The sequence below is a fragment of the Oryza sativa genome, chromosome 5 (genome assembly GCF_034140825.1).
Source record: "Oryza sativa Japonica Group chromosome 5, ASM3414082v1".
Lineage (NCBI taxonomy): Eukaryota > Viridiplantae > Streptophyta > Magnoliopsida > Poales > Poaceae > Oryza > Oryza sativa.
Genome location: NC_089039.1, coordinates 12,053,942 through 12,114,889, shown reverse-complemented (window position 1 = coordinate 12,114,889; position 60,948 = coordinate 12,053,942). Strand labels below are relative to the sequence as shown.

At 44.8% G+C, this 60,948-nt stretch overlaps 3 protein-coding genes, 2 long non-coding RNA genes and 1 pseudogene across 17 annotated transcripts in view; 2 read left to right on the top strand and 4 right to left on the bottom strand.

Moving 5' to 3' along the window:
• Nucleotides 1-1,604: 1,604 nt before the first annotated feature.
• Nucleotides 1,605-2,664, bottom strand: LOC4338293 (uncharacterized). The gene has a single exon (XM_015783393.3). It carries the CDS (start codon nucleotides 2,584-2,586, stop codon nucleotides 2,041-2,043), a length of 546 nt encoding a protein of 181 aa, XP_015638879.1. The 5' UTR covers nucleotides 2,587-2,664; the 3' UTR covers nucleotides 1,605-2,040.
• Nucleotides 2,665-6,952: 4,288 nt separating this feature from the next.
• LOC9267909 (uncharacterized) lies at nucleotides 6,953-13,021 on the bottom strand. 3 transcript variants are annotated; one of them, XR_010741739.1, is made up of 4 exons: nucleotides 12,472-12,965; nucleotides 12,283-12,382; nucleotides 8,848-10,542; nucleotides 6,953-8,286 (listed from the first exon to the last, which is right to left on the bottom strand). It is a non-coding gene; the product is annotated as an uncharacterized lncRNA (long non-coding RNA). The 3 variants fall into 3 exon arrangements; XR_001545901.3 differs by having other exon boundaries at nucleotides 6,953-10,542; nucleotides 12,472-12,963; XR_001545900.3 differs by lacking the exons at nucleotides 6,953-8,286; nucleotides 8,848-10,542 and adding an exon at nucleotides 10,575-11,150 and having other exon boundaries at nucleotides 12,472-13,021.
• Nucleotides 13,022-15,820: 2,799 nt separating this feature from the next.
• On the top strand, nucleotides 15,821-17,878 carry LOC136356628 (uncharacterized; annotated as a pseudogene).
• Nucleotides 17,879-19,427: 1,549 nt separating this feature from the next.
• On the bottom strand, nucleotides 19,428-21,294 carry LOC107278310 (uncharacterized). Its single transcript, XR_001545876.3, has 2 exons — nucleotides 21,115-21,294; nucleotides 19,428-19,647 (listed from the first exon to the last, which is right to left on the bottom strand). It is a non-coding gene; the product is annotated as an uncharacterized lncRNA (long non-coding RNA).
• A 22,687-nt stretch (nucleotides 21,295-43,981) lies between these two features.
• Nucleotides 43,982-44,913, top strand: LOC136356627 (uncharacterized). The gene has a single exon (XM_066310875.1). It carries the CDS (start codon nucleotides 44,011-44,013, stop codon nucleotides 44,911-44,913), a length of 903 nt encoding a protein of 300 aa, XP_066166972.1. The 5' UTR covers nucleotides 43,982-44,010.
• Nucleotides 44,914-55,324: 10,411 nt separating this feature from the next.
• Nucleotides 55,325-60,948, bottom strand: part of LOC107281131 (uncharacterized) — a 26,280-nt gene continuing 20,656 nt past the window's right edge. For 10 of the 11 annotated variants that reach the window (XM_066310681.1, XM_066310677.1, XM_066310680.1 and 7 more), the window contains one exon: nucleotides 60,777-60,948. This exon is cut by the window's right edge. The gene's annotated coding sequence lies outside the window, so the exon portion shown is untranslated. Of the gene's footprint in view, nucleotides 55,773-60,776 lie in introns of those variants that run through there. The other variant, XR_010741486.1, reaches the window with a different exon arrangement.

Sequence of the window (60,948 nt, the reverse complement as noted above, 5' to 3'; positions counted from 1 at the left end):
TTACCTATTTATGTATAAGTTTACTTTAGTATTAAATTAAGAGGATGCTTATAAAGGTAATTAAGGTGGAATATTTTCTATATAAGTTAATTTGTTTACTCACTTCCATATTCATGACATGCTTTCAGATGAGTAGCCAAATTAGTTTAGTGAGGCATGACATTAGCCATGTTGATATATTTTAAGGTGTATGGTTCATATTTTAACTTCCTCTAGCTAGCACTAGGCCCTAATGGTTTCGTTGTTTATCTAGATCTTAGTTATTATTCATGAGACCTATTATGAAATGCAAATCGAAAATCCAAATGATGCATATGAAGGACTCAAGTCAAAACATGTCCTATGAGAGTATGCATGCTTACACATAAGTTTACATTTTTGTCCTAGGTTATAAATGAAAAAGTTTTAATTTGCCCTCAAATTTTATTCATGCAAGAGTTAAATCAACTTCACCTAGGTTTTAAAAATGGAAATTTTTGGTTCACAAAAATGAAGAACTTTCCTTTCAACTAGTTTTGATTGAAATTCTTTAATCCTAGAATTCGGGTATGTTACAATTAAAAAAAACTTAAAAACATATATTTGTAACAAGGGATGCTAATCTATGAATTTTTTGTGAACATAGTTTTTTTACATTAAATTAGGTAATCAAATTATCATATTAAACTGCTAGATGATGATAGGACCACATGACATCAAAGATTTAACGATAAATAATGGACCTTTAATCTCTCCTAGAGGAAAATATAAAACTTTGTAATTAAATTATCATATTTAACCAACTAGAGGATGGGAGGATCACATGGCATCAAAGAGTATACATAAATTCAACAAACATAGGAAATTAAACACAAATAAAATTATTATTTTTACATGGCATCAAGGAAATTTTTTCTCTGTCCTATCTAGATCTAGCCAAATAGATGAGAGCAAAATACACAATTTTGGGTAATTATATTATATTATTAAATCACTAGAGGATGAGAGAACCACATGGCATCAAGGAGCACACTATTTTGCATGCATAGATCCAACTCAAACATATCAAAGCAAAGTAAAAAAAAAAAGAAACAAACATGGAGCTAGCTTTTCCTACATTATTTTGCATGCATAGATCCATCACAAAAGGGGTTTTAAAATTATTAAAAAAATGTGTAGTAAGAGTGGAAAGGCATAGGTCTAACCACTGTAGGAAAACCCTCGAAGATTTGAAGTTCAAAACCTCCCGCTTATATTTTGGTTGCTTTTGGAGACAGAAAAACCTCGGATGTGAACAGGGGCTGGGGGAGGAAGAAGGCTATATAGCCGGATTTTTGCAGGTGGAAGAAATTGGGAGCCTGCGAAGATAGTCCGCCTGGAATAATCGCATGCGGCGCCTTATGTGCGCGTGGTCCGCTTATGTGGTCCGCTTGGCCCCGTGATACTTTTTTTAGGCGGCGCTATGGTTTGGAGGTGTATATCCGTTTGGAAAAATAAAAGGCAAACGTTGCTAAAAATCGTTTTTCAGTAGTGGTACTGTCTGATCCGATCAGCCTAGCTCAACGCACATTTCACAGACCGAAAATAGTAAATACAAACTAGTATAATATTTTAAAGATGACGAATTAGAGCAAAAGGCAAAATATGGAATTGCATACGAGCTTTGAAAACGCGTATGGTTGTTACAACTTTATATATATACCCACACTGCCCTGCAGCAACGGGGGAAGGAACCCCTAGTAATTAACTATTCGACACTAACAACAACAAAGATTAACACAAAACATCAATCAATCAAATGGAACAAATTAGTGAACTCAGTACAAAATGATAAACGTAAAAGGCCCTCTTCTTCCACGTTAAAAGACCTACACAACAAACGCAGGTCGGGTCGTGATAATTAACAAATTTAGACACTGTCAAGAAAATAAAACACAAAATTAGTAAATGAATTTCTGTAAAAGAAGGAAAAACCAAACCCAGGTCCTCCCCAAATCCGTGGACATCCTGATCGAATGACGTGACATCTCATATTCTCATCGATTCAGTCCTTCATGAGTCTCATATCATGCTGGCCAGTGTCATGCAGTTTTGTGCCATCTGGTTGAGCTCTACGTCGATCTTCTCCAAGGGGTTGTTGATCCCGGACTGCTTGAAGGGCCGATCGCACGACTCAAAGTCCTGCACAGCGAGCTGCAGCATGATCTTCGCCGTAGCCTTGTCTCTGAAGGTGATCGCCCGCTCCGCGGCGCCGATGGTGTCCTGGGTGTTCATGTACATGGTGTCGCAGAAGCTCAGCGCCTGCGTCTGCTGAGGCTGTGCGCCGCGGGACACCTTGGTCACGCGCTCCCTCGCATGCGCCGTGCGCTTGGAGAACGCGTCCACCTGCATGTTGAGCACAGCCACGACGTCGATCACCGGGTACTTGGACGCGTGCCGCCCGGCGGTGCTCTTGCACGTGTCTGGGAATGGAGTGCGAGAGCATATGTCAGCAACCGCCGGTGGCACGGCGCCGCCCTTCTTCGCCACAGCGTGCGGGAGGAAGCCAGCTGACAGCAACGCCACCGCGGCGACGAGGAGGACGAGGTGGCCGTGGGCTGGTCCCATGATTTATTCTGTTAGATTACTCGTGGTGGTGGGAGCTATATATATGTGCAGCGGCACAGGAGGCCAAGGTAAGGGTGGTGAGATGCGCAAGGTGGGAGGGACTCTTATAGCATTGCCATCGTCCTCGAAAATGGTGGGTGGCCTCTAATTCTGCAGCACATTATGTCCACTGATTCCCTGTGCTTCTCCACGTTTTTGGGTTGTGCCAATTAACTACTGCCAGGAAATTGTGTGGTGCTACAAATAGCTTAACTAATTTTATGATGGAAATCGATCATGTACTGCCTTTTTGAAGAATAGACTTTTACAACAAGATAATGTTTGATTCTGCCATGTCAAGCCGAATGCACAAAAGAAAAAAAAATCATTGTAACAGATCCTTGGCACGAGATGATTAAGAATGACATGACCAGGTTAAAAAAAAAAAGATAAACCATCTAGTTCCAACAAATCCAAGGCTGAGAATTCGAGTCTCCATAAGGATGAACGATCTAGCTATAATAAGACTTAAACAACGAAACTTTAATTATGAAATGATTATGGCTAAGAAGGGTTTGACCGGTCAATCATTCGATAATCAGCCTAGTAATTTAAATAAATCAAGATTGCTTCCTACGAAAAGGTTATTGACCTTGATTGTGTTTATGCTAGTAAATAATGTCACTTTTCGAAGAGCACACCCGTATCTAATGGCATTTATCTACCTTAAGCACTATCCTTATGCTAGTAAATAATGTCACTAACTCCCCTAGATGTCGGGACCCCAACTAGGATCCTCTGTATATAATGTGCTAGTCTTAGATCAACGCTAGCACCCACATTAACAAAAGATAATATCACAACCACATCACGATTATAATAATAAACTAGATGAAACCCGGTGCGTTGCTGCGGAAATTTCGTATGATAAACATAGAAAAGAAATATAAGATGAAGATATGTTCTTTTAGCTAAATGACACGATTTTGTATACTTCATATAATTGCATATTTGATAATCATCGAGAAAACTATAAGCAATTGAGATTATTTGCTTTATGATATTTTAGATCAAATATTGATTGATCGTGTAAAGGAAAAAAATAAGACGATGGGACACGAAGGACAATGTGGACCATAGAGCTATAAATAATTGAAATGGTATGGCTTAATGAAAGAAGAAAAATAGCATAAACTATATAGTCGTATATAGTCGTGTGTACATTAAGGTATAAAAAACATGATGAGCAGCTCGTGAGACGGTACTCGATGTTCAATTTGTGAGCAGAAAATATAATAGTTTTAATAGAAATCTGGCAAACCATTCATTTTCTGAAAACAAAGAATAGTACAGCATAACTAATTATAGAACTAAAAATAATAAGATATAGAAGTGTATGCTCACACACTACCACTACTTTAGAAGTGATCTTTTGTCGTAGGCTCTCCGGACCTTCCATTATAATTGAGAGATGAAATGAATAATTCAAGACATCAAACAAGTATAATGAAATATCCGACGCCTTGAGAGAGCAATATTGGAGACATTGCTGGGCCTTTAGCCTACCAGTCAACTTCAGCCTGAGATGTGCCCGCCAAACCACTCGAAGGCGGCGACCAGATGTGTTACACATTTAGAAGACTTGACAAAAATGGTTAAAGATCTACAATATCTCAAATATTCTTAACTCATACTCATGTGAATCTAGTTCCCAGGATATGCACTAGATTCACACTTTCACCTCAAGCATGGTTATACATAACAAACACAAATACGATGAAAGCGATTATAAACTACATCTATTTTAGTTACATTGGCCGACCGGCCAAATAAATAATAGAACAGCGGAAGCTCGTCTACCCAATCCACAAGCACACCGACTAGGGATTTACCCCCATTAAGTTCAAGTCCTAGAAGAAGCAGTTTACCCCATTAAGTTCAAGTCCTAGAAGAAGCAGTCGATTACCCGCATCACTCAAAGACTAAGTCTAAACCTGCAAACAAAAGGTTAATTCAACAGCAAGAGTTAGTACATAAGCACCAAGACAAGCCTAACACTCTACTTGCAAGGCATATAATCAAGGAAGGCATGATATGATATGGTTCTTTTTAGCATAAAGCAAGTTTTATTTGCATAAAACATTTCCAAATCAGATTTGCTTTGAAATAAATTTCAGCAAGCTAGTACTTGACATATTGGGCATCAAAGTAGTCGTTAATCATGTATAAATATACACCTCATTGCTATCCATGGCAGCAAGGACATCATTCTCAAATCTCAACATAATTTGGAGGTAAATTTCAGCATTTAGACGAATAAACACAAGTCTATACTCAATAGATATCACACGCCGCTCATGACCGCGAGCTCGGCTAATCGATTAGTTTTAACTCTGCAGAGTTTGTACACTTTAGCCACATGATGTGAAATAATAATCATGTAAAAGGATGGCACGCGATACATAAGTACCCGATTTATTACCCGCAACAAAGCTTTTCCAAAATTTATGATTTAGCCTTACACCAGAACGATACGTGTTCCTCCATCCTAGTCATACTGGAAATATGACCTAGAACCGTTAAGTGGCGGGCCCACGCCTTAAACTTAAGGCCGTGGTGGCGGACACAACGGGAACCCACTACGTGGCACAATAATGTTGTATTGGACACGCTTAGTCACCTAAACTACCACTTCGGGGTAAATAGGAAGCTCCTCTGAATTATACGAACTCATACACATCGGCCTACCAGAATGTAAGGCTAAACCATAAATAATTTACTAAGCTTGGGCTATCCCATACTAGCACATGTGGTTGCACTGTATATGAAATGAACTAACATTGAGTGAAGTCCTTAGGTCGATTTGGGCGCACTCTCCTCCTATCGGTACACAACCAATCACCATATGTGCACCACTTGAGGCCCAAACCTAAAATCTATGTTTTCCACCATTTTATTTGTCAAAATCACAAGTATTAAAGTTCTGTCCAGATTATTTCAAAATCAATTTTCATGTTTGTAATGAGCCCATAATAACAAGGAAGACCATTCTAAGTAAGGCTAAGCATTATAGTAACCTATTGACTCCAAAACTCATATATATAAAGCAGTATAGTCATATTGCTCCTATGGCTAGGAGTGATGGATATGGATATATATTTGTGGGGTTAAGATGATAATGCAAATAATAGGAGTTTGTCTAACAAGTTTAACAAAATTTTAATTTATTAGTGTACAATCGACATGCAAGATTTGCACATATTTTCAATAACCTCCAAAACATAGGTTTAAAGTGATCAAAGAGAGGGAGGTGGGACTTGCCTTGTAACTGGAAAAAGTCAGCACCTAAATCACTTCTTCACCGCTTAAGCAATCATTTGTATTAAGCATCTATACAAAGTGCATGTTATGCAATTAAAAACCGAAATATGCGAAAAATCCAAAATACTCTAAAATGAATGATTTGTGCAAAGTGGATAGGTACTGGTCTAAGATGAATTTAGATGAAAGAATTTCTATTTTATCTCTTTTTATTTGGGAGTTATGAATTTTAGAAGTTTGTTCGGTATAGTATAGAATTTACTTAGGTACTATTGTGAAATGCTGTTGTAAGTTGATTCTTATTAAGTTTATGTTTGCTGGGGTGAAGATATGTGTTTTCTAAGACTAACACATTTGGTTTCACAATTTTTGGAGTTAATATGAATTCTTTATATATTTTACAAGTTATAAGGTGTTATAGGTGTATAGTGTTATATAGGTTCATGGCTTTAGAGGTTTAAGTCCAGAACTTACCTCATCTAGGTAGTGATATATAAAATGAGTATTTTAGTTAACTAATCTAATCTTAGTTTATAAGCTTATGGTCTTTATTAGCACGGTTCATATCTTTATAAACTAGGGAAGCTCTAGCCTATGCTAGCAATATATTATATCAACCTAGAAATTATTATATGAGCTAAGTTCTTCTAAGTTTTGGTGGATGGGGATGGAACTATGGCTCCACTGGTCCTAACAAGGTTTATTTGGATTTATTTGGAGCTACCATGCATATATATATATATATATATATATATATATATATATACACTTATTCATATGCATTGTTTAACCACTACTATGTGTTTAGTACCTATTCTACCAAATTAAGGTTTAGAGCTATAGTGATGAACCCTGAGTTCCTCTCAACACTCAAGGCTGTTGTTGGCCCGATCTTTCGGTGAGTTGTGATAACTACGATTTGGGAGAAACGTTGACGATCCGACTACAACCGTACGAGACGTTGTGTTGCGCCTTAGCGATCGATACACCTCTCCGTAGGTTGTTGATCTTGCCGGTGCAGATCAACCCTATTCCTGCAAGCAAATCGAAGAAACAAGCAAGAACAAGAATAAAGCAATCTGATATTGCAAATAGGAATTTAATACAAATGATAAGTTGGGGTTCCGAAGAACAAGCAGACGGACGGTCTAGCCGACACGCGCGCTGCAAGCAAGTAGCAATGGCTAAACTTTAATCTAACAAAAACCCGAGAAACCCTGAAGGGGTAACTAGCTATATATAGGGGTGGGAGGACGACCTAGGGGTGCCTAGGGTCGTGCTCCACCAGCTTGGGGCGCACCCCACATGGGCCCCACCTGGGCCGGGGTCCCAAATGAAGTTACAAGCCCATAGGCCCATTATAGGTGATGCAACACCTTGTTCCTGTGATTCTGGCCACACGAGATAGAATTCAGAGAAGAGGCTGGATCCGTTAGAAAGAGGGCTCCGAGAGCTTTCCATCAAGTACTCACGGGCCGAAAACGGAGGTCGTATGCAGATTCGGTGGCCGTTTGAAGTCAGCAGTGTAGTAGGTGGCCGAATCGGATTCCAGCACTTGGAGTACTTGATCTCGATATCTTCTTGTTCATCCATGATGTGAGCAATGGTTGCATCCGTGGTAGCCATGGTCACATCATCCTCCCCTTCTTCACGGAAAACCGTCCTCGGTTTTTCCATATGGTGCTCTTTGCGTAGTCCATTTACAACAACCTGTTTCTTCCAATCAAAACAAGGCAAACTCGAGACAATTTGGTTAGCAATAACATTTTTCTCTAGCTTGCATATTTTATCCGGAACTACAAGATGTTCTAAATCTGAACAAATGTAAACTCTATGCACCAAAAATATTCCTCTATCATTATATTCGCCAAAGATATGAAAAATAGCATTAGTTGGACATGGCAAATCAGATTTAGCAAATAATTTCTCCTTCAAATTATCGAGCTCACAAAAATCATCAAACTGAACATAGCCCAAAGTATTTAAAGAAGATAGCAATTCACGTTCCTCTACTTCATTAGCAATGTGAACAACATGCTTAGAATCAGCACACAAAGAAATAGTAGAACTAACATGTTCATTCACTAGTTGTGGCATGGATATAAGTGAAACATTATCACACAACTCTTCTTTATCACAAGGAACAGCAAGTAAATCAACTTGTGACAAAGGCAACTCAGTAATTGATTCCACTAATGGTTGCTCTAATATAGCATGAAAAGTGGACAAGTGTAGCTCACCTTGAGAATACTCACCTTCATTTCTCTCAGCACCATTTAATCTACCTTGCGAACTTTCTTCAGATAATGTAGCTGCATCAGCCTTCTCCTCATTCGCGAGTGATGGAAGTGACATCTCAAACATATCGTTCTTCTCATTTTGGAGACTTTTCTGAACTTCCTGCAAAACATCAGTGATAGGAGGCACAAGCATATCTTGTTGCTCCATTGGATTCTCCAAAATTTTGCGCTCAACAATGCAAGCAAGCATGAACAATTGGCCTATATGATTATATGTCACATTAACAAGCCCAGCCTGAATATTGAAATTAAGCCCTCTGAAAAATCTAGTCATTGTGTTCTCATTAGATTCTTGTAAACCACTATAAGTGATACAAATTTTAAAATCATGAAAGTACTCCCTAACAGTTTTGTCACCTTGTTTTAGATGTTCCCATTTCTCAAGGAGAGCACGTCTATAGTATGAAAACACAAATCTTTTTCTCATCAGTATTTTGCATTCATCCCAAGTTTCAAGCTTATTCCCCACAGTATGCCACCAAAAAGATGCAGAACCGGTACACTTATTACTAGCAGCCTTAATCATTTGAGCATTAGAAAAATCATACTCATCAAATTGTTTTTCTACTGCTAGCTCCCAATTAATGTATGCAGCGGAATCATACTTTCCATCATAGACTGGTAACTTACATGCAACTTGTGCAAAATTATAGTCATGTACCTCATATGCATCACGTGAAGAAGTCGTCATATCTCGTCGAAGGTGTAGATGTTGACGTTGAGCATGACCATCTTGTTTCCCCTTGCGCAATCCTGCCATGGTTAGCAGCAAACAAGAAACATACACAAGAATATACACGCTCCTATCAACTACTAGGTACTGGCAGCTCAAATCTCACACACACTCAAGCTTTTAACCAAGCTCTTACAAGATCTTACCAATGCAAGTGGAATGGTGATGTACACCGACTCAACCAAGCACCCCAATAGAGGTTGGATATATCGATGCCTCGGCAAACACTTGCTGTACGGCTGCAATCAAATCTGTGGAGCTCTGGGTAGGCTTAAATATGTAGCAAAGGAATAGCAAATGCTCAAATCAGAGAACGCAAAGTTGAATAATTGTTCAAAGTCAAGTACCGTGCTGGTCCTAGGCTAGAACGTACTAGAGACGCGAGCCTAGACACAAACGGTACCACAAAATAGCACCAGAAACAACTCAAGCACACTCTGATGTATGAAGTTCAGCTCAAACAAAACAATATTTTCTCTTTTCTTTCTTTCTTCTTTCTTCTTTTCTTTTTTTTTTCCTTTTCTTTTCTGATTTTTTTTGGTGCGGCTTTTTTTTTCTTTTTTTTTTTTTGCACCTTTCTGCCTTTTTTTTTCTCACTTTTTTTTCTTATTTTTTTTAACAAAAACTGACTCAAGGACCTTAATGTAAGATTACAGGGACTCAAACATAAATATAAAATTTATAGGGACTCAAATGTAAAAGTCTAAACCCAAAATTAAAATTATACAAAAAATAGAATGCTGAATTTATGCCGGTTCCGTTTTTCCAAACAGATCTCGAAACCGACACCAAACAAAAATTCGCCAAGGTGTTTGACACAACTCGGAACGGTGGAAGAGAGGGAGGGAGTCGGACTCGGCCAAAGGGGCGAGTGGGACTCGGCCAGGAGGTGGAGTGGATGGCAGCCGAATTTGGTGTATGGGATAAAAAGGAAACTGATTTTTAACCAATCCAATCTACTATATCTTTCCAAAACAAACTTGACTACTTCCAAAATCAGATATGGTAATTCACCTTCCTCCTCTCGTGCACGACACAGGCACGGCCAAAACAAACACACACAAGGATCGGCAAACTCTAGATACAACTCAAGAACTCCAAAACTAACCGATAGAAACTTCTGAAAACTACAAAAATAGAACCGTGGCAGCGAGCCGATTCCATTTTCGTAGGTCCCGACAACAACAGAGACACGGTGGCAGCGACGACTGTGGTACAAAACGTGACCAGAACTCGAAACTCTAAACGAACTAGACGCTAAGACCAGCAACACGACGTGACGATGCAACACAAAATTCAACAAAGCAAAAACTGAAAAGAACAATGCAATGGCACAATATGGCTAGGTAAATGATACGAATTTTTTTGTATGGCTATTTTCTGGTTATAGGAAGATAAAAACTCACCGAGCAACGAAAGCTCTGATACCACCTGATGAACCCTGAGTTCCTCTCAACACTCAAGGCTGTTGTTGGCCCGATCTTTCGGTGAGTTGTGATAACTACGATTTGGGAGAAACGTTGACGATCCGACTACAACCGTACGAGACGTTGTGTTGCGCCTTAGCGATCGATACACCTCTCCGTAGGTTGTTGATCTTGCCGGTGCAGATCAACCCTATTCCTGCAAGCAAATCGAAGAAACAAGCAAGAACAAGAATAAAGCAATCTGATATTGCAAATAGGAATTTAATACAAATGATAAGTTGGGGTTCCGAAGAACAAGCAGACGGACGGTCTAGCCGACACGCGCGCTGCAAGCAAGTAGCAATGGCTAAACTTTAATCTAACAAAAACCCGAGAAACCCTGAAGGGGTAACTAGCTATATATAGGGGTGGGAGGACGACCTAGGGGTGCCTAGGGTCGTGCTCCACCAGCTTGGGGCGCACCCCACATGGGCCCCACCTGGGCCGGGGTCCCAAATGAAGTTACAAGCCCATAGGCCCATTATAGGTGATGCAACACCTTGTTCCTGTGATTCTGGCCACACGAGATAGAATTCAGAGAAGAGGCTGGATCCGTTAGAAAGAGGGCTCCGAGAGCTTTCCATCAAGTACTCACGGGCCGAAAACGGAGGTCGTATGCAGATTTGGTGGCTGTTTGAAGTCAGCAGTGTAGTAGGTGGCCGAATCGGATTCCAGCACTTGGAGTACTTGATCTCGATATCTTCTTGTTCATCCATGATGTGAGCAATGGTTGCATCCGTGGTAGCCATGGTCACATCATATAGTCTGCATAGAGGGTGCTATAATTCACTCTACTAGGTTGAAGTATATTACTTGCTGGTTGTATAGAAATTTGGTTCACTTCATTTAGACTATAGATGAATTTTCTACAAATTTTACAATTTAAGGTATGCGCCATGTTGCTTATTCCTTACATAAATGCTTAGGGGTTTTTATTATACTGTAAGTATGTCTTTTTATTTTATAACATTGAAGTGCACAACTTTATGATTCTACAGAACTTGAGTTTACTCAAAAAGGATCTAAGATGAATTTTATATTAACTTCTAAAGTTCAGCTTATGCAGAACTAGTTATTTTAAAGATATTAGTTTTAGAGGCATTTGATGTAAAGTGTGTATATGTTTTATTTTACTTTGTTTTTAGAGAACATTTTGGTGGATATGTAGAAACTATGTTTGCTCTAAAATGAGTTGAAATGAATTTTGTATGCATTTATAATCCTGTGCATGTTTTATATGTGATTTTTCTTAGATGAATTTTAGAGACAGAAATTGTACTGTGAGTGCAAGTTTTTATGCAATAACACTAAAGTTCATGATTTGACGAGTTAACAGTAATTTGAATTACTCTAAAATGAGTTGTTTTCAATTTGTTATGGAATTTACAAATTTACATGTTTTTCTGATGAAAATATAAAGCTTTAGGCATTTCATTTAGATTTTTCCAGAATTTAAATAGATTGGGTCCACAGATTAGTCTCAGGCCAATATGCAGAAAGGCCTCTAGGGTTTCAGGAAATCAAGCCGCAGTCCTAGGTCCATATGTCATTGAGTGGAAACATTACACATTGAACCTTATAGTTGTTTAAATTCTCAAAACTAGGTCCCTGACTTCTTTTTCACACGCATAGGGACAGAGCAGCCATGGCTGAGCTCGATCCCGGGCTCACCGGGGGCGATTGGTGGCTCGGTTGGAGTTGGGGTTAAAAGATAAAATGAACGAGCATGTTCTTGCGATTCCAATCCTCTAGATTTCTTGGTTAGGGGACATCGGAGTAGCGCCAGCGGCGAGTCCGAGTAGAGGATGTTTTCGGGTGGTGGTGCATGTGCTTCTACAATCATGTATTGGTTAATTGGGTGCATGCATGTATGTTCTATAGGCTGCAGGGTGCTCACCGAGATGCTAGACAAGGCTGGGGGTGTCTGCAGAGCCACAGTGACGGCGAAGCTCCATGGCGGCATGGCACAACTCCAGGGATGACGTCGGCTGCTCGGTCTGTAAGGGGAGTCACCAATAAGGTGCATGCAAGAGGTCAAAGGCTATCTAGGGAGGCCATGCATGCATGGAATTTGACTGATGCTCACCAGAGAGAATGGATTCGATGATGGAAGCGGTTGAACGGAGTTGGAGAAGACGATGTCGATCTCCAAGATCGCTGCGCCATTGGATGGGTTTCTTGGGGGTAAATGGAGAGGCGCTCGAGGTGAAGCTGGTGGCGTGGTGGCTCGCTCCGGCTTGGTCTAGATCGATGGCAACGGCGACGATGCCGCCACGGCGGCACCCGGTGCGTGCTCCAGAGTATCGTCGGCGAGGTTTGCGTTCCCACCAAACCACTGCATGAAAGGGGATGAAACTTAGAGGGATGGAGTCGGCGTGGAGAGGTGATAATGGAACACAAGATAAGAGGAAACGACCGCAGCGTAATGGCGCTGGAGGCGGTCGTCGTCTTCACGGTCGGCGGCGAGGTTGAGAAGGAAAAGGGAGATGGAGCTCTCCTTCTCGGTTTCTTCGGTTGGTTTCTTCGGTTTAGGAATGGATAATGGGGCGTGGCGATGCAGCTTGGAGGAGGAGAAGCCTAGACTAGGTAGTTTGATGGCGTTGACACGTTGTGGCCACGCGTCGTTCACAGCCGGCGCCGATCTCTCTCTCAGTCTCGGCTGTCTCTGGTCGGTTGGAGGAGATGGACATGGTGTGGAGCAAGCCAAAGAGGCTGCCATGCGGGCCCAGGGCGAAGGGAACAAGGCTGGAGTGAGAGAGGTGGGTAGAAGATGGGGGTATTTTCTTTAGTTGCACATAAAAATTATGGATAGGTTACTCACAGAAATTAGGAGAAAAGGGGCTCTTTGGAAACTAGTTAGATTTTTAAGAGACCTAAACAGAGAATATAAATTCTGGAAAAATTATATTTATTCATGATAATTAACCTAGTATTTGAATAAATTATTTACCCTGTACACTTCCATGCAGTTAAATGTATATTTTAGTTATGTATGGTTTTTGCTGATTAAGAACTATATTTAGTCTATTATTTGACTAGTTTTACTTGTTTATTTAAGGTATCAACTTGAGTGTTAATGTTTGACCAAAATTACAGTGAATATCTTGTGCTAATAATATTCTACATAAATTTTTCCATGATTTTATCTTGCACAAAATATTTTAGATAATCCACGAGGCTTATCTCTTATACGTGTTTCCCTTTCCTAAATGCATGTACATGTTTATAAAAGTTTTATTTGGACTATTCTTAACATGAGGTGATGTTGATATGTTAGAATTACAGTTTACCTTACACAGGTCATAAGCTTTTTACCTATTTATGCATAAGTTTACTTTAGTATTAAATTAAAAGGATACTTATAGAGATGATTAAGATAGAATATACCCTATATGAGTTAATTTATTTGTTCACTTTCATGTTCATGACATGTCTTTAGATGCATGTCCAAATTAGTTTTATGGGGCTTGACATTAGCCTTGTTGATATATTTTAAGGTGTATTATGGTCCCTATGTATTATTTTCCATTAGTTAGCACTAAGCTCTAATGGTTTAGTTGTTTGTCTAGATTGTAATTATATTCATGAGACCTATTATGAAATGCAAATAAAAAATCCAAATGCATATGAAGGACTCAAGTCTAAACATGTCCTATGAGGGTATGCATGCTTACACATAGGTTTACATTTTTATCCTAGGTTAGAGATGCAAAGGTTTTAATTTGTTCTCAAATTTTACTTAGGTTTAAGTTAGATTGACCACACCTAGGTTAAAAATGGAAATTTTTGGCTCTCAAAAATGGAAAAGTTAGCTTCCAACTATTTTGACAGGAAATTTTTAATGTCTAGAATTTGGGTATGTTACATCTTTAGAGGGTCGGGCGATTTCCACAACAGTCCCGGTTCTTTATATTAGTCCCGGTCGGCCCCTGACAGGGCATGTCAGTCCCCTGTTGGGGGGCTGGGGAACTTTAGTCCCGGTACTAAAGATCGTCTCTTTAGTCCCGGTTGGGGATACTAACTAGGACTAAATTCTTTAGTCCCGGTAGGTGTTACCAACCGGGACTAAAGTTGCACGACTTTATATACCCCTTCTTCCACCTCCTACCCAAGCCATTGCTTCAAAATTAAGCTTTGAGGAGGGAGGTGCTGCCAAAATTTTAATAGAATTTTTTTGATGTTAATATACAAATTTGAGGTCTCCAAAAGGTTAGCAACTTCATCCTCCTCTATTTTTTGCTTAGCATTTACATTTAGACCTATTTTTTTACACATTTTTCCCTCTAGAAAATGTGATGGAAGTTGATGAGAGAGAAAAGTGTGTGTAGGGAATAAAAAATATATGCAATATGTTTATTTAGAATTTTATAAATACTTGTTTGAATAATTACATATATTTTTGTATGGATGGTTAATTATGAAACTAAGTTAATTTAAAATTAAAATAATAACAACATATTGAATATTTGTTTACAATGTAATTAAAACATGAATAATATGTATAATGGATTTAATAAAAATGATTGTATGAATAATTATATTCAGTTATTGTATGATTATTTAATTAGTTCGTCAATCTTGGATTTTTTATATTTACGATTTATATGCATTTCATGTAGATGGATCGGCAATGGATGTATGCAGACCGGCAGTCGAAAGAGTTTATTGACGGCGTGCATTATTTTTTGGGTGTGGCCAATGATAACAAGCATAACGGTTTTATAAGCTGTCCATGCAACAAGTGCAAAAACCAGAAGGAGTATTCCACCGCACGAACTATTCATGCCCACCTGTTTCAGTGGGGGTTCATGTGTAGCTACAACTGTTGGACCTCGCACGAAGATGTTGGGTTTGCAATGGCAGAAGATGAAGTAGAAGATGATAACATTCCGGACTGGGCTTAGTATGGCGGATTTGAAGAAAACACAATGGGCGAGGAGGAGCTGGATGTTGAAGGTAATGAAGGTGCTGATGAACTTGGTCAAATATTGCGTGACGTACAGGAGGACTGCGAAAGTGAAACGGAGGTGTAGAAACTGGAGCGCATGTTAGCGGACCACAGAACAGCGTTGTACCCAGGTTGCGATCAGGGCCACAAAAAGTTGGGTACCATCCTGGAATTCTTGCAATGGAAGGCTAAAAACGGTGTGAGTGACAAGGCATTCGGCAAGTTATTGAAACTCATAAAGAACATTCTTCCCGAGGGGAACGAATTGCCCGAAAGTACGTACGAAGCTAAGAAGGCAGTCTGCCCTCTAGGTCTGGAAGTATAGAAGATACACGCGTGTCCGAACGACTGTATCCTATATCACGGTGAGGAGTACGAAAACCTGGAAGCATGCCCTATTTGCAAAGCACTACGATACAAGATAAGACGAGATGATCCAGGTGAAGTTGACAGACAGCCTTTGAAGAAGAGAATTCATGCTAAGGTGATGTGGTATTTCCCTATAATACCAAGGCTGAAGCGGTTTTTCAGGAACAAATCACATGCTAGAATGATGCGGTGGCACGCAGAAGGACGTAAACAAGACGGGATGCTGAGACACCCCGCTGACGGGTCGCAGTGGCGAAATATCGACAGAACATTTAAAGACTTCGGTGAGGATGCACGAAACGTGAGGTTTGGTTTAAGCACGGATGGAATGAATCCATTTGGAGAGATGAGTAGTGGCCATAGCACCTGGCTAGTCACCATGTGCATCTACAATCTGCCCCCTTAGCTATGCATGAAGCGGAAGTACATCATGATGCCGATTATTATTCATGGCCCGAAGCAACCTGGTAATGATATTGATGTGTACCTAAGACCATTGGTAGAAGATCTAAAAGTGCTATGGAGGAAAGATGGTGTCCCCGTGTGGGATGAGGATAAGCAGGAGCAATTTAACCTACAAGCGTTGATGTTCGTTACTATTAACGATTGGCCTGCACTTAGTAACCTCTGGACAGTCAAACAAGGGGTACAACGCTTGCACTCTCTGTATGGATGAAACTGAAAGTACGTATCTGAAGCATTGAAGGAAGGTTGTCTACATGGGCCATCGTCGATTCCTTGCTGCAAACCACCCTGTACGGAAAAAAAGCAAGCACTTCGAACAGAAGGCAGACCATTGTACTAAGCCTAAACATTGCAACGGGAAAGCAGTGTTCGAAATGGTGAAGGATCTGAAAGTAGTATTTGGAAAGGGGCCTAGCAGCCAACCCACAAAGAGCGAAGATGGTCACGCGGCGATGTGGAAGAAGAACTCTATTTTTTGGGAGCTACCATATTGGGAGGTCTTGGACGTCCGCCACGCAATCGACGTGATGCACCTCACTAAGAACCTTTGCATAAACTTGCTGGGCTTCTTAGTTATATATTGTAAGTCGAAAGATACACTTGAAGCACGCAATGATCTGAAGCATATGGAACAACGCGAGGGCATTCATCCAGAACCGAATGAGAAAGGAAGCCATTACTTGAGCCCGACGAGCTACACCCTGAGCAAGGAAGAGAAGGAGAGTATGTTTCAATGCCTAGAAAGCATCGAGGTACCGTTCGGATACTCCTCGAATGTAAAGAGAATAATAAACACGAAGGATAAGAAGTTCACAAACCTAAAGTCTCATGACTATCACGTGCTTATGACACAGCTGCTTCCTGTTACAATTCGTAGTATCCTTCCTGATAATGTCCGGGCAACAATAACGAAGCTTTGTGCTTTCATGAACTCAATTTCACAGAATGTCATCGATCCTGAAAGTTTAGCCGCCCTTCAACAGGACGTGGTGCAATGCCTTGTCAGCTTTGAGTTGATCTTTCCACCGTCATTCTTCAATATAATGACGCATCTTCTATGCCACCTTGTGAAAGAGATCGGTATTCTCGGTCCTGTGTACCTACACAACATGTTTCCTTTCGAGAGGTACATGGGCATTCTAAAAAAGTACGTTCATAACCGTTCTCGTCCGGAAGCAAGTATCGCGAAGGGGTATGGAACAGAGGAGGTCATTGAGTTCTACGTAGATTTTAGTGAAGACCTCTAGCCAATCGGGGTACCCGAATCAATCCATGAGGGGAGACTACGGGGAAAGGGCACACTTGGATGGAGAGCAATTATAACTGTTGATAACGATTTATTCCGTAAAACACATTTCACGGTTTTGCAACAATCTTCGTTGGTTGCTCCTTACATCAAGGAGCACCTGGCGATTGTTCGCTCAGAAAACATTGGCAAGTCTGATGCCTGGATTACACGCCATCATATTGATACTTTCTCCGCTTGGCTGCGAGAACACCTCATGGGTAACGAGACGATTGACCGACAACTAGCCTTCTTGGCTAGGGGACCCTCTGGCTCTGTAACTACATTCCAAGGTTATGAAATCAATGGATACACATTTTACACAAGAGCCCAACACAAAAAAGAGCACGAACCAGAACAGTGGTGTTCATATCGATGGTCCAACTAACACGTATTATGGTGTCATCGACAACATACGGGAACTAGAGTATGGACCCCTGAAGATCCCTCTGTTTCGGTGCCAATGGGTTAGGCTGACTGGTGGAGGCGTAACGATTGATGATAGCGGGATGACAACGGTTGACCTAAACAAGGTTGGATACTCAGATGAACCATTCGTTCTAGCCAATGAAGTAACGCAAGTTTTTTTACGTGAAGGACATGGCTAGCAAACCAAAGAAGGGGAAAGGGCCCGATGAGCCAAGACGCCACATTGTTCTCCTAGGCAAGAGGAAAATCATAGGAGTCAAGGATAAGACTAACGAAAATTACGATCTGTTTGAGGGGCAACCTCCGTTCGCAGTGACGGTTGACCCGAGCATCGTACTATCAAAGGAGGACACGCCGTACTCACGTAACGATCATAACGAAGGAACAATAGTGAGGAGAAAGTACGTGAGGAAGACAGTGACATAGGTTGTTTGATGGAAGATGTAAATTATTTGTATTGTATTGAAGGTCGAACAATTTGGATCAATTTGTAATATATTATTCTCAACTGCTTAATTTTTAATGTATTACGATTTTTCAACCATTTAAATAGGTCATATGATATTTATAAATGATTACCTCTATTTATTTACACTTTGAATACAATTAATTAGGCCATAGCTTAATTATAAATGATTACTTCTATTTATTTATACTTTGAATAAAAAAATGAGCAAGTGTAGATAATCTGTTCTTGTCCATAAATTAAGAAAAGGACAAGTATAGATGGAATGTTATTGAGCAATTTATCACTGGCCATTTAACAAGAAGTACAGGGGGCAGCAGCAGCAGCAGGGGCAAATATAGGCCACAGGGGCAGCAACAACAGGGGCAAATTAACTTAAAACAACCCACAATAATTCATCAAGCAGGGCCATATAACAGCAGTAGCAGGGGTGTATTAACATAAAGGAAAAAGTATGAATTACCCCCCCGAAACTATCGCGGTTGTCCGAATTACCCCCCGAACCACAAAACCGGGCATTCTTCACCCCCAACTATGCAACCCGGACAAATTACCCCCTCGACCCAATCCGTGGTGGTTTTGGTCCACGTGGCGTATGCGTGGCAGTCCAGTCAGCACTCTATTTATAAAAAAAAATAGGGGACCCACCTGTCATCTCCTCATCCTGTCTTCCTCTCTCTTCTCTCTCTCACTCTTCCTCTCTCTCTCAAACGGGTCGGCGGCGGCGTGCGGGGGAGGACGCCGCAGCAGCGTGCAGGAGCTGGCGGAGCGCCGGGGAGGACGCTGCGGCGGCGGGCGCCGCCAACAAGGGGGGATGAGGAGGACAATGACGAGGATGGCGCGCACGCAGCGGGTGGCGCCGACGAGGGGGGATGAGGAGGACGACAACGAGGATGGCACGCAACGGCGGCGGCGGTAGGTGACGCGGAGGTGGCGGCGGCGGGGGATGAGGAGGACGATGATGAGGATGGCGCGCACGGCGGCGGCGGCTGTAACACCCCAGAAAACCACATAAGCCTGGGATGCCACTAAACAACCACACATAAGTGCCAAAACAAGCAAATTTCGGCAACAACTACCTTAGACAAGAAAACATTTTGGAAGCATCAACATATAGATTAAGGTAATGATACAACAATTGACTGACATATAGGGATAGACTTGAAAAAGGAGCTAATCAATGACTAAGTAATCTTATCAACATATTACAATAATCATGACTAAGTGAGATCATGTCGTGCGACAATGTAGCTAATCCCATCCCTTCATGCAAATACGTCACAGCAAGTACCTGAAAAGACTATAAGGGGGTGAGAATAAATCTCATCAAGCAAACAGCTTTAACAAGCTATTTAAGCCACAGGTTTATTATATAGCTAATTAAATACCAAGTTATGATTCACATAAAGACAAGTTCAACATCCAAGGAATAAAAACATCATGCCGTCATCAATCAAATCCATATACCCACAAATCCCAGAGAAGAAAACACTTTTCAAAGACATCTTCGATCAATAATTTTCATAACATCCTGCAATATGTGCACATGCAATGCAATGATATGTACTCCTGCCCTCACACCCAACAAGGTGTGAAGCTGCATCGTATTATGACAATGTACGATGCTGTACCGGTACGGTCGCAACCATAGGTTCACGACATAACTTCAAATGCAATGCATGTGTGATGCAAATGCAGTATGAACTCCAGAGTATAACATTGGAATCACATTCCTTCGATGGAGATCAATATAAGGTTATTATAACCAAGAGCATAAAGTATAACCATAAACATTGTAAAATCAATAAGTTTGATTCAGATAGGTAAATCCTATGTGTAACATATAATAATCTTGGTTGATGATATATAATTTCAACGTGGAGGTAGAATCAAATAACAAGTCAAAGCTGTAGCAAACCACCGCTACGTTTACTTGCCTTCACCGATGGCGAGATGAATTCTAGTTGCATTCCGAAGTGGCATCACTTGAATAAACACCGACTTAGCCTCAAACAACACATATAATCATTCAAGAATCACACATTCACTTTCTACGCTGGGAACCCACCCCATACAACATAAAGCAAATTACCGATAATCTTCCTATAAAAGCAGCATAGATTAACAATTGATATCTCCAATTCTACATCACATAACACAGCAAAATATATCATTTTTTACATCTACAGAACAAGAGTTACAAATTTCATTTAGATAACAAAATTGAATTCTTCCATTTATCTGGCCTAAAACACGGCACAAAACAGAGAACTGCATCTGCCCAGAAAACTGTGCAATAACCATTCAAAAGAGCTCTGACAATAAACAACAAGATAAAAGCTAACAATTTTTATATAAGAGGTAGATCACAACATATGCTACAACTTTTGTAAATACAAGATTCTCTGATTCCATCATTAAGATCCTCTAAAAACCCTATGAACCTCGACTACAGAAAAATGCATCGATATTCAGACAGCCAACTTCAGAAATTGATACCTCCTAAACCACTTGAAATAAACTCATGCCATTTGGTCAGAACATAGACCTACACGTTATCTACAACTTTTGTATAGAGACTTTTCGTAGGAAATCCCATTATGTTGGCCGAAAAGGCAGCCAAGGCAGAACTGTGCAGGGTGGCAGATCAGCAAAACAAACCCGGTTGAGGAATAAATCGGTGGATCCCCAAACTTACTCGCTTCCAACACTTGATCTAAACCCTAATAGAAAACCAAAACAGGGGGAAAAGATCATGCATTGATACCTAGGCCTCCATGGGCGGCGGGTAATCAAACCCCACATTTCCATCTTCACCTCGATTTCCTCCGCTTCCTTCTTTCCCTTTCTTCTCCTTCCCTTCTTCTTCCCAGGTCTGCAGCAGGGCAGGCATGGGGGAGGTCGACCAGAGGGGGAGGTGGGCGCCCCAGGGTACCAAATGACGGCTAGGGGGAGGGGGGGGGACCTCCTAGGGTTTTGGGGTGTGGAGGTGGCAGCTGGGCCTTTGGGCTGGCTGAAAGCCAGCCCAACTAGCGAATAACTATTGTTTTTCTTCTAATTTCAAACACCAAAACCTTATGGACTTCCAATATATCCTCTACGGTATTCTATTTTTTCTAGGGCATTACATTCTCCCCTTGTTTAAGGAATTCGTCCCCGAATTCTACCTTCAAAACAAAATAGTCCAAAGAGATAGACACCTAAAGCATCACACACACTTACCTCTAGTTGACAAAAGGGGAAAAAATACCATCCGGGGAAAAAACACTTGCTACTTACGCCGATGATTCCCATATAAAGAAAAACATTACAGAAATACTCTAGAAAGAGACACAATTAGAATCCCAAGCTATGCTTTAGGCACACTCAACTTCGAGGTTCTGCTTTGTCGCTTTTGGTTGACGCTCGGTCCCAAACTCTAGTTCTCCAAAACTTCAATAAGGTTGTACGAAGTTCTAACTCCCACTCACTTCAACAACTAATTCAAGAAGGTCAAACTTTTCTCATACCCACACCCATAACCATGAAAGCACCACAAAAACACTCCACTTTTTATTACAATTGAACTTGTCGGGTCCCTTACTAAAACCATTTTTCTTACTCCCAAAAGAACATAGCCAGGCCATCCAACCTCCTTCCCACTTCCCAAAAGAGGCAAAGACCTGAAAAATCAATATGGCTCTTCTAAAATAAGACATAGCCAAATATGGGGCATTATCCCTTTGCACACTCATGCATGCATGCACTGCTAGAATAAACACCTATTGCGACACCGAAAGTACACCAAAATATTTCGTTTAGCTGCTGCAAGAAAACTTAAGGCAAAACATGTTCAAACACACAAAATATTGCAACATCACAAGTTAACATTTTACTCAAAGGTGAGCATTCGTATGAGAAACACCACTAGCCACCAAGGTAGAATAATCGTGACGCTTTTCTAGCATAGAATTCACTCAAAGAACTAAACCAATAGGCTCGACAACCAATACACAAACAATCACACAAACAAACAAGACACCATGGGCCACAACTTGAGGTCCGCATAAACAACAAACACAATGGAGAGCTAGATCCAGAAAATACTATTTTTAAAACTTGATGACATGCTCGAGAGGATGACTAGCCAAGCAATCACAAGAAACACTACTATGAAGCCATCGACTACGTCGATTTACCACAACTTCAAGATAGTATCAAACACTTAACTAGGATAACAAATAACCAACATAGATAAAAACATGCCTTTGGGCCACACAAACATTCCACATGTTCACAAAAGCAACAGAGCGCCTCAACATCCAAGGAAAGCTTTCAGCAACCAAAAACAATGTGGCAAAAGCAACCATCCAACTTAGACACTAGGACTCAAAGCAACATGCCAAAAATGTCCCCAACAGCAAAGATGCATCCAACCATGGTGTCACACCCTGAAAATTTTAAAATTTATAAATTGTTGTTTAAATGGAATTTTTAGAAATAATTTTAAAAGTCTTGAAGAGAAGATCTAGTTTTAATTAATAAATTCCAATATAAAAGGGGCCCAGATAAAATTTCATTAAATACTTTGCTTAATTCTATAATTCCTAGATTTTTCTGGGATTTATTTGAGCTAAGGAAGTATTTTTAATAAATGGAATTGCATTTAAGAAATAATTTAAATTGAAAAAGGTTTTAAAAAGTCTCTTTTGGCTTTGGGCCGAAAGTCGGCCCAAAACCCCTCTCTCTCTCCTCGGCCCAGTTCGGCCCAGTCCGCCGCGCGCGCGCCCTCTCGCTGTCGCTGACAGGTGGGTCCCGCCTGTCAGAACCTTCGTCCTCCTTCGGCCGCCGCCGCCGAAACCCTAGTTTCGCGCCGCCGCCGTTTCCTTCTAAATCCGGCCGTTCCTTTCCTTCTCCGGTCGAATCAAAAGAGGGGAAACAATCTCCGGGATCTCCTCTACCTTTTCTCCTTTGGAATCTTCGGCTTAATCGGTTTGGAAGTTCATGGAATCGAGTTCGATTCGGATCGACCTCTTTCCTTCAAGCCGCGAGTTTCCTTCGCCGTTGCCGCCGTCGTGGGCCTTTGCCGCCGCCTCCGAGCCCCTTTAAAAGGACCCTCGGTGTCTCCACTACCCGCCGCCACCCTCGCCTTCGCCTCTCGTCGCCGGAAGAGCTCTAGCGCCGTGTGCCCTAGCTTTGTCGTCGCCGCCGCCGCTCCAGCCGTGCGCCGTCGTCGCTTCAGCCGTCACCGTCGCTCGGGAAGACCGTCGTCGTGGTCGCCGTCGCGTCGCCGTTCTCGTCCGCCCCTTCGCCGTTGCCAGAGATCGCCGGAGCTTCGTCGCCGTCGACAACCCGAAGGTTTCCGCCGTTTCCTCCTCGTCGTCGTCGTCGTCCGTTGTTCTTCCGCCGCCGTTTTGGTCACCGGTGTGTTCGCCGCGTCGTCCTCTACGTGCTGGTGCCCTCCGTTTGCGTCCTGGTGCCGCCGTTCGCCGGCAAGCGTGCGCCGCCCGAGCCGTCCGCTCCGCCGAGCCGCCGCCGCTGTCGGTGACGTCACCGCTGACGTCATCGGGGTCGTCCGCCGTGAGCCGGTCGTGGACCGTTCGATCTCGGCCGTCCGTTTTGGATTGGTTCGATCTCGGCCGTCCGTTCGTGTGAACCGCCGCCCGTGCGCCCGGTCCACCAAACCCTAGCCCGCTGACGCAATAATCCTTCTTTTCCTTTTCAAAAATAATTCATTATTGCGTCATAATTCAATTTTAACCGATATAAGTGTTTTAATCCGATTTAATCTTTAAAAATTCATAACTAATTCATCTTAGCTCCGATTTAGTTGGTTCAAGTCTCTAATTTTTTCTAAAATTGAGATTTACACTTTAAAAATATCCACATGTACTGTTCATGCTTGTTTATGTGTTGTTTTGGTGATTTTGCTCTTTTCTGCTTAGATTCCGTCGTTTCCGGAGAGTCCGTTTTCGCAGAAAAAGAGTTTGAAGAGTTCCAAGGCCAGCAAGGCAAGTCACACAGATCCCAAACAACCCTTTGAGCATGTTGATCCTATTTAAAGCTATTGTTTCTATTCAACTATTGCATCTATTTTTGAATGTCATTGGGTGGAATTGACCTATTCTTTGTTATGGCCCTTTCGTACTTGATTACCTTATTCCTTGATACCTTGGGTTATTACAGTTTGACTAGTTGAGCTTTATTTATATTGGTTCAACTAGATATTAGATATAATTGCTTAGCCCTGCTTAGAAACATTAGTACACATTCGGGATAACTAATGACTCACTATTATTTAATGATGGTTTCATGATAGTTCACGATGGTCAATCGTGATTAGTTAATTAATTAATGTGCCAACTAAAACCTGGTAATGGTGGGTTGTGAGCACATGGTTTTGTTGGTCGTGCTCATGACAATTAAGGACCGGTTCACGAGTTTCGGTTGTGAAACATTAACCGTGCCAACCACAAGCCAGCATGGGCAACGGCTTTATCTTTTGTATAGCATGGTTCATTGCGGGGCACCAGACTGAGAAGTGGCGGAGATAAGCCCACGGGGGTCGCTGGGGAGTCCATGCCTTGTTTATAAGGGGGTGATTATGATCCAGGAAGGTGCGCTGCAGTGGATTGTGTTATGCGAGGGGTATTGTCACAACTCCTTTCCGAGATACCGTGGTGGTATTGAGGCAGATGGTGACATGATGTGGGGTTGTGTCTTGTGGGTACAGTGGTACACCTCTGATCAGAGTAAAACTATTCGAATAGCCGTGCCCGCGGTTATGGGCGGGTCTAACAATGTCTTTCGTGATTAGTCTCACACCTCTCATCATTGTAAAAGATGCTACAACTGGTAATAATTTGATTAGCTCCTGGTTTGGAATGGTACATTCCTGGTTTGGAGATAGAACTTTGCAGCCGGGGTGGTTGTTCAGAATGGTTGGGCCTATACAACAGGGTATGTTGTATAGCGTTGGATTAATATTGTTTAATTACTTAACTGTTTTATCAAATTCTCAAATGTCTGCTAAATGCTGCTTTTGCAAATGCAACCCTATTATGCCATCCTTTGTTATCCTGTGCACTTGCATATTTGCTGCGTGGCTTGCTGAGTATGTCATATACTCACCTTGCAATCATTCATCAGAGGAAGAGTTCTACAATGAGGCTGATGGTGTGGAGGATTAGGTGTAGCCTTGGTCAAGCTGCCTGTGGAGTGGAGCCGTCTGCGCCGTTTATTTATTTTCCGCTGCTTAGATCTTTATTGATTGAGAGGAACTATCTACCTCTGTAATGACATTTTATTCGCTTATTAATTAGAGTAATATTTGTACTCTATTATCAATTTGTTATTGTGTGCCTCGGCTGATTCCTGGATGAGGGTTCACACACATGTAAGCGTTTGGAATTTTGGATAGAAATTCCGGGCGTGACAAGTTGGTATCAGAGCCTCTTTGACCCTAGGTTATGCCAAATGGTTATCCATAGAAGCCCTGTAAAAATATTGGAAAAGTAGAACTGTTCTCCTCCCTTTCTCTTTTAATTAAACCAAACTAATGGCACATGCACTTCATAATCTCTTTTAATGGTTCTCATTAAAAATTTATTCCAGTGTTATTAGTACTGTACATCTATTACTGTACTAATGGCTCATTTACCAGCAAAAGTTTTACAATACTGTTTTATTTAATCTTGCTGCAATAAAATAAATTTAGCATGTTGATTTTATAATTTTCTTTCATTTCTTTTGAAACCAGTTATTCAAAATTACAAAATTTGTGACCTCGTTTCCAACTATTTTAACTTATCTCGCAAAGCTTGGTTTACTTTATTTACTTACCTTTTTACTCTGATTTCCTAACTTTATTCAAATTAATCCAAAAACTTGTGCTATTAATTGGATAAAGGTCTTAACTCCCTCCTTTCACTTGTCTTTAGATGCCGCGTTACAAGCCTGAGTACCTGTTTGGTGTTGAGGGTTTTGTCCAGGAGTTGCGTACGATGTCCTTTGTCATTGGATTTGGGACTGCCCCTTTTTATGCCCAGATTCCTCATGATCGTCATGAAGAGAAGTGCCGAGTCAAAGTCACCTTGAACAGTAATAGTGAAGATATCCCCTCAGTGATGTTTGAAGCTGGAGGAAGAAACTACATCCATGCATGTCAGGAGGTGGCAAGGATCGCCATAGGAGAGCTCCGTGATCGCTACAGTGATCAATTGGCCGACACTGAGTATCGCTACCATCCTCGCCAACCCCAGGGAAGTGACCGTGGCAGTTACCTTGAGACTGAAGGAATTGAGAATGATGCTACCACGAAGCATTTGGTTGAGATGTTGTGGGCTATGGATGAAAGTCGTGCGGAGACTGTGTTAGCCGCTCAAGATCGTGAAGACCGGAATCGTGGTAAGATTTGCAAGCTAGAAGACAAGGTGGATCGTTTGGAGAAGGAATTAGCCGCATTGAAGGGAGAAGCACCGCCGCAGAAGGCCAGGATTCGTCTTACCGCAAGGAAGAGAGCTCTATTTGTCCCTCGCTATCAACTGGCGCCAAAGGTTCGTGTGGTGGAGAAAGAAGTTGCCCCAGCTCAAGCGGATCCTCCGGTCATCATCATAAGTAGTGATGAAGAAGAGGAATCCAAGCGCAACAATTCCAAGATTGAGTGGGTAGCAACTCAAGATGATAAAGACGAGCCTTCAATCGACCTCCGATGCTTGGAAGAACTAGAGTGACTTGTTAAGTCGTTGTCTTAGATCGTTGTGTTAGTTTGCTTGCTTAAAGTTTTGTCACGACCGGAAATCACCCAACAGGCGTTCCTGACGTGCGTGTATTATTCCTTGTCCCAGGAGGCAAGGTACACCAAAAGTTGATACAATTCAGAGTTTAACAAGCGGAAGCGTAAATATAATTATTACACGGGCAACAACGGCCCAGCACACAAAGACAACGAAAAACAGCGGAAGACTAGGGCGACGACCACAGGCGCTTGACGGCAGGCACGAGCTAGACACCGAAGCCTTCATCTTCAAGGAACTCCTCATCTGGGCTTGGGAAAATTAAGCAAGACTGAGTACAACCACCGTACTCAACAAGACACACCCACGAATGCAGAATAAATGCAAGGGAGTACAAGGGAATTATAACATAAAGGGTTAGGGTTGCAGTAAACAGCATTTAAAGACATTTAGTTGCTCAGGGCTATTTTGTAAACACGATCTTAGAACTACACAATATTATTAATCAAGGCCGTGAACCCTCACGAACCTGCCTTAACCCAAGGCCTATGATGATTCAGACCGAACTGGCAACCCGACCCTGGGTCCCAGCTCGTCCTAAGCCAACCCAGGCCAACCATTCCACATTTTAGTTGTTGAGCAAATTTTAAGAATTAGAACACTGACTTGGGTACATTGCTCGGCTTGCCCATATCCGAGGGCTCGGCTATTCGAATAGATTTACTCTGATCAGAGGTGTACATCTTTACCCACAAGACACATCTTCCTCACGTGTTACCACGTGCCACATACCACCACGGTATACAGACGGAAGACGTGACATAGTTTCCAACCCATCCTAGCCTTAGACAAGAGTACCGACCCAATCCCGCCTACGGCCGGAACCCCCGGGACAGGCAGACGGAACTGAGCCCCTCGCAGCAGGGCACCAACCCTGTGCTTTTTGACATCTCGACTACCGGGCCGCAGCTCGTGTAGCCTTCATTTGCCCTGGAGAATGTCCATCGACCCCCGACTTCATCCATCTCCAATCCGTGTACTTTTGTTTATGACTAGACTGAGCCACAAACTAAGCCTTACCCATTAGACATGTGGAAGTACGGTAGTGCTTTGCAACAGAGGCCCGAGCTTAATCCTTATAGTGGCCGGGGTGCTACTTCCCACAACTGGCATGCACCCAAACCCCACCGAAAACAGGTTTTAGGGGTTTTGAAAGAGGAAGAGAGGTGTGTGTCCAATTCCAACATAAGCCAACCATTCCATGGTGTCCAAAGGATATGAGAATTTCCCAAAGTCTATAGTTATAAAACCACCTAATGTTGCCTAATTAAATTGCGAAGCATCTACCTAAATTCATACTAGTGAAACCATAAATAGAGTGTCCACTAGTTGGGGTTTTGTTTAATCTAGGGTGAACAAGGTAATAATAATAACAATAACAATAATAATATGGTCATAACAAAGGTAAATAGGCATGGCTAAATAAAACAGTGATAACGCGGGAATTTAAATAAAGCGATAATGCAATAATTTAAATCAACATAATTTTATAAACTGGGATTCAATATGATCAAGATGATGTGTCTTGCCTTGCTCGTTTTCCCAATCGACGGCTTCGACTTCCACGAAGAGCGGATCTTCCGAAGCTGCAGCGTCTACACGACCAACGGAAAAGAAAAAGGCTTTAACACTAAATAACTCCACATAACAGCAGAAACAAAGCACAAAAATGGGTTCTTTACATCTTAAGGAGAAATTAGAGACTTGAACGGTCCAATTCCGAGTTCAAATGGCCAAGATATGGCCATTTGAAGTTTATATGCTCTTTAAATGGATATTTACGAATTTCTTCATTTAATTTTCAATTAAAAATCCTATTTATTGCGTCAGCCGAGGGGCGGGCGCGCGGACCGGGTCCACGGGAAGTGGGGCCCACGCGTCAGCCGCTCGGTCCACGGTGGACCGGGCGCACGCGGCTGGCGGCGGTCGGCGCCGTGGGTCCCGCGCGTCAGCCGCACCCGCGGGCGCGGGCGGCTGACGGCCGGGCCCACTTGGCAGCCGCGAGGGCGCGCCCGAGGGCGGCCTCGCCGGCGCGGCCGACGGGAGTGGCGCGCACCCGCGCCCCGATGGTCGCCGCCGGCGACCAACGGCGCGGCGGAGTGGCACCCGAGAGAGAGGAGGAAAGGGGGAAGGCGAACGGCGGTCTTCGGCTCACCCCAGGACAACGACGACGACGAGAATGGCGGCCGGAGCGGAGGAAGACGGCGGCGCGGCTCGGGAAGATGATGACGACGGTGCTCCGGCGGTCGGCGGGCGAAGCGGAGCGGCGGACGGGGTCGGCAACCACTCGGCGAAGACGAAGGAGGGGTCGCCGAGTCGGGAGGAGGACCGGAGCGGCGGCGGCGGCGAACCGAAGGTCGACGGCGACGGCGGAGAGAGAGGAGCACGGCGCGAGCACGATTCCGACGGCGAGAGCGAGCGGCGAGCGGCGGAAACGAAAGAGCGGAGCTCGGGCAACGTTTAAATAGCGCCGGGGGAAGGAAAGAGCGGCCGGAGAGGGAGGAATCCGTCGCGGAGATCCCGGCTCCATTGAATACGCCGGCGAGGAATGCGGGATTGATTCCGAGCGAATCCGAGGGAGAGAGAGAGGGGAAAGAGGGGGAAACGGGGGAGGGGATTGCGGGGAATAATTCCCCCCTCTTGATTGCACGCGGGGCGGACGGGAGCGGCGGGATTCGCGGCGGCGGCGGCGCTAGGGCACGGGCGCGGCGGCGGGCGCGGCGGGAGGAGGGCGATGACAGGTGGGCCCCACCCGTCAGCGAGAGTGGCGGGCGGGCCCGCCTGTCAGCGGCGCGCGCGCGCGCGGGGAGCCGATGGGCCGGGGGGGGAAAGAGAGAGAGAGGGAGGGAATGGGCCGAGCCGGCCCAAGAAGGAAGGGGGGGGGAAAAGAACTTCTTTTAGGATTTTCTTTTTATAAACCTTTTTAACTTTGTTCATTTCTTTTCAATTATTATTTGTGCTCTGAAAATTCCACTAAAATTTATTTAAGCATTTTAGGCTTTTAGGAAATATACAAAAATCCTCCAAGCCTCATTTGACTTTTATCTTTGCACATTTTAATTGTTGGAGGCTTTCACATGATTTTTAATTATTCTTTGCACAATTTTGAGGATGAATTTTAGAGTCGATTTGGGACGCGACAAACCTACCCCCCTTAAACGGAATCTCGACCCCGAGATTTGGAAGAACTGGCGAAGAGATCGGGATGGGCTGCCTTCAGCTCGTCTTCGCGCTCCCAAGTAGCTTCTTCTTCGGCGTGGTTGCTCCACTGGACCTTGCAAAAACGGATTACACGGTTCCTGGTCCTGCGCTCCATGGTGTCCAGGATTTTCACTGGCTTCTCCACATAGGTCAAGTCTTCGCGAACTTCAATTTGCTCTGAGTTGGCCTGCTCGGATGGCACTCGGAGACATTTCTTGAGTTGCGACACATGGAACACATCATGCACGTTGCCCAAGGAGGCGGGCAACTCCAGCTGGTAGGCGACTTCTCCGCGTCGAGCAGTGATACGAAAGGGACCCACATACCGAGGTGCGAGCTTCCCTTTTGTCTGAAACCTGTGCACACCTCGCAATGGCGTGACCCGAAGATACACAAAGTCATCCACTGCGAATTCCAAGTCACGACGACGGTTATCGGCATAACTTTTCTGCCGGGACTGTGCCACCTTTAGATTATCCCGAATGATTCTGACTTTAGCTTCAGCTTCTCTCAGGATATCCGTCCCGAACACTTGGCTTTCTCCAACTTGGTCCCACAATAGCGGTGTCCGGCATTTGCGCCCGTACAACGCTTCATAGGGTGCCATTTGTATGCTGGCTTGGTAGCTGTTATTGTAGGAGAACTCGGCATAGGGGAGACTCTTATCCCAAGTCTTCCCGAAATCTAGTACACATGCGCGGAGCATATCTTCTAGGATCTGATTTAGACGCTCGGTCTGTCCATCTGTCTGCGGGTGATAGGCGGTGCTAAAATTCAATCGAGTACCCAGCTCTTCTTGGAGCTTCTTCCAAAAGTGAGAGGTGAATTGGCTTCCCCTATCAGATACGATTTTCTTGGGAATACCATGGAGACTCACGATCCTAGCGAAGTAGAGCTCCGCTAGTTTGTTCCCTCCATAAGTGGTCTTCACAGGAATGAATCGAGCTACCTTGGTTAATCGATCCACTATTACCCATATAGAGTCATATCCACCTTGGGTTTTTGGGAGGCCGGTGATGAAATCCATCCCAATTTCATCCCATTTCCATTCCGGCACTTGGAGAGGTTGGAGAAGTCCGGCCGGTCGTTGGTGTTCTGCCTTGACACGCTGGCACACATCACATAGAGCCACAAACTCTGCAATTTCCCGCTTCATGCTGACCCACCAGTATTTCTCCTTCAAGTCTAAGTACATCTTGGTACTGCCCGGGTGAATGGAGTAAGGACTTTTGTGAGCTTCCTGAAGTATCAGCTGTTTAAGTTCTCTGCTATCTGGAACGCATACCCGCTTTCCGTTCCATAAGGTTCCGTGTTCATCCTCTGTGAAACCAGCGGCTTTACCCTGTTTCATATTCTTGAGGAGTCCATGCATGTCCGGATCATTCTTCTGAGCCTCGCGGATTTGATCGAGCAAGGTGGGTTTGGCTTCTAACGCAGCCAAGAATCCACGACCAACTATGTTTAGGTTCAGGGCTTCCATCTGTTGGTTAAGTTCGGGTGGAATGCCACGGACGTTCAGAGTGTTGCAATGGCTCTTTCGACTTAGAGCGTCGGCAACCACGTTGGCCTTACCAGGATGATAGTGAATTCCCACATCATAGTCCTTGATGAGTTCTAACCATCTCCTTTGCCGAAGATTCAGATCCGACTGGGTGAAGATGTATTTCAAACTCTTATGATCAGTATATATTTCACAGCGGTTCCCAATGAGATAGTGCCGCCAGATTTTTAGAGCATGGACCACCGCTGCTAACTCCAAGTCATGCGTAGGGTAGTTGCCTTCATGAGGACGTAGCTGACGTGAAGCATAGGCTACCACATGACCGTCCTGCATGAGCACGCACCCCAATCCTTGGCGCGAAGCATCACAATACACCATGAAATCCTTGCGAGTATCCGGCAAGATTAACACGGGCGAGGAAACCAGCCTTTCTTTGAGAGTTTGGAACGCCTTCTCGCATTGCGGGCTCCACACAAACTTCTCTTCTTTCTTCAACAACTGTGTCATGGGTCGAGCGATTTTGGAGAAGTTCTCGATGAACCTCCGGTAGTATCCTGCCAAACCCAAGAAACTGCGAATCTGAGTGACTGTCTTGGGTTGCTTCCAATCGGTGACGGCGGTCACTGTTTCGGGGTCCACAGCAACTCCTTTAGCAGATATCACGTGTCCCAAGAATTTGACTTCGGACAACCAGAACTCACACTTGCTAAGCTTGGCATACAATTGATGTTCCCGCAACTTTCCCAACACCAGACGGAGATGGTGCTGATGGTCTTCCTCTGATTGTGAGTATATCAGAATGTCATCGATGAAAACCACAACGAACTTATCCAAGTATTCCATGAACACTTTGTTCATCAAGTTCATGAAGAAAGCAGGAGCATTGGTTAAGCCGAACGACATCACCGTGAATTCATACAGTCCATATCGCGTAGTGAATGCGGTCTTCGGAATATCTTCTTCACGAATACGTAATTGGTGATATCCGGAACGGAGATCAATCTTGGAGAATACGGTGGCACCTTTAAGCTGATCGAACAGATCATCGATCCGGGGAAGAGGGTACTTGTTTTTGATGGTGACTTCATTGAGAGCTCTGTAGTCGACGCACATCCTCTTCGTTTTGTCTTTCTTCTCCACAAAAATCACAGGAGCACCCCAAGGGGAAGTACTCGGACGTATATACCCCTTTTCTTTCAACTCTTCCAACTGTTTCTTAACTTCGGCCAGTTCATTTGCTGCCATACGGTAGGGTCGCTTGTGCAGAGGAGTGGTTCCTGGAGCAAGATCTATCCGAAACTCAATCTCTCGCTTGGGCGGCATACCAGGTAGTTCTTCCGGAAACACATCTCCGAACTCTCTGACTATGGGGATTTCTGACAGTTCTATCTGATGAAGTTCTGAACTTCTGACAGAGGTTGGAGGTGCAACGAAAACAACCGGTTGTTCTGGTCCTCGGTACAGAGTAACAGTGCGTCTCGCGCAGTCCACTACTCCTTGGAATTGAGCCAACCAATTCATCCCAAGGATCACATCCAAGTTCTTTGTGTCTAGAAGAATCAGGTCCGAGGGAAAAGGAATCCCCTGAATTTCTATAGGGACGGCAGGGCTATAATACTTTGCTGTCATAACCCCGCCAGGGGTGGTGATGAGCAGAGGGTTTCTAAGCCTTTCTACCCCCAACTGATTTTTCCCCACGAATGGCACAGATAGAAACGAGTGGGAAGCTCCAGAGTCGAACAAAATTGTAGCAGGGATGGAATGGACGAGGAACGTACCAACGATGACGTCTGGAGTTGTCAGCACGTCCTCGGCCGTCACGTGATTCACACGACCACGGATGACGTCCTTGCCACCGTTGTTGGAGCGGGGAGGCGCTTGGCCTTGCTGACGCCTTGGCTTTGGGCATTTATCCGCAAAGTGTCCGGGCTCGAAGCAGTTGAAGCACAGACGCTGCGGACCTTGAGCGTCCCTGCGGCCTTGAACGGGCTGCACAGCTGGCGTAGGAGGACGGGGTGCACGAGTCCCTTGCTGATTCTGCTGCTGTTGCTGCTGTGGGACGCGCACCACGAATTGAGGTCGGGGCGCTGGGCGAGGTTGCTGCTGCTGCTGCTGCGAGGAGGATCCCCCTGGGTAGGGATTGGTGTAGCGGACCCTCTGGTTAGCACCCTGCTGATTGCGGAAATTCGCCAAGCGGCGCTTGTGCGACTCCAGTTCCTTGTGCTTGGCCTCCAAGCGGATGCTCTTGTCCACCAGTCGTTGGAAGTCAGGATAGTCCCCAGAGACTAGACGAACGGACAGCTCAGGGTCCATTCCTGCCAAGAACTTCTCTTGCTTCTCCTCATCTTCCCGCACATCCTCCGGGGCGTAACGGGCTAGGTTGTTGAACTCATGCAAATACTCCATCACGGAGCGGTTGCCTTGCTTCAACTCCCGGAATTCCCTCTTCTTGAGAGCCACGACTCCGGCGGACACATGGGTTCTCCGGAAAGCGGCGGTGAAGCGAGCCCAAGTAATCGGCTGCCCCTCTGGCTGCGTAGCCTGGAAGTGGTCCCACCAGAGAGATGCGGGCCCCTGCAGCTGGTGGGCGGCGAAGATGACTTTCTCTTCGTCGCTGCACTGCACCGTGTCTAGCTTCTTCCCCACGGCATGCAACCAATCCAACGCATCTACGGGATTGTTGGAGCTAGAGAAGGTAGGTGGACGGATGCGGAGGAATTCGGCGAGTTTGGAGTGTTGGGGAGGTGGTGGTGGAGCATTCTGTTGTGGCGGGTTTTGGAGGTGGTGGAGGAAAGCATTCATCATGTTGGCTTGTTGGGCGAGGATCTGGGTGAGAATGGCGTTGGTGTCTGGTGGTGGTGGTGGAGGTGGATTGCCTTGGGGGTTGGGGTTGCTGCCCTCGGGTTGGTTGCCTTCACCGGTGTTAACATTTCTCCTGGTCGTCACCATCTGGAAACCCCACACAGAACCAGCAAACAGAGAAGGAGAGCTGACGATTAAAACTAACCACCCACGACTACCATTATTCTTAAATTTATCACTGCTATTAAATTGGTTCATTAAGGTTCAAGTTGCTTAGGCAAACAAAATAAGACAGGCTCCGACATAGTTACACCACACACCGGCGTAACCATGCCCCACACAACTCAAGAAGACAAACGAGGAAAAACACACGCGCAAGCCTACTAACTGCTCGTCTAACGCTGCGACGGGCCAGGACGGAAGGTGAGCAACAGCGCACCCTCCGAGCTACCAACGCCGGAGGCTTCCCCCTCCTGGGGAACCACGGGCGCAGGCTCGGCACGAGGGGTCTCGACGAAGCAAGTCCACGCCAGGGACTGACGAACAAGCTCGGGCCTGGAGGTGCTCTTGCGGGCGGTGATCTTCTGGCTGCGGCAGACGCGGCGACGCTTGGGACGGCTGACCTCTCCCTGGGCGATCTTGAGCTGATGCAGCTGCGCCTCCAACGCGTCGAGGTCCTTCTTGAGCTGCAGATTCTCCTGACGCAGCTCCAGGATCTTCATGTTGTTCTCCACCATGCCACGACACACCATCTGATGGAAGTCGATACGAGCCGCGTCGTACGCCTCCACCATGCGTGCCAGATGCACGACGGTAGCGTCATCCTCCGAGCTGGCGTCTCGGAAGGTGGCGTGGTCGCGGGCTCCTCCGCGACGAGGGTGGTAGCGGTAGGGCGAGTGCTGCAACTCGTCCGGGTAGCGCTGGTGCAGGGTGCCGATGGCGAGGAGGGCGGCGTTCTGGCAAGCGGCGGGGAAGGAATCCCCACCCGCGGTGACTGCCAGCGAAGTCCGCTCGGGAGAGCCGGAGAGGATCACTGCAGTGACCTCCCAACCAGCGTGAGGCTCTGCATCCTCACCCTCCTGCTCCGGGAGCGGCCTGGCCTGGTAATCCACTCCATGTGGATATCCCAAGACCACGCACATGCCTCGCAGCTCCAAGACGAAGCCAGTCATGTGCAAACCACGACGGGTAACGCTGCCGGCCATCTACAAACAAAAACAAAAAGAGAAACAACATTTTAAAGACCAGATTTTGACGATAAATGAAGCAGCAAGACAGAGAGAGAATAGCGGTTTTCACAAATAACAAAGGATTTTTATTTTTGAAAATATTGCTAAGGCTTGGGATCTACGGCTCGTCCTAGGGTCAAGGAAGGCTCTGATACCAACTTGTCACGACCGGAAATCACCCAACAGGCGTTCCTGACGTGCGTGTATTATTCCTTGTCCCAGGAGGCAAGGTACACCAAAAGTTGATACAATTCAGAGTTTAACAAGCGGAAGCGTAAATATAATTATTACACGGGCAACAACGGCCCAGCACACAAAGACAACGAAAAACAGCGGAAGACTAGGGCGACGACCACAGGCGCTTGACGGCAGGCACGAGCTAGACACCGAAGCCTTCATCTTCAAGGAACTCCTCATCTGGGCTTGGGAAAATTAAGCAAGACTGAGTACAACCACCGTACTCAACAAGACACACCCACGAATGCAGAATAAATGCAAGGGAGTACAAGGGAATTATAACATAAAGGGTTAGGGTTGCAGTAAACAGCATTTAAAGACATTTAGTTGCTCAGGGCTATTTTGTAAACACGATCTTAGAACTACACAATATTATTAATCAAGGCCGTGAACCCTCACGAACCTGCCTTAACCCAAGGCCTATGATGATTCAGACCGAACTGGCAACCCGACCCTGGGTCCCAGCTCGTCCTAAGCCAACCCAGGCCAACCATTCCACATTTTAGTTATTGAGCAAATTTTAAGAATTAGAACACTGACTTGGGTACATTGCTCGGCTTGCCCATATCCGAGGGCTCGGCTATTCGAATAGATTTACTCTGATCAGAGGTGTACATCTTTACCCACAAGACACATCTTCCTCACGTGTTACCACGTGCCACATACCACCACGGTATACAGACGGAAGACGTGACATAGTTTCCAACCCATCCTAGCCTTAGACAAGAGTACCGACCCAATCCCGCCTACGGCCGGAACCCCCGGGACAGGCAGACGGAACTGAGCCCCTCGCAGCAGGGCACCAACCCTGTGCTTTTTGACATCTCGACTACCGGGCCGCAGCTCGTGTAGCCTTCATTTGCCCTGGAGAATGTCCATCGACCCCCGACTTCATCCATCTCCAATCCGTGTACTTTTGTTTATGACTAGACTGAGCCACAAACTAAGCCTTACCCATTAGACATGTGGAAGTACGGTAGTGCTTTGCAACAGAGGCCCGAGCTTAATCCTTATAGTGGCCGGGGTGCTACTTCCCACAACTGGCATGCACCCAAACCCCACCGAAAACAGGTTTTAGGGGTTTTGAAAGAGGAAGAGAGGTGTGTGTCCAATTCCAACATAAGCCAACCATTCCATGGTGTCCAAAGGATATGAGAATTTCCCAAAGTCTATAGTTATAAAACCACCTAATGTTGCCTAATTAAATTGCGAAGCATCTACCTAAATTCATACTAGTGAAACCATAAATAGAGTGTCCACTAGTTGGGGTTTTGTTTAATCTAGGGTGAACAAGGTAATAATAATAACAATAACAATAATAATATGGTCATAACAAAGGTAAATAGGCATGGCTAAATAAAACAGTGATAACGCGGGAATTTAAATAAAGCGATAATGCAATAATTTAAATCAACATAATTTTATAAACTGGGATTCAATATGATCAAGATGATGTGTCTTGCCTTGCTCGTTTTCCCAATCGACGGCTTCGACTTCCACGAAGAGCGGATCTTCCGAAGCTGCAGCGTCTACACGACCAACGGAAAAGAAAAAGGCTTTAACACTAAATAACTCCACATAACAGCAGAAACAAAGCACAAAAATGGGTTCTTTACATCTTAAGGAGAAATTAGAGACTTGAACGGTCCAATTCCGAGTTCAAATGGCCAAGATATGGCCATTTGAAGTTTATATGCTCTTTAAATGGATATTTACGAATTTCTTCATTTAATTTTCAATTAAAAATCCTATTTATTGCGTCAGCCGAGGGGCGGGCGCGCGGACCGGGTCCACGGGAAGTGGGGCCCACGCGTCAGCCGCTCGGTCCACGGTGGACCGGGCGCACGCGGCTGGCGGCGGTCGGCGCCGTGGGTCCCGCGCGTCAGCCGCACCCGCGGGCGCGGGCGGCTGACGGCCGGGCCCACTTGGCAGCCGCGAGGGCGCGCCCGAGGGCGGCCTCGCCGGCGCGGCCGACGGGAGTGGCGCGCACCCGCGCCCCGATGGTCGCCGCCGGCGACCAACGGCGCGGCGGAGTGGCACCCGAGAGAGAGGAGGAAAGGGGGAAGGCGAACGGCGGTCTTCGGCTCACCCCAGGACAACGACGACGACGAGAATGGCGGCCGGAGCGGAGGAAGACGGCGGCGCGGCTCGGGAAGATGATGACGACGGTGCTCCGGCGGTCGGCGGGCGAAGCGGAGCGGCGGACGGGGTCGGCAACCACTCGGCGAAGACGAAGGAGGGGTCGCCGAGTCGGGAGGAGGACCGGAGCGGCGGCGGCGGCGAACCGAAGGTCGACGGCGACGGCGGAGAGAGAGGAGCACGGCGCGAGCACGATTCCGACGGCGAGAGCGAGCGGCGAGCGGCGGAAACGAAAGAGCGGAGCTCGGGCAACGTTTAAATAGCGCCGGGGGAAGGAAAGAGCGGCCGGAGAGGGAGGAATCCGTCGCGGAGATCCCGGCTCCATTGAATACGCCGGCGAGGAATGCGGGATTGATTCCGAGCGAATCCGAGGGAGAGAGAGAGGGGAAAGAGGGGGAAACGGGGGAGGGGATTGCGGGGAATAATTCCCCCCTCTTGATTGCACGCGGGGCGGACGGGAGCGGCGGGATTCGCGGCGGCGGCGGCGCTAGGGCACGGGCGCGGCGGCGGGCGCGGCGGGAGGAGGGCGATGACAGGTGGGCCCCACCCGTCAGCGAGAGTGGCGGGCGGGCCCGCCTGTCAGCGGCGCGCGCGCGCGCGGGGAGCCGATGGGCCGGGGGGGGAAAGAGAGAGAGAGGGAGGGAATGGGCCGAGCCGGCCCAAGAAGGAAGGGGGGGGGAAAAGAACTTCTTTTAGGATTTTCTTTTTATAAACCTTTTTAACTTTGTTCATTTCTTTTCAATTATTATTTGTGCTCTGAAAATTCCACTAAAATTTATTTAAGCATTTTAGGCTTTTAGGAAATATACAAAAATCCTCCAAGCCTCATTTGACTTTTATCTTTGCACATTTTAATTGTTGGAGGCTTTCACATGATTTTTAATTATTCTTTGCACAATTTTGAGGATGAATTTTAGAGTCGATTTGGGACGCGACAAGTTTGCTTGTGTGTGGCTCGCATGTGATTTACATCAGTGGTGGGATGTAAGTGCATGCGTTTGTTTGCTTTTGAGTGTTAGGAAGTTGGTGAGTTTAGTGGTGTGAGAGTCTTTAGTTTGTAATAATGAAACTCAGTTAAGATCAATAAAAGTTAAAGTAATTCTCTGTCCTAAGTAGTTTCCCCGGTTTCTCTTCTTGTGCCCTGTCCATACCAGATGGTGAACACTCGCAGCAATGGGAATGGTCCCAACAACCCCAATAACAACAACAATGGAGAGAATCCCACTCTTGCTCAAGTTCTTGCTCAACAGACACAGCTTATGAACATGATGATGCAGCAATTTCAGAATCAGCAAAACCAAGGAAATAATCATGCACCTCCACAGAACAAGTTAGCAGAATTTCTTCGTGTGAGGCCGCCTGTTTTCTCTAGTACCACTAATCCTGTTGAAGCTAGTGATTGGCTGCATGCCATAGAGAAGAAGTTGGATTTACTTCAGTGTACTGATCAGGAGAAGGTCTCATTTGCATCACATCAGTTGCATGGCCCTGCCTCTGAATGGTGGGATCACTTCCGCCTTAACAGGACTACTGCTGAACCTATCACTTGTCTTGAATTCACCGCTGCTTTCCGGAAGACGCATATACCATCAGGAGTAGTGTCTCTCAAGAAGAAGGAGTTCAGGTCGCTTACTCAGGGATCTCGCTCTGTTACGGAGTATCTGCACGAGTTCAATCGTCTTGCTCGTTATGCTCCGGAAGATGTGCGCAATGATGAAGAGCGCCAGGAGAAGTTTTTGGGAGGACTTAATGATGAGCTTTCTTACCCACTTATGGTTGGAGATTATCCTGATTTCCAGAAATGTCACATCCTGATTTTCGTTTCAGGATTTATAAATTATTTAATAAATTATTAATAGAATTTATATTAAATGATCTTTAATTTACAAGTGAAGTTAAATGTGGGAAATAAAATTTCCTTAATCTAAAGCATGGATGGATTTAATTTTTGTTAAATTCTCCATGGTTAAGTCAACTCTCTGAAATTTTCTCGGATTTTTCAGAGCTCAATTCTTAAATAATACAAAGAACAGTTCAGTAATTATTTGATCATTAATGATCTAAGTATAATTGTTAAGAGCTTTTCTTGTTTAAAAATCCTTAACTTATAAATTGTTGTTTAAAAGGAATTATTAGAAATGATTTTAAAAGCCTAAAAGAGAAGATCTAATTTTAATTTGCTAAATCTCAATATAAAAAGGGGCCAGATAAAATTTCATTAAATACTTTGCTTAATTCTATAATTCCTAGATTTTTCTGGGATTTATTTGAGCTAAGGAAGTATTTTTAATAAATGGAATTGCATTTAAGAAATAATTTAATTGAAAAAGGTTTTAAAAAGTCTTCTTTTGGCTTTGGGCCGAAAGCCGGCCCAAAACCCTTCTCTCTCTTTCCCTCGGCCCAGCCGGCCCAGTCCGCCGAGCCGCCGCTCTCCTCTCTCTCTCAGCCGCTGACAGGTGGGCCCCACCTGTCAGGTTCGTCTTCCTCGAGCCGCCGCCGCCGCCCGCAAACCCTAGCGCGCCGCCGTCGCCGTTTCCTTCTAAATCCGGCCGCTCCTTTCCTTCTCCGGCCGAATTGATTGAGGGGAAACAATCTCCGGGATTTCCTCTACCTTTTCTCCTTTGGAAACATCGGCTAAATCGTTTTGGAAGTTCGTGGAATAGAGTTCGATTCGGATCGGCCTCTTTCCTTCAAGCCGCGAGCTTTCCTTCTCGTCGCCGGCCGCCGTGGGCCTTTGCCGCCGCCTCCTTGCACCTATATAAGGACCCCCGAGCTCCCCTCTACCCGTCGCCTCCTTTGCCTTAGCCTGCCGTCGCGTCTAGCGCCGCCTCCGCGTAGCCCTAGTCGCCGCCGTCGTTGCCGTCGGTTCAGCCGCGCCGCGCCGCCGTTGCAGTCGCCGTCGTCGGTCGCCGTCGCCACCATCGGGTTCGCCAAGTCGTCGCCGTCCCCGTCCACCGCTTCGCCGCCGCCGAAGACCGTCGGAGTGCCATCGCCGTCGTCGACCCGAAGAGCTTCGCCGCTTCCTCCTCGTCGCCGCCGCCGTCCGTTGGTCTTCCGCCGCCGTTTTGGTCACCGGTGAGTTCGCCGCGTCGTCCTCTACGTGCTGGTGCCCTCCGTTTGTGCCGAAGTGCCGCCGTCCGCCGGCGAGCGTGCGCCGCCCGAGCTGTCCGCTCCGCCGAGCCGCCGCCGCTGTCGGTGACGTCATCGCTGGCGTCATCGTCCCTTCTCCCGTGAGCCGGTCGTGGACCGATCGATCTCAGCCGTCCGTTTTGGATAGGGTTGATCTCGGCCGTCCGTTCCCGTGAACCGTCGCCCGTGCGCCCGGTCCACCAAAACCCTAGCCGCTGACGCAATAATCCTTCTTTTCCTTTTCAAAAATAATTCATTATTGCGTCATAATTCAATTAAAATCCATTTAAAGGTTTTAATCCGATTTAATCTTTAAAAATTCATAACTAATTCATCTTAACTCAGTTTAATGTGGTTCAAGTTGCAAAAGTTGTATAAAATAAAGATCTACATATTAAAATTGTCCATAAATTGAATTAAATTTATTTAATTCTTTTTAAATGGGCTTTAATTAGATTTAATCTTGTAAAATTCTTAATAAATTCATATGAAATCAGAATGAGGCCGTTCAAGTCTCATAATTCATCTAAAAATATGATCTACATGTTTGTTTACTTTTTATGTATTGTTTATTTGGTTTTTATTAGTCTTTTTCTTCGTTTTGCGTGTTAGCTTGTCGTTTCCGTCGTTGCGAAGGTTCGCGAGTGCGCCGGAAGTATTCAAGAAGATTAATTGAAGACCGATTATTGCAAGGCAAGTCACACAGATCCTAAACACAATCCTTTGAGCATGTTGATCCTATATTTAAATTCTCTATTTATTTCAACTGTGCATTTATTTTCGAATGTCACTGGGTGGTGTGAACCTATTCCTTTGTTATGGCCTGTTTGCATTGATTATTCTATTCCTTGATACCTTGGGTTATTATAATTGGACTAGTTGAGCTTTATATATATTGGTTCAACTAGATATTAGATATAATTGCTTAGCCATGCTTAGAAACATTAGCACACAATTGGGATAACTAATGTTTCACTATCACTTATGGTTATATTTAATGGTAGCTCACGATGGTCAATCGTGTTTGGTTAATTAATTACTTGCCAACTAAAACTTGATAATGGTGGGTTGTGAGCACATGGTTTTGAGAGTCGTGCTTATGACAATTAAGGACCGGTTCGCGAGCTACTGTTGTGAAACATTAACCGTGCCAACCACAAGCCAGCGTGGGCAACGGCTTTACCTTTTGTATAACATGATTCATTGCGGAGCACCAGACTGAGAAGTGGCGGAGATAAGCCCACGGGGGTCGCTGGGGAGTCCATGCCTTGTTTTATAAGGGGGTGATTATGATCCAGGAATGGTGCACTGTGGTGAGTTGTGTTATGCAGAGGGTATTGTCACAGCCTCTATTCGGGTACTTTCCAGTATCGCGACGCATGGTAGACATGATGTTGAGGCTGTGTCTTGTGGGTACAGTGGTACACCTCTGGCCAGAGTAAAACTATTCGAATAGCCGTGCCCGCGGTTATGGGCGAGTTGAGCAATGTTTTTCGTGATTAGTCTCACACCTCTCACAATAGTTATAGATGTTATACTTGGTAATAATTTGCTTAGCTCCTGGTTTGGAGTTAGATCTGTACAGCCGGGTATGGTTGTTCAGGATGGTTGGGCCTGTGCAGCATGGGTGTGCTGTTCAGTGTTGATTAAAATTCCTGATTAATTACTCCACTGTTTTACTTCTCTTAAATGTTTTGCTAAATGCTGCTTTTGCAAATGAGCCAATATTATGCCATCCTTTGGTATCCTTGTGCACTTGCATATTTGCTGTGTGGCTTGCTGAGTATGTCATATGCTCACCTTGCAATAATCAATCAACCTCAGTTGAAGAAAAAGGATTCAGAAGGAGAAGACGTTTGGCTTATACCCCAGTTGAGCTGCCTGTGGGAGTGGAGCCGGAGCTTCGCTAGATTTTATTTTCCGCTGCAGTTTTCTTCTTGGTGAGGACTTAGTGCCTCTTAAGTAAGTATTTATCGTTTTAGTTAATTTGATGAATCTGTATATTAAATTGTCAATTTGTGTACCTCGGCTGATTCCTGGACGAGGATTTCATGCACAAATAAGTTCGGAAATTACTAGTGGATTTTCGGGCGTGACAAGTTGGTATCAGAGCCATCTCGACTGTAGGATAAGCCAAATGGTCAAACCTTAAGGACTAATTTTCCGAAAACATGATGTGTGAAAATTTTCCTTTCTTCCTTCTCTAGAATTCTCTATAAATCATTTTATCATTCTCTCCCCTCCTGCTTTCAACTTGAGTAGTTCTAAGACATTGAAACTTGAAGACGCCAATGTGGTCAACTTATGGAGGTTAAGTCAAGTGGATCGATGAATAAGAAGGTGATGGTCGATCTGAAGTGCCAAGTGGTCAAGAAGGAATGAAGTTTGGATCCTACCTTAGAACCTATGCCGCCAAACTATCCTTGGAGAATAGTTAGTAGGATAGAACGCTTGTTGTTTGCTTTGTGTGTAGGTATGGTTGCATTCCCGTCATTGGTGTGATTCAATGATGAGTGTGTAACTATACTAGGTTGCTTGCTTAATCAACTTGAACAATATAATGGTCTACACACATCAGATCAGTGTTAACCTGGTTAAGGTCTTATCTTTAGTGTAACCCCTCTCCTCCTATCTTCTCTAATCTGCAACAGATGGTGAACACTCGCGCCAGTGGAAGTGGAAACAATAACAATGAAGGGAACCCAACTCTTGCTCAAGTTCTGGCTCAACAGACTCAATTAATGAACATGATGATACAGCAGATGCAGAACCAGCTCAACCAAGGAAACAATAATGCTCCACCGCCGCAGAACAAGTTAGCTGATTTTCTTCGTGTGAGGCCACCTACCTTTTCTAGCACTACCAACCCAGTGGAAGCAGGTGATTGGTTGCACACTATTGAGAAGAAGTTGGAACTGCTCCAGTGCACGGATCAGGAGAAAGTTGTTTTCGCTTCACATCAGTTGCAAGGACCTGCTTCAGAATGGTGGGATCATTTCCGGATGAACAGAGCAGAAGGACAACCAATCACTTGGGCGGAGTTCACGGAAGCATTCAAGAAGACACACATACCTGCAGGTGTTGTTGCTTTGAAAAAGCGTGAGTTCCGGGCACTTAAGCAAAAGGATCGTACCGTGACGGAATATCTTCATGAGTTCAATCGTCTAGCTCGCTATGCTCCAGAAGATGTGCGTACTGACGAGGAAAGGCAGGAGAAGTTTTTGGAAGGCTTAAAGGATGAGCTATCAGTTACGTTGATCTCTCATGACTATGAGGATTTTCAGGAGTTGGTTGACAAAGCAATTCGACTTGAAGACAAGAAGAACAGGATAGATAACCGTAAAAGGAAAATGACTGTATTCCAGGAGGCACAAGGTAGTAGCCAGAGGCAGCGTATCAAGCCACTCCAAATTGGTGAACCTTTTTCCGCTGGTCAAGGACAGTCACAGCAGTTGAATATCGGTGGTGAGATCAAATCAGAGACTAATGAAAGCAATGAAGTTAACATCGAGCAGGCTAATCAGCCGGTGCCAGTTCAGCAGGATCAGTCTTAAGTGAATAACAGTAGTGGAAGGGAGCAGCAGGTATGTTTCAACTGTTACAAGCCAGGCCACTTTGCTAGAGAGTGTCCGAAGCCGAAGCGTCAACAGCCACAAGGCCAAGTCAACAACATTGTCCTCACAGGAGCAAATGCAGTGACGGTTGCGTCTCAAGGGATACAGCTCAGCCACCAGTTTCAAAGCGGCAGTAGTTTTCTTTAAAACCTTAGAATAATTATCGGAGTTATGGAATAAGATAGACTGCAGTTTACCTATTCCCTTTTTCTTTCTAGCCGTTCCGAATCTCGGGACGAGATTCTTTGTAAGGGGGGTAGTTTGTCACATCCTGATTTTCGTTTCAGGATTTATAAATTATTTAATAAATTATTAATAGAATTTATATTAAATGATCTTTAATTTACAAGTGAAGTTAAATGTGGGAAATAAAATTTCCTTAATCTAAAGCATGGATGGATTTAATTTTTGTTAAATTCTCCATGGTTAAGTCAACTCTCTGAAATTTTCTCGGATTTTTCAGAGCTCAATTCTTAAATAATACAAAGAACAGTTCAGTAATTATTTGATCATTAATGATCTAAGTATAATTGTTAAGAGCTTTTCTTGTTTAAAAATCCTTAACTTATAAATTGTTGTTTAAAAGGAATTATTAGAAATGATTTTAAAAGCCTAAAAGAGAAGATCTAATTTTAATTTGCTAAATCTCAATATAAAAAGGGGCCAGATAAAATTTCATTAAATACTTTGCTTAATTCTATAATTCCTAGATTTTTCTGGGATTTATTTGAGCTAAGGAAGTATTTTTAATAAATGGAATTGCATTTAAGAAATAATTTAATTGAAAAAGGTTTTAAAAAGTCTTCTTTTGGCTTTGGGCCGAAAGCCGGCCCAAAACCCTTCTCTCTCTTTCCCTCGGCCCAGCCGGCCCAGTCCGCCGAGCCGCCGCTCTCCTCTCTCTCTCAGCCGCTGACAGGTGGGCCCCACCTGTCAGGTTCGTCTTCCTCGAGCCGCCGCCGCCGCCCGCAAACCCTAGCGCGCCGCCGTCGCCGTTTCCTTCTAAATCCGGCCGCTCCTTTCCTTCTCCGGCCGAATTGATTGAGGGGAAACAATCTCCGGGATCTCCTCTACCTTTTCTCCTTTGGAAACATCGGCTAAATCGTTTTGGAAGTTCGTGGAATAGAGTTCGATTCGGATCGGCCTCTTTCCTTCAAGCCGCGAGCTTTCCTTCTCGTCGCCGGCCGCCGTGGGCCTTTGCCGCCGCCTCCTTGCACCTATATAAGGACCCCCGAGCTCCCCTCTACCCGTCGCCTCCTTTGCCTTAGCCTGCCGTCGCGTCTAGCGCCGCCTCCGCGTAGCCCTAGTCGCCGCCGTCGTTGCCGTCGGTTCAGCCGCGCCGCGCCGCCGTTGCAGTCGCCGTCGTCGGTCGCCGTCGCCACCATCGGGTTCGCCAAGTCGTCGCCGTCCCCGTCCACCGCTTCGCCGCCGCCGAAGACCGTCGGAGTGCCATCGCCGTCGTCGACCCGAAGAGCTTCGCCGCTTCCTCCTCGTCGCCGCCGCCGTCCGTTGGTCTTCCGCCGCCGTTTTGGTCACCGGTGAGTTCGCCGCGTCGTCCTCTACGTGCTGGTGCCCTCCGTTTGTGCCGAAGTGCCGCCGTCCGCCGGCGAGCGTGCGCCGCCCGAGCTGTCCGCTCCGCCGAGCCGCCGCCGCTGTCGGTGACGTCATCGCTGGCGTCATCGTCCCTTCTCCCGTGAGCCGGTCGTGGACCGATCGATCTCAGCCGTCCGTTTTGGATAGGGTTGATCTCGGCCGTCCGTTCCCGTGAACCGTCGCCCGTGCGCCCGGTCCACCAAAACCCTAGCCGCTGACGCAATAATCCTTCTTTTCCTTTTCAAAAATAATTCATTATTGCGTCATAATTCAATTAAAATCCATTTAAAGGTTTTAATCCGATTTAATCTTTAAAAATTCATAACTAATTCATCTTAACTCAGTTTAATGTGGTTCAAGTTGCAAAAGTTGTATAAAATAAAGATCTACATATTAAAATTGTCCATAAATTGAATTAAATTTATTTAATTCTTTTTAAATGGGCTTTAATTAGATTTAATCTTGTAAAATTCTTAATAAATTCATATGAAATCAGAATGAGGCCGTTCAAGTCTCATAATTCATCTAAAAATATGATCTACATGTTTGTTTACTTTTTATGTATTGTTTATTTGGTTTTTATTAGTCTTTTTCTTCGTTTTGCGTGTTAGCTTGTCGTTTCCGTCGTTGCGAAGGTTCGCGAGTGCGCCGGAAGTATTCAAGAAGATTAATTGAAGATCGATTATTGCAAGGCAAGTCACACAGATCCTAAACACAATCCTTTGAGCATGTTGATCCTATATTTAAATTCTCTATTTATTTCAACTGTGCATTTATTTTCGAATGTCACTGGGTGGTGTGAACCTATTCCTTTGTTATGGCCTGTTTGCATTGATTATTCTATTCCTTGATACCTTGGGTTATTATAATTGGACTAGTTGAGCTTTATATATATTGGTTCAACTAGATATTAGATATAATTGCTTAGCCATGCTTAGAAACATTAGCACACAATTGGGATAACTAATGTTTCACTATCACTTATGGTTATATTTAATGGTAGCTCACGATGGTCAATCGTGTTTGGTTAATTAATTACTTGCCAACTAAAACTTGATAATGGTGGGTTGTGAGCACATGGTTTTGAGAGTCGTGCTTATGACAATTAAGGACCGGTTCGCGAGCTACTGTTGTGAAACATTAACCGTGCCAACCACAAGCCAGCGTGGGCAACGGCTTTACCTTTTGTATAACATGATTCATTGCGGAGCACCAGACTGAGAAGTGGCGGAGATAAGCCCATGGGGGTCGCTGGGGAGTCCATGCCTTGTTTTATAAGGGGGTGATTATGATCCAGGAATGGTGCACTGTGGTGAGTTGTGTTATGCAGAGGGTATTGTCACAGCCTCTATTCGGGTACTTTCCAGTATCGCGACGCATGGTAGACATGATGTTGAAGCTGTGTCTTGTGGGTACAGTGGTACACCTCTGGCCAGAGTAAAACTATTCGAATAGCCGTGCCCGCGGTTATGGGCGAGTTGAGCAATGTTTTTCGTGATTAGTCTCACACCTCTCACAATAGTTATAGATGTTATACTTGGTAATAATTTGCTTAGCTCCTGGTTTGGAGTTAGATCTGTACAGCCGGGTATGGTTGTTCAGGATGGTTGGGCCTGTGCAGCATGGGTGTGCTGTTCAGTGTTGATTAAAATTCCTGATTAATTACTCCACTGTTTTACTTCTCTTAAATGTTTTGCTAAATGCTGCTTTTGCAAATGAGCCAATATTATGCCATCCTTTGGTATCCTTGTGCACTTGCATATTTGCTGTGTGGCTTGCTGAGTATGTCATATGCTCACCTTGCAATAATCAATCAACCTCAGTTGAAGAAAAAGGATTCAGAAGGAGAAGACGTTTGGCTTATACCCCAGTTGAGCTGCCTGTGGGAGTGGAGCCGGAGCTTCGCTAGATTTTATTTTCCGCTGCAGTTTTCTTCTTGGTGAGGACTTAGTGCCTCTTAAGTAAGTATTTATCGTTTTAGTTAATTTGATGAATCTGTATATTAAATTGTCAATTTGTGTACCTCGGCTGATTCCTGGACGAGGATTTCATGCACAAATAAGTTCGGAAATTACTAGTGGATTTTCGGGCGTGACAAGAAATTAGTGGATAAGGCTATTCGTCAGGAGGACAAGTACAATCGCATGGAGCAGAAGAAACGTCGGATTGCTCAATTCAAGACACAACAGGGAAATAATCAGAAGCCGCGTCTTACTTTAGGACCCCAGCCCATGCCACAGGGAGGTTCTTCGTCTGTTGTTCGTCCGCAGCGTCAGTTCTTCAACAACAATGCTGGCAACAACATCCGTAATCAAGCTCCACGTCCTGTTGCAGCTCCAGCACAGCAACAACCTGCCAAGAGGGAGCAAGGCAACAAGCCCGTGGTGTGTTTCAACTGTGGAGATCCAGGACATTATGCTGACAAGTGTCCGAAGCCCCGACGCGTGAAGGTTGTCCCTGCCCAGAATAACTCTGCTGTACCAGCATCCAAGGCTCGTGTAAATCATGTCGCTGCTGCAGAAGCTCAACATGCTCCAGATGTGATTTTGGGTACGTTTCTTGTTAACTCAGTTCCTGCAACAGTACTTTTCGATTCTGGTGCTACACATTCATTCCTATCTATGAGTTTTGCGGGAAATCATGGGATGGAAGTAGAAGATCTTAGATGTCCTTTGATGGTTAGTACCCCAAGTAATCAAGCACTCTCTTTGCAACGTAGCCCCTCTGTCAGAATAGAAATTCAAGGAGTACCATTTCTGGCCAATCTTATCTTGTTAGAATCCAAAGACCTTGATGTCATCCTAGGGATGGACTGGTTAGCCAAACATAAAGGTGTGATAGACTGTGCCAACAAAAAAGTAACTCTCACCAGCGATGATGGTCGAGTTGTAACTGTTCATGCATTGTCATCTGAGTCTTTAAGGTCAAGACTGAACCAGATAACTTTGGAAGAGATTCCTATAGTCCGGGAGTATCCTGATGTGTTCCCAGATGATTTACCTGGTATGCCGCCTAAAAGGGATATAGAGTTCAGAATAGATTTGGTACCTGGAACAACTCCGATCCATAAGAGACCTTATCGAATGGCAGCCAATGAGTTGGCAGAAGTTAAGAGGCAAGTAGATGATTTGCTACAGAAAGGATACATCAGACCGAGTTCATCACCATGGGGAGCTCCGGTTATTTTTGTGGAAAAGAAAGACCATACTCAGAGAATGTGTGTGGACTATCGTGCACTAAACGATGTGACTATCAAGAATAAGTATCCACTACCCAGGATTGATGATTTGTTTGATCAGCTTAAAGGTGCCACTGTTTTCTCCAAGATAGATCTTCGATCAGGGTATCATCAGTTGAGAATCAAAGAGGAAGATATACCTAAGACAGCTTTTACCACTAGGTATGGGTTGTTCGAATGTACTGTTATGTCTTTTGGACTTACCAATGCCCCTGCTTTCTTCATGAACTTGATGAATAAGGTGTTTATGGAATACCTAGACAAGTTCGTGGTGGTCTTTATTGATGATATTCTTATCTACTCTCGAACCAAAGAAGAGCATGAGGAACATCTTCGCCTTGCATTGGAGAAGCTACGAGAACATCAATTGTATGCTAAGTTTAGCAAGTGTGAATTTTGGTTGTCTGAAGTGAAATTCCTTGGTCACGTCATCTCAGCCGGAGGAGTTGCCGTCGATCCTAGTAACGTGGAATCCGTAACCAATTGGAAGCAACCAAAGACAGTTTCAGAGATTCGCAGTTTCCTAGGCCTCGCAGGATATTATCGGAGGTTTATAGAGAATTTTTCCAAGATTGCTAAGCCCATGACACGACTGCTTCAGAAAGATGTGAAGTACAAGTGGTCGGAAGAATGTGAGCAGAGTTTTCAAGAGTTGAAAAGTCGCTTAATATCAGCTCCTATTTTGATTTTGCCTGATCCAAAGAAGGGTTTTCAAGTGTATTGCGATGCATCCAAACTTGGGTTAGGTTGTGTTCTGATGCAAGATGGGAAGGTGGTTGCCTATGCCTCTCGACAGTTACGTCCGCATGAGAAGAACTACCCTACTCATGATATTGAGTTAGCTGCAGTCGTTCATGCATTGAAGATTTGGCGTCATTATCTTTTCGGTACTCGTACAGAAGTGTACACCGATCACAAGAGTTTAAAGTATATCTTTACTCAGCCGGATCTGAACATGAGACAACGGAGATGGTTGGAATTAATTAAGGATTATGACATGGGAATTCATTATCATCCGGGAAAGGCTAATGTTGTAGCAGACGCTCTTAGCAGAAAAGGCTATTGCAATGCTACAGAAGGACGACAGTTGCCATTGGAATTATGCAAGGAATTTGAAAGATTAAATTTGGGAATTGTCGGTAGAGGTTTCGTTGCAGCCTTAGAAGCGAAGCCCACTCTAATTGATCAAGTTAGAGAAGCCCAAATTAATGATCCTGATATTCAAGAGATCAAGAAGAATATGAGAAGAGGAAAAGCTATTGGTTTCTTGGAGGATGAGCAAGGAACTGTATGGTTGGGTGAGAGAATCTGTGTCCCCGACAACAAAGATATAAAAGATGCAGTTCTGAAAGAAGCTCATGATACTTTATACTCCATTCACCCTGATAGTACTAAGATGTACCAGGATCTCAAGGAAAGATTTTGGTGGGCAAGTATGAAGCGTGAAATCGCAGAATATGTAGCAGTATGTGATGTTTGTCAGCGAGTCAAGGCAGAACATCAGAAACCCGCCGGTTTGTTGCAGCCTTTGAAGATTCCTGAATGGAAATGGGAAGAAATAGGTATGGATTTTATTACTGGTTTACCCAGAACGTCATCAGGCCATGATTCTATTTGGGTGATAGTCGACAGACTTACCAAAGTGGCTCATTTTATTCCGGTAAAGACAACCTATTCCGGAAGTCGCTTGGCGGAATTGTATATGGCAAGGATTGTGTGTTTGCATGGCGTCCCTAAGAAGATAGTGTCTGATCGAGGCAGTCAGTTTACTTCAAATTTTTGGAAGAAACTTCAGGAAGAGATGGGTTCTAAGCTGAACTTTAGTACTGCTTATCATCCACAGACAGACGGACAAACCGAAAGGGTGAATCAGATTTTGGAAGACATGTTGAGAGCTTGTGCTTTAGATTTCGGTGGAAGTTGGGATAAGAATCTACCTTATGCAGAATTTTCATACAACAACAGTTATCAAGCTAGTTTACAGATGGCTCCTTACGAAGCACTGTATGGTCGGAAGTGCCGCACTCCGCTTTTGTGGGATCAAACGGGAGAACGTCAGGTTTTCGGGACGGATATCCTAAGGGAAGCAGAAGAAAAGGTAAAGGTCATTCAAGAAAGATTGCGAGTGGCTCAGTCTCGACATAAGAGTTATGCCGACAATCGCCGTAGAGATTTGAGTTTTGAAGAAGGAGACTATGTGTATCTTCGTGTCACGCCTCTTCGAGGAGTTCATCGTTTTCACACCAAGGGAAAATTGGCACCGCGTTTTGTGGGACCTTATAAGATTGTCAGTAGAAGAGGAGAGGTTGCTTATCAGTTAGAATTACCTCAATCTTTGGCAGGAGTCCATAATGTGTTCCATGTGTCACAATTGAAAAAATGTTTAAGGGTACCTACCGAAGAAGCTAATATTGAGCAGATAGAAGTCCAAGAGGATTTGACTTATGTTGAGAAACCAATCCGTATCCTGGAAACAAATGAGAGAAGAACCAGGAATCGAGTTATCCGTTTCTGCAAAGTTCAATGGAGTAATCACTCGGAAGAAGAATCAACTTGGGAACGAGAAGATGAATTGAAGTCAGCTCATCCGCACCTGTTCGCCAGTTCTTCCGAATCTCGAGGACGAGATTCTGTTTAAGGGGGGTAGGTTTGTCACACCCTGAAAATTTTAAAATTTATAAATTGTTGTTTAAATGGAATTTTTAGAAATAATTTTAAAAGTCTTGAAGAGAAGATCTAGTTTTAATTAATAAATTCCAATATAAAAGGGGCCCAGATAAAATTTCATTAAATACTTTGCTTAATTCTATAATTCCTAGATTTTTCTGGGATTTATTTGAGCTAAGGAAGTATTTTTAATAAATGGAATTGCATTTAAGAAATAATTTAAATTGAAAAAGGTTTTAAAAAGTCTCTTTTGGCTTTGGGCCGAAAGTCGGCCCAAAACCCCTCTCTCTCTCCTCGGCCCAGTTCGGCCCAGTCCGCCGCGCGCGCGCCCTCTCGCTGTCGCTGACAGGTGGGTCCCGCCTGTCAGGACCTTCGTCCTCCTTCGGCCGCCGCCGCCGAAACCCTAGTTTCGCGCCGCCGCCGTTTCCTTCTAAATCCGGCCGTTCCTTTCCTTCTCCGGTCGAATCAAAAGAGGGGAAACAATCTCCGGGATCTCCTCTACCTTTTCTCCTTTGGAATCTTCGGCTTAATCGGTTTGGAAGTTCATGGAATCGAGTTCGATTCGGATCGACCTCTTTCCTTCAAGCCGCGAGTTTCCTTCGCCGTTGCCGCCGTCGTGGGCCTTTGCCGCCGCCTCCGAGCCCCTTTAAAAGGACCCTCGGTGTCTCCTCTTCCCGCCGCCACCCTCGCCTTCGCCTCTCGTCGCCGGAAGAGCTCTAGCGCCGTGTGCCCTAGCTTTGCCGTCGCCGCCGCCGCTCCAGCCGTGCGCCGTCGTCGCTTCAGCCGTCACCGTCGCTCGGGAAGACCGTCGTCGTGGTCGCCGTCGCGTCGCCGTTCTCGTCCGCCCCTTCGCCGTTGCCGGAGATCGCCGAAGCTTCGTCGCCGTCGACAACCCGAAGGTTTCCGCCGTTTCCTCCTCGTCGTCGTCGTCGTCCGTTGTTCTTCCGCCGCCGTTTTGGTCACCGGTGTGTTCGCCGCGTCGTCCTCTACATGCTGGTGCCCTCCGTTTTGCGTCCTGGTGCCGCCGTTCGCCGGCAAGCGTGCGCCGCCCGAGCCGTCCGCTCCGCCGAGCCGCCGCCGCTGTCGGTGACGTCACCGCTGACGTCATCGGGGTCGTCCGCCGTGAGCCGGTCGTGGACCGTTCGATCTCGGCCGTCCGTTTTGGATTGGTTCGATCTCGGCCGTCCGTTCGTGTGAACCGCCGCCCGTGCGCCCGGTCCACCAAACCCTAGCCCGCTGACGCAATAATCCTTCTTTTCCTTTTCAAAAATAATTCATTATTGCGTCATAATTCAATTTTAACCGATATAAGTGTTTTAATCCGATTTAATCTTTAAAAATTCATAACTAATTCATCTTAGCTCCGATTTAGTTGGTTCAAGTCTCTAATTTTTTCTAAAATTGAGATTTACACTTTAAAAATATCCACATGTACTGTTCATGCTTGTTTATGTGCTGTTTTGGTGATTTTGCTCTTTTCTGCTTAGATTCCGTCGTTTCCGGAGAGTCCGTTTTCGCAGAAGAAGAGTTTGAAGAGTTCCAAGGCCAGCAAGGCAAGTCACACAGATCCCAAACAACCCTTTGAGCATGTTGATCCTATTTAAAGCTATTGTTTCTATTCAACTATTGCATCTATTTTCGAATGTCATTGGGTGGAATTGACCTATTCTTTGTTATGGCCCTTTCGTACTTGATTACCTTATTCCTTGATACCTTGGGTTATTACAATTTGACTAGTTGAGCTTTATTTATATTGGTTCAACTAGATATTAGATATAATTGCTTAGCCCTGCTTAGAAACATTAGTACACATTCGGGATAACTAATGACTCACTATTATTTAATAATGGTTTCATGATAGTTCACGATGGTCAATCGTGATTAGTTAATTAATTAATGTGCCAACTAAAACCTGGTAATGGTGGGTTGTGAGCACATGGTTTTGTTGGTCGTGCTCATGACAATTAAGGACCGGTTCACGAGTTTCGGTTGTGAAACATTAACCGTGCCAACCACAAGCCAGCATGGGCAACGGCTTTATCTTTTGTATAGCATGGTTCATTGCGGGGCACCAGACTGAGAAGTGGCGGAGATAAGACCACGGGGGTCGCTGGGGAGTCCATGCCTTGTTTATAAGGGGGTGATTATGATCCAGGAAGGTGCGCTGCAGTGGATTGTGTTATGCGAGGGGTATTGTCACAACTCCTTTCCGAGATACCGTGGTGGTATTGAGGCACATGGTGACATGATGTGGGGTTGTGTCTTGTGGGTACAGTGGTACACCTCTGATCAGAGTAAAACTATTCGAATAGCCGTGCCCGCGGTTATGGGCGGGTCTAACAATGTCTTTCGTGATTAGTCTCACACCTCTCATCATTGTAAAAGATGCTTAAACTGGTAATAATTTGATTAGCTCCTGGTTGTTTGGAATGGTATATTCCTGGTTTGGAGATAGAACTGTGCAGCCGGGGTGGTTGTTCAGAATGGTTGGGCCTATACAACAGGGTATGTTGTATAGCGTTGGATTAATATTGTTTAATTACTTAACTGTTTTATCAAATTCTCAAATGTCTGCTAAATGCTGCTTTTGCAAATGCAACCCTATTATGCCATCCTTTGTTATCCTGTGCACTTGCATATTTGCTGCGTGGCTTGCTGAGTATGTCATATACTCACCTTGCAATCATTCATCAGAGGAAGAGTTCTACAATGAGGCTGATGGTGTGAAGGATTAGGTGTAGCCTTGGTCAAGCTGCCTGTGGAGTGGAGCCGTCTCCGCCGTTTATTTATTTTCCGCTGCTTAGATCTTTATTGATTGAGAGGAACTATCTACCTCTGTAATGACATTTTATTCGCTTATTAATTAGAGTAATATTTGTACTCTATTATCAATTTGTTATTGTGTGCCTCGGCTGATTCCTGGACGAGGGTTCACACACATGTAAGCGTTTGGAATTTTGCATAGAAATTCCGGGCGTGACACATGGGGACCTCACGAAATCATATAAAATCTATTGTTTTTTCCTACAACTTTTGCCCCCAGCTACTATATTACTATTCTACTGTTCTGGCAATACTTATTGATGCCATCTGCACCATCCAATCTAACGTGTGTCAAGGATCCAATGTTTCTTCCACTTCTACCCTCCCGTGACCGTGAGCAGCGAGATTGGTTTCTGCTCCCGCATTGACCCTTTTTCCGCTACTTCTCTTCGCTGCCGCCGTGCTCCATAGCGCTTAGGGTTTTCTTCGTCCGTGTCGATCCTCTTTTCCCCTGCTCCTTTTCTGGTCCTCTTCGCTGCCGCTGTGCCGCATCGATAAATTACAGATTGGTAAGTAGACGGAAAAGTTGCAAATTGAAGTGAACTTCGATTGAACTTACCCTTCTAACCTCCTGACAGGCACACCATTATCCGTGTTCAACATTACATGTATATACACCAGTGCATGATTTTGCTTAGATAAAAAGCATTAACAAAAGATGATCGTAGGTGTTAGATGTATATTTATGGCTTTTCTATTGGCCTTTTGGCATTCTCTTGTACTTGTCTTTTGGCATTCTCCTGTACCTGTATATATACTTAGGCCATTGCCCTCTCATGAATATGATCACTATTCATAACATGGTATCAAGAGCCAATTAGACTTCTCATCTTGCAAAGAAATTTTTTTCCCATGACTTCTCATTGCTTGATCTTCGTCGAGGATAATCGTATTTCTTCACTTTGAAGACACAATGTTCCTATTGATCTGAGCAAGATGTCATCTCCATTTCTTCTCGTCAAATTCTACTCATCACCATCGATTTCTGCGTGAAGGCCTACTGCCGGCATCGCCCCTCCTTGTGGGCTGCTGCAGCTCATCGCCGAACCGTGTCGCTGGCCGCTGCACGTCGCGGCGCTGCTGGCCGCCCTCGTCACGGGCGGCTGCTCGACCATCGTCCCTCGTTGCCGGCTGCTGCACGTCGCGGCGCCGCTGGCCACCGCATCGTCGAGGGCAGCTGCTCGTTCGTCGCACCACCGCCAACGGCCGCATGTCGTGCTCCTTGTCGCCGGCTGCTGGTCGTTTGTTGCGGCTCGGCCTGCGGCCGCAAGTCGTCGCCCCTTTTTGCAGGCGACCTCTCATCGGGGCGCCGCCAGCTCCTGGTCGTTGTTGCCTGCTGCCCTCCTCGTTTCTCTGATCTGAAGTTGGAAAGGTTAAAAAAAAACCGAAAAATCTCTGTCTACTCCTGTGGTACGTTTATGCGTTGTGTATCTGAACTTCCAGTCCTCTTTTGAGAAGAACTTCCAGTACTCTTCTGAGAAGAACCCGAAGTAACCTGTGAGGAACGACCACGCCGTAAATCCTTCTTCTTCCGAAAGCAAAAGGACTCCACATGTCCATCTTTATCACAATAGGTGAAGTGAAGATGGCTGCTAGTAGAGGACACAACCGGAGAAGTACGTGCCGGCGAAGTAAAGGAGGGAGTTGTACTCGACTTCGAAGAAACCGAAGAGGCTTCAGGACGAACGGCTAACACTGAAGAGGGAGGCGGTAGAATACCCGCTTCTCGAAGGTGAATCTCTTCTGAACGAATATCTGTAAGAGCCTCCACCATGGTAACCCGAGGGTGTCGAGCAAGCAACTGGGCACGTGTTGACTCATACTCTGATCAAAGACATGTGAGAAAGTCGTAGATGCGACGAAGATCCATGTGAGCACGCTGATGCTGGCAACACTGACAAGTGTGGCAGATCGCTGGTCCCAAGGAATCAAGCTGACGCCAGATAGAAGTCAACTGTGTATAGAACTCATCAACTGTAGCATCCCCCTACTGCAATGACTGCTCTTGACGCACCATAGCAAGATAAAGAGCATCTCAAGTAGGCGCATAACGGTCTCGCAAGTGTGTCCACATAAGATGTGCAGAAGCAAGAGTAACCACAGCACCAGTGAGATGAACCTCCATATTAGCCACAAGAATAGCAGAAGCACGAGCATCCTTATCTAACCAAGCCTTATACAGAGCATACTGATTTTGATAATCTTCCATAGCATCATCGTACGCCTCTTGCGCCTTCGCTTTGTCTTCGGCAGAAGACTGAGCGGAAAGTGTGGCATACGAGGAGCATTGGGGCAAGGCGGGCAGGGCAGCTCACCAGACAAAATATCCCAAAGACGCTGACCACGCATGTGAAGATGCATGTGCTGAGCCCAATGACTGTAGTTGACACCATCAGAAAGAACCGGACAACGAGGAATAGAAACGGTGCCCGATGAAGACGACATCGTCATACAGTAAAGAGCGACGGCGGGAGCGCAAGAGCAAAGCGGCAGCAAACAAGAAAGCAAATTAGTTTCTTTTTTTTTCTTTTTTTTTTGGCCTCTGTCAAAAATAGGTCCTAAGAAGTGGTGCCGACCGTGTGGCTGGCAAGCGGGTGCACGTTCACCACTGGTTGGATGCGACACCTCGCTGCCTCCGTCCTCCGGCGACCGCCGCGGGCAGCGCTAGAAGGGAGGAGGAGAGCTCGCCCGAGGGGCAGGGAGGGCAAGGAGAGGAGGGGAAGATGGTTAGCTTTTCTGCATCGCCCCCTTTCATCTCTCTCGCCCTCTCCTGTGCGATGCACCGCCGTGGCTGCCTCCTGCTCTCCTCCCTGCTGTGGATGCTTTTCACTCCTTGCTACGCCACCGCCGACACCCGCTCGAAGGGGAGGCCGTGGGTGCCCAATCCGGCAGCCACGGCCTCCTTGCTGGCAGATCTGGTCAATCGAAGTAGTGGGCAAGCGCTAGCGGTGTCGATGCCGGACGGTGTTCCCCAGCGGTGAGCTCCACAGGTGATGGCCCTGCTCACCCACCCTTCTTTGTGTACACTTTCCCTCTTTCTCTAATCCAGATCCAAAGTTGATGGTTCGATGTGGTAGATCCAGGGTCGTCAGCTGTGTTGAGCTCACTGGTGGGGGTAGTAGCAGCTCGGCAGCGATGGGAGGAGACACGCAGGAGGCCAAAGAATTGATGTTTGCCGCTGTTCCCCACCTCCACCGGTCGTGACCTACCCCGCACCCTATTTACCGCCGTGCGCACTGCCGCCTCACCTCATCCTCCCCTCATCTACTCCTGCTAGAGGCTGCTGTTGCGGTTTTCTTGATGGAATATATCAAACTCTCTCGGATACTCCCCCTCTTTCTTATTTCTTACAATCATTTATAATGATTTAGTTGTGAGGATTTAGATGGCGTGTTTACCATTTTATCTACTGACAATTCTACAATCGAACCAATGTAGGGTGTGATGATACAGTAACTATACCACACTTGAGATGGTTGTTGGCCACGTCACAAAATAAAGACCAGATGGTTAAACCTGGAGTCCCCGTCTCCTCGGTGCCTTTCCTGACCTTTTGTGTATAGTATTCTATTTTTCTTTCCCGTAAACTACTCCTGAGAGCTATTGTTCAATTCTTTTGTGGACCATGAAGGGAGTTTACTACTAGATTGGTACAAAATTTGCATGCAATGTACCTATACTTTATGCATTACTTTTACTTCATTTTCTACAGAGTGATGATATGATCTAAGATTATAATCCTATTTTTTTTACTCTCCTACTGAATGTCACAGTGACTTTGGTATTCATTTTGTAAGGTACTATGCATATTGGTTCATAATAGGTTGCATCTTACGAAACCTGGAAGGCAATTTACCTAAAGCAAACAAGATCAGCCATGAAACACTAATGGGTTGTGCAAAATATACAACTATGCAACCACAAGGTTAGTTCTCATTTTTCCCTATGACATTACCTTCGTCAACGCTTATCGTTATTAGGCCATCATGAAATTAAAAACTCTTACCATGGAATTTCTTTGCTATGTTGTCGTAAGGTTGTGCCACTCGATCGTAATCTGCGCTGGCCGCTCCTGGCTGGGCGCTTGCGTCGTTTGGGCTGCTTGCCAGTGTCGGTCGTCAAATCAGCATTGCGAAGATTAAGGTAAGGTTGTGCCACTCGACCGCTTTTTTTTTTGTTTTTAGCAATTTTAATTGTTAAGCTTGCTAGCCTGTGCAGGAGTACCACCTTCTTGCATACAAAGACGTTTACTCTTGACTTTGGGATATTATGGTAAGTGGATAAATCATGATTTTGTACGCTTAATAATGACAAGGGAGCACTTTATGCTTCCAACAGTTTCTCTCGATTGCTTCAGTTTTTTGGTGCTTTTATTTTTCCAATGATGCTATTGCTTGTCATGAAGCTTTAACTGCTAATTCTTATCCTGTTTTGTATACTTCAGGTTAAAGGCTTTCAGGCTTCTAGCTGAGTGGTCCTCTTTGGTAACGCTCCACCTGCCACTGCTTTATATTCTTGCATTTTCCTCAAGTAATTCTTTGGGATGTATTAAATGTTGTCCATTTTTCCTCCATATGTATGCTCATTTTAGTTGTGTTGCTAGACAGTATTCACTGCTCTATTCTATCCCACCAATTAGTACACCACAAAACTATTATTCAGTTAAATTATAGAATATATTATTGTTGCGCAGGGAATTGTTTTTGACATCTCATTGAGCGTTTATGCCGATTTTGATTTTCAGGCATTCCAGGGAGCATAGTGAAGGTGAGCACTGGACCTTGGCTCACCTTGGCTCACAGGATAGCCAAATATTGATGTGGAATTTTAATGACTCGCACGGTTTTGTATATATAAGGGATTAACGCATTTCTACATGTCTTCATTGCTGCTTTTGTGATCACCAAGCCAGGTAATTTTATGTTCGCATACTATTATGTACTGAGGTGGTGATGCTATATTACTCAACATGCTTTGTAGAATTAGAAATTGATCCATTGCTTTGATTACCTTTTTCCTATACCAAATAGACACATTTCAATTATTTTTGTATTTATACTTTCTACAGTTTCAACAAAGGTGTATATGTTTCTGTAACTATCTACAGTATGTGGAAATAAAAGGTGTAGTTTTACCACAATTGACCAAAATCAACTCAACCATGTCTACCATTAGAGTATGCTTCTCTGAATATTGTGCCATTTTTGGCACTTTATTTCATTATTTCCTTTGGACCAACCCAAAATGTTGATCACTCTAACGTAGTAGTGCATAAGTATTGTAGGTTCTCCAGACCTTCCATTATAATTGAGAGATGAAATGAATAATTCAAGTCATCAAACAAGCATAATGAAATATCCGACGCCTCGAGAGAGGAATATTGGAGACATTGTTGGGCCTTTAGCCTACCAGTCAACTTCAGCCTGAGATGTACCCGTCGAACCACTCGAAGGCGGCGACCAGATGTGTTACACATTCAGGAGACTTGACAAAAATGGCTAAAGATCTATAACATCTCAAATATTCTTAACTCATACTCATGTGAATCTAGTTTCTAGGATGTGCACTAGATTCACACTTTCATCTCAAGCATGGTTATACATAGCAAACACAAATAAGATGAAAGCGATTATACACTACATCTACTTTAGTTACAT

What these genes read in the sequence shown, in the direction of transcription:
- LOC4338293 (XM_015783393.3), bottom strand. Translation starts at nt 2,586, where the DNA reads ATGGGACCAGCCCACGGCCACCTCGTCCTCCTCGTCGCCGCGGTGGCG.
- LOC136356627 (XM_066310875.1), top strand. Translation starts at nt 44,011, where the DNA reads ATGGTGAACACTCGCGCCAGTGGAAGTGGAAACAATAACAATGAAGGG.